Source organism: Aplidium turbinatum, chromosome 14 (genome assembly GCF_918807975.1).
Source record: "Aplidium turbinatum chromosome 14, kaAplTurb1.1, whole genome shotgun sequence".
In the NCBI taxonomy this organism is placed as follows: Eukaryota; Metazoa; Chordata; class Ascidiacea; order Aplousobranchia; family Polyclinidae; genus Aplidium; species Aplidium turbinatum.
This window is the reverse complement of record NC_137485.1, coordinates 9,836,614-9,894,422: the sequence shown is the minus strand read 5'-3', so window position 1 is coordinate 9,894,422 and position 57,809 is coordinate 9,836,614. Positions and strand designations below refer to the sequence as shown.

General features: G+C 37.6%; 4 protein-coding genes across 4 annotated transcripts; 2 read left to right on the top strand and 2 right to left on the bottom strand.

The window, feature by feature from the left end:
- Window positions 1-6,892: 6,892 nt before the first annotated feature.
- Window positions 6,893-16,146, top strand: LOC145783708 (uncharacterized). The gene is made up of 4 exons (XM_082595597.1): window positions 6,893-7,767; window positions 10,646-10,737; window positions 11,136-11,295; window positions 15,756-16,146. The coding sequence occupies exons 1-4, from the start codon at window positions 7,665-7,667 to the stop codon at window positions 15,758-15,760; spliced, it is 360 nt and encodes a 119-aa protein (XP_082451723.1). The 5' UTR covers window positions 6,893-7,664; the 3' UTR covers window positions 15,761-16,146.
- A 1,673-nt stretch (window positions 16,147-17,819) lies between these two features.
- On the top strand, window positions 17,820-33,060 carry LOC145782883 (uncharacterized). Its single transcript, XM_082594647.1, has 12 exons — window positions 17,820-17,874; window positions 18,131-18,220; window positions 22,014-22,100; window positions 22,357-22,485; window positions 23,412-23,492; window positions 24,241-25,560; window positions 26,177-26,269; window positions 26,432-26,521; window positions 27,882-27,950; window positions 32,177-32,439; window positions 32,671-32,856; window positions 32,945-33,060. Exons 1-12 carry the CDS (start codon window positions 17,820-17,822, stop codon window positions 33,011-33,013), a joined length of 2,532 nt encoding a protein of 843 aa, XP_082450773.1. The 3' UTR covers window positions 33,014-33,060.
- LOC145783595 (uncharacterized) lies at window positions 18,712-21,142 on the bottom strand. Its single transcript, XM_082595489.1, has 3 exons — window positions 20,784-21,142; window positions 20,260-20,390; window positions 18,712-19,168 (listed from the first exon to the last, which is right to left on the bottom strand). The coding sequence occupies exons 1-3, from the start codon at window positions 20,927-20,929 to the stop codon at window positions 18,987-18,989; spliced, it is 459 nt and encodes a 152-aa protein (XP_082451615.1). The 5' UTR covers window positions 20,930-21,142; the 3' UTR covers window positions 18,712-18,986.
- A 15,040-nt stretch (window positions 33,061-48,100) lies between the features above and the next one.
- On the bottom strand, window positions 48,101-56,939 carry LOC145782882 (vesicular inhibitory amino acid transporter-like). The gene is made up of 6 exons (XM_082594646.1): window positions 56,880-56,939; window positions 52,031-52,180; window positions 51,251-51,423; window positions 50,496-50,655; window positions 49,375-49,896; window positions 48,101-48,553 (listed from the first exon to the last, which is right to left on the bottom strand). Exons 1-6 carry the CDS (start codon window positions 56,931-56,933, stop codon window positions 48,101-48,103), a joined length of 1,512 nt encoding a protein of 503 aa, XP_082450772.1. The 5' UTR covers window positions 56,934-56,939.
- Between the last annotated feature and the right edge of the window lie 870 nt (window positions 56,940-57,809).

Sequence of the window (57,809 nt, the reverse complement as noted above, 5' to 3'; positions counted from 1 at the left end):
GAACGACAATGCTACAAACATTGCTACAAGAGGACACAGCCTTAAGCTGGAAAAGCCAAGGTCCAAGACCAGAAAATTTAGTAACTTTTTTACTTGCCGTGTGATCAATGGGTGGAACAGTCTCCCTGAACATGTGGTTACTTCGCCAAGTATAAATTCGTTCAAAGCTTCATTAGATCAATTTTTCCAAAACCGGGATATTGTGTACACCCCACAATGTTTCTAATTTTTATGTTGTGTTTTGTGTAAGCTTACCACAGTAAGTTTTGTTTCCAAAATTTTTAATGTTACCTTCTATTTATACTGTTGTTGCCAATATCTAATACTGTAGTGTACTATTTATTGTTGCCTAACTGTTATTACTGTACCAACACTAGTGTTCAATTACACTGTTAGCATTAGGCATTCCAGTAGTCACTGCCTAATTGATGCATACCAATATTGCTTTAGTACAATAACAAAAATTTTGGTATTGTTTTTCTATGTCTTTTTACCTTGTATATAGCTGTTTACTTTTGCGTGTGTATCACTGTTAATACCTCTGTTAATCTTAATATTGTTATTATCCTTATTAGTTGTTTACTGTACGTGATTGAAAGATGAATAAGCACTCTGTTTTACAACATCTCATATATTATTATTATTATTATAATGATCAAGCAAGAGGTATAGTCAGCCTTGATTTTTTTTGGCTGTGGCTATATTTACACTATTATGTATAGTGTAATAATAGCCTGAATAGTGTTGCCAGATAAGGAATTCTGCCCTAATTTGAGAAAAGTTTAAAGCTGTTGAAAACAAAAACTTGTAATTTGGAAATTTTTTTTAGTCCTGGGAAGATCAAAACCCTAATCTTATTCCTAACTCTGACCCTTACCTTAATCCTTCCTAACTTTAATCCTAACTCTGGCAACACCTCATTGTGGAAAAATAGCCACTTTTTTTTACGTGTGCAGGCTTACGAGGGTGATTGAAGATTTAGATTAAGTGGACGGGAAGGCAAGGCAGCCAATCTTCGTGTCCACCTCCACTCCTCCAGGCATGCCTTTAAGTTTCCTTCCAAAGACACAGCTGCATGCTCTTGAGCGGTGTTGAACCGGCGCCATTTCGACTGTCGTTCCGAGCTCTCAACACTTGACAATGCAGCCGTGATCACTGATCATAGCGGTGTTATGACCAAGTTCATTTGTGAAAAACTTTAATTTTGATTCAAAGAATTTAATTTAAAACCTTCAATTTTTAAATTCTAATTGCCCAATGTGTTGAATGATGATGGCCCATTATATAGCTTATGGTAGTGGTTCCCAACCTTTTTGTTGTCACGGACCCCTTTAGACAAATTATTAATTCTGCGGACCCCTACCTACATTTCACCTGAAACTCAATTAACATGCTATTGACTATTGTAATAATTATGCTACTCAACTACTGTACTGTGTCACATTGCATTGCTGCTATGACTCCTGCGGCAAATATCAGGTTAAACAGTTGCTTAAATAAGAAAATGAATGAATTGTTCAAAAAATGTCAGCAGTATTTGAATATTAAGGTCACCCAAAGTGCCATGTCGAAGCTTTTTCAACGTAAGCAAATTTAATGAGAGGGCTGTTGTTGCCTTTCCTGAACTAAACGACTGAACTGTGCTTGAGTTTTTGACAATGCAACATGCATGCCATCTTCAACGTCCAGGCGATTTCGATGTTTAGTTTTTATTGTAACAAGAGCTGAGAATCCTGCCTCGCAAAGGTAAGTGGTTATGAATCGTAACAAGATAACAATAGCTTGCTTTGCCAAGGATGGGTAGGTTTGCAGTTGTGAGCACCAAAATTCTTCCACAGTTTTTGAATGAAATTCATTGCGTAATAACTCTTTTGATCTCAAATCAAGTAGGTCATCTTTACTGAGATCGTCATCGCTAATGTTGCTCAAGTCAAAAAGAATAGGAATTCGAATCCATGTTTCAACTTCGTGCGGCAGGTGTTCTAAATTAAAATAACGTTGAAATGAGATTTGCAGGGTTTCCAAGTGTGCGCCAAATTTTTCTCTCATAGAGATCAAAAGAGTAGCCTACATTTTCTTTGAGTTTCATCCATCAAGATAAGATCTTCTAACATTGGAAAGTTAGCGTAATTACCTGCTTCCAATCTGTTTTTGTTTGTTTTGTTTTATTACAATGTTTCGATCAAACCGGTAACCGGTTTCAATCAAACCGGTTACTTGGCTAAAAACGCTTTCAGTTTTTCAGCTGCATCAATTATTGTCACACCTGGTCCTTCAATGCCACGATTAACATTGTTAATATGACTGAAAATATCGGCTAAGTAGGCCATGCCGTATAGAAAACTTTTATTCTCAAACAATTTTGAAAGAGGACTTCCTTTTGCTTTCAAAAGAGTTGATACCTCATTTTTTTGCTGCTGCAGTCGTTTTAAAACTTCTCTAAATAATCAATGTACCTCAGAATGATACAAAAGTACTTCGTATTCTGACCCTACTTCTTGACAGAGCGCTTTAAAAGTACAGTGGTTTACAGCTCTGCTTTTGATGAAATTAACAACTTTCACGCAATTTGTCAGAATTTCTTTGAGACTTGCTGGTAAAGTTTTTGCTGCTAAGGTGTACCTGTGCAAGAAGCAATGGGTAACAACCACCTGAGGAGCTTCGTTTTTTACTAAAGCAACAAATCCGGATTTGTTCCCGAGCATAGCTGGTGCTCTATTCGTGCATATGGAACAATTTTTTTTTCCAAAATGCATCAAGGTAAACACGGACTAGGGTGTACCAAAAAAACCTTACTTTCACTGATCTTGCTGTTGGCTGGCAAAAAGTTGTGTTTGGGGTCAAAACTAATGCTAATATAAAAATTTTTAAATTTCATTGTTGTTTGACGCCTATTTTCTTTACGTTTCCATGGAAACAACCCAAATTTAAAAAAAATAGCGTAACTTGAAAACCACTATAGTTAGAAAGCTGTAATAAACACCAAAAGTTCCAGAATACCAATATTCCTATTAGTGTTTCATACATTTTATTGGTCTAGGTAATGTAGTTTTTTAGATATTTCCTAAAATAGCGTTTTTGTAAAAAAATCTTGATAATTTACTCTAAAAATTATTATTTTATACAAATTTTTGCTATAGCTGGCTAAAGTGGCAATGTAACAATCACACAATAGTCTGGCAATGTAAACAAAAAATTAAAGTACTTGACTAAACACTTAAATTACCGGTATACAGTAAGCAATACTATTTTACTTCCTTTGACAATGCTCAAGACAAAAGGTGTAGCCTACCAGTGGTCCGGTACCTGTGTAGCCGTAATGCGATATGCAATGTTTTACACATCATATCAATGAAAATCAATGTTGCTTGATTTGTAGTTTTTACAAATATATACAGTTTCATTCCTTTTTTAGTGACTCTTTTTGATGATGTGGCTTGTTTTTCTCTTAATCCTTTGATAATCTTTAAAATGTTTTGTTTTGCTGTAGCATTTCGGATGAGTTTGTTATAAAATTCAGTAAGAAGACCCAATGCTCGTTCAGATGCATCATTGACAACTGGGATTGCTTTGATTATATATATTTTTTACCTTTAAGGCAGTAGATTTTTGTGCCAAAACTTGGGATTAGCTGTTAAAAAACTTGTATCTAATTTGAGCAAATTGAACAAAGTCCATGAGTCTTTTCCTATAAGGTTGTGGAGTTGAGTTTGTTGTTGAAGAACTGGCATTTGCTGGATTTTGGAAGTTTACTTGATTTAAATGCTCCATCATACTTTAAAAGTTCTCTAGCCATTTCCTGTTTTTGAGTGAAGGAAGCATGATCGCTGAATAGTGCAAAAATAACTAGGTGCTCAGAAAGGTACCACAAATGTTTATCAAACTTTGTCAAATACGCTGAAAGTTATTTCAATAAAAAGTGGAGGTATAGTTGCAGAATATTTTTGCATCTCTTTCATATCATTCCTCGACTGGCAATGTAGTTTTAAATCATTGATTGGAGAATCAAGAGAATTGGATGCAGTAAACCAAGGCTCTATAATCTATATGACATAATACCAGACTGCCAGAGATGAGATTTGATTCAATGTTGCTTCAGATACCAGATTTAACTTCAGCAATTGTGATTTGAAAAAAATATTTTCAAAGAATATATTATTCTACTCATCCAACGAGCATGATGTGATGCTCCTGGAGTTTGAAAATGGAACACTTGTCTGGCATCCAAACTTCCTCCGAGATATATTATTGAGAGCATAAATAATTCTCTGTAATCTTTACGAAGATTCATAGACAGTTGTTCAGTGCAATTTATCCAACAGTAGCAAAACTGTATTCATATAATAACTGTATAAACTGTAGTGTAGTGTATACGGTAATATAATAATAACAAGGTTGCAACAGAATAATATATTCTTTGAAAAATCTTTATTCAAATCACAATTGCTGAAGTTAAATCTGGTATCTGAAGCAACATTGAATGAAATCTCATCTCTGGCAGTCTGGTATTATGTCATATAGATTATAGAGCCTTGGTTTACTGCATCCAATTCTCTTGATTCTCCAATCAATGATTTAAAACTACATTGCCAGTCGAGAAATGATATGAAAGAGATGCAAAAATATTCTGCAACTATACCTCCACTTTTTATTGAAATAACTTTCAGCGTATTTGACAAAGTTTGATAAACATTTGTGGTACCTTTCTGAGCGCCTAGTTATTTTTGCACTATTCAGCGATCATGCTTCCTTCACTCAAAAACAGGAAATGGCTAGAGAACTTTTAAAGTATGATGGAGCATTTAAATCAAGTAAACTTCCAAAATCCAGCAAATGCCAGTTCTTCAACAACAAACTCAACTCCACAACCTTATAGGAAAAGACTCATGGACTTTGTTCAATTTGCTCAAATTAGATACAAGTTTTTTAACAGCTAATCCCAAGTTTTGGCACAAAAATCTACTGCCTTAAAGGTAAAAAATATATATAATCAAAGCAATCCCAGTTGTCAATGATGCATCTGAACGAGCATTGGGTCTTCTTACTGAATTTTATAACAAACTCATCCGAAATGCTACAGCAAAACAAAACATTTTAAAGATTATCAAAGGATTAAGAGAAAAACAAGCCACATCATCAAAAAGAGTCACTAAAAAAGGAATGAAACTGTATATATTTGTAAAAACTACAAATCAAGCAACATTGATTTTCATTGATATGATGTGTAAAACATTGCATATCGCATTACGGCTACACAGGTACCGGACCACTGGTAGGCTACACCTTTTGTCTTGAGCATTGTCAAAGGAAGTAAAATAGTATTGCTTACTGTATACCGGTAATTTAAGTGTTTAGTCAAGTACTTTAATTTTTTGTTTACATTGCCAGACTATTGTGTGATTGTTACATTGCCACTTTAGCCAGCTATAGCAAAAATTTGTATAAAATAATAATTTTTAGAGTAAATTATCAAGATTTTTTTACAAAAACGCTATTTTAGGAAATATCTAAAAAACTACATTACCTAGACCAATAAAATGTATGAAACACTAATAGGAATATTGGTATTCTGGAACTTTTGGTGTTTATTACAGCTTTCTAACTATAGTGGTTTTCAAGTTACGCTATTTTTTTAAAATTTGGGTTGTTTCCATGGAAACGCAAAGAAAATAGGCGTCAAACAACAATGAAATTTAAAAATTTTTATATTAGCATTAGTTTTGACCCCAAACACAACTTTTTGCCAGCCAACAGCAAGATCAGTGAAAGTAAGGTTTTTTTGGTACACCCTAACACGGACCCCCAAATGCTTTCTCACGGACCCCCAAGGGGTCCACGAACCCCAGGTTGAGAACCACTGGCTTATGGGGTTTGGCATCCAGTTTTGCATTAGCGCCTGTGGCTTAGTAGAATTTTTAGCATCTATAGTGGTTTTTAACTTTTTTTTGGCACGTCTCCCTTTGACAATGAATACATGTTCTGAGCCTCTTCCCCCCTCGCTTTCAAATAACTGTAATACCAAAAGTAATTTTGTTTGGTCACAGTAGCCTACAGTACATATTAATGAGGTACTTGAAATTGACTCTAAACAATTAGATTGTTAATTAGGGATGCACAATACAGAATACCTGGCTACTCTAGAATATTCTAGAATACTTAATTTCGAATCTATTCTGAAATTACACTGCAATTTTTTCCAAATAATATCAAACAAAAATCAAAAGTATCTGTACTTTATTTTGAATTGTATTAGTATCACATGTCAAACAGAGTATAACATATGATAAATCAAGCATCATACGATGCATCATCAAGCATCATCATATGGTCACACGGAAACGCACTGCGTGTCTGCAGTTCTGATAACTGCGCAAACCCAATGAAGGAAGAAAAAAGTCGCTTAGAACAAACAGTTCATGAAGAAAAAAGTCGGCGCGCAAGACGGAAAATATCAACTTTACATTTGTTTAACGTCGCACACTGTTCATTTAACAGATTTATTTTCGAATCATGATATCTGAAAAGAAACTGTAAATGCGATTCGAATACATTGAGATTCGAATCTCTAAGATTTGATATTCTGTATTGTGCATCCCTATTGTTAATGCAAGGTTTAACTCCAAAAATTGCACAACGTTGCTTAATAAGTATTTAATTCTCAGCCTGTCCTTGGTCTTGACAGCAATTGCAACAGAAAAATGTACAAAGATATGTTGAGGCATGTCAGTAACAGTAACTGCAGACAGTGCACACCGTTTCGACCTCCCGGTCTCATCAGTGCAGTAGTTGTACACAAAGGCATGTCAGTAACAGTAAAGGGTTTATGAGGTCACAAATGACTGTTACCTCACAAACTTACCCAAAACCAATCATAACATCAGAGCCACATTAATTGGATGGACTTGAAGAGACAGGAGTCTGACATATTTTTGGTGTAATGGACCTTTTGAAATTTACCAAAGATACATTGCTTGGATCTCAAAAAATTAATTCCCAGTCAAATATGTTCATCATCATCAACCAGTCATGCCACTCCTGGCAGATTGCCTCTACATATTATGTTTCCACACCATTCTGTCTTTCGCTGTTCTCATCCAGGAGATGCCAATCTTTTCTTCAATGTCATCCCACCATCTTTTTGGTTTCTCTTTATTATTAGCCTACTTAAATATTGTTATCATGAAGATAATCTTTCAACGTTGCATTAATTCGTCTACGGTGAATCTTTTACTCATTTTTTAGCGAGAGAAAACATAAATCTAATATTTTCCTCAAACCTAAATGTGGCCCTTGATGCTCGCAGTCTTGGGCCATCCTGGGCTATTGCTTTGCAAGATTTCACTGCAACGCCAGGCAGGTTACTAAATAACAATAATACTACACTACACCATGTAATATTATAATAATAAATACGTGATACTGATCACTTTTGTACTAGATAGTATAATAAAAAAAATGGAACATGTTTGAATTTCCCCATGTTGAAATTCCCCATTTGTTTTGTTGAGCAATCTTACTTTACTAGCTATTTTACGTTTGTGACGTAACATGACAACCCTTCAAGTTGTACAATTTGGGACTTTAATAACTGGTTGACATTTTGTTCTTGAAAGGAATAAGTTACAAATACAACCATCTCATATTTAAAATAAAACTCCACAAAAATGGCTTCCCAAGAAATAAACGAACAGCCAAGCAGCTCGATTGCTAACAGAATTGAAGATGGAAATGAACGTCTGTCAGTTGTGTCAGTTCACGAATATCCTGGTGAGCTTTCCAATGTTTTATAATACATTTGACGTGTTAAGATTTCATTAAAGTCATCCATAATAAGAATCTTCAAGTATATATTAGGGGGTCTGCTACTATTCGGTGAGTCCGATTCGGTGAGTCCGATTCGGTGAGAGCCTTTTTCGGTGAGAGCCCTATTCGGTGATTTTTTTGAATTTTTTTTTGAAAATTATCGGGTACCGTAGCCTAATTAAAACCCTTAACCCCTAACCCAAAACCCCAAACCCCCAAAAAACCCCCAACCCCCAAAAAACCCCAAACCCCCAAAAAAAACCCAAACCCCCAAAAAACCCCAAACCCCCAAAAAACCCCAAACCCCCAAAAAACCCCAAACCCCCAAAAACCCCAAACCCAAAAACCCCAAAACCGCAAACCCCCAAAAAACCCCAAAACCTCAAAAACCCCAAAACCCCAAAAACCCCAAACCCAAAAACCCCAACCCCCAAAACCCCCTAACCCCAAAACCGCAAACCCCAACCCCCAAAAACCCCCAACCCCAAAAACCCCCAACCCCAAAAACCCCCAACCCCAAAAACCCTCAACCCCAAACCCCCAACCCCAAAAAACCACAACCCCAAAAACCCCCAAACCCCAAAAACTCCCATACCCCCTAACCCCAAAAACCCCCAACCCCAAAAACCCTCAAACCCCTATCCCCTATCCCCTAACCCCTATCCCCTAACCCCTATCCCCTAACCCCTAACCCCTATCCCCTAACCCCTATCCCCTAACCCCTATCCCCTAACCCTATAACGGCAATGATAATTAGGCTACGGCGCGCAATAATTTAAAAAAAAAAACTCACTGAATAGGGCTCTCACCGAAAAAGGCTCTCACCGAAAAAGGCTCTCACCGAATCGGACTCACCGAATCGGACTCACCGAATCGGGCCATTCCGTATATTAGGGTGGCTCTTATTTGGCAAAAAATGATTTTTTTTTACATTTTGCTTGGGACACCCTTTCAAATGGTGAGATTGTCAGAAAAAATAACTCCTGCAAAATATTTTTGAATTTGAAATTGATTTAGGGGTGGCCCTCTCCCCCAAAAGTTCTGCCCCCTTCCCAAAATACCAAATCTGCCTATCTCAAAAACTGCTTAAGCTAGAGATACGGTTTTTGTGTCAAAAGATGCAGAAAACATGGTTTCATATCTGCTTTCTGAACATTGAATGCATCTATCTTGAGTAGAAAAGCAGTTATTGAAAAAAACTGTTTTGGGTATTCTAGCACAAAACAGCGCTGAACAAGTATTGTGGCCCAAGCTATTCAATTAACAAAGTTCATAAACTAACGTGTAAAACTGATAAAGCAATAAACGAAATAAGTGTCCCTAAACTTTTTTGCATTCATACATAGCTAAAATTCCTTGGAGAAACTCCTGAGCGTGGAATCCGCTTTCAAGCTTCAGGTGCCATGCATCGAGCTCGTTGGATGGCGAAGGCGATTTATGCCATCAAAATTTGGATGTTTTGTCATCAGTTTATTATGTTAAAGAAAGAAACACAAGTCATTCGAGAATTAGCCACCTTTTCTGTTGGGATTCATGTGAAAGCATGGATAACATCATCTAATGTTATAGAAGAACCACTAAATGATTTCGGACTCATGGATCAACTTCTTAATTATCCGCATACAACTATTTCTGCTGCAACTAGCAAAAAGCTTGGTCTGCATTTATGGTATCTGTCCGAAAAAATGGTTGGACTAGCCTTGTTTGACTCTCGATTGTCTGTGGAAAGTAAAAAGCTAACAGTGGCAACTATGTTAGATGAAACAGCAGAACGTCCACCAAGCAGACCAAGCGTCAAAGCAGATGCGTTTCTTGGCAATATAAGGATCTAGAACAGTTTTGCACCTCTAATTCAAAACGGCTTCATTAGTTGTTGGGTGTAGATGAAGCAATACTTTCAAAGGATCCTGCTCATTGGACTGAAGATAGTGCATTTATTCAATACACATAGTGAAGGGACTTTTAGCAGTCAATGACAGAGCAGAGAGAGGAGTTGCTGTATTCCAGTATTTTAACAAACTTTTAACTAAAGATGAGGACCACCTTCAGTTTCTTTTGTAAGTTGTTACTGAACACAGGAAACTGTTTCCAAATTGCAACAAGAACAATATTGTCGATAATATCGCTTCTCGCAGTACTGACCAGACAGTATAGTCAAAAGTTTTCGCACTACTGACCTCGCAGTACTTACATTTTGAAATGAATATCGTCACCAGTGTTCCCACTAAGGTGCTCAAATTGAGAAAAAAATGAAATTCTGTAGACGGTTTCGTGGTCACAAAAAATTTTGTGAAATCATGATTTAGACTGAGTTCACGAGTCCTAATTTCTTAGAGGGAACACTGATCGCCCCATATTTTTTATAGAGCTATGCACCTTTTGCGTTAAAATGTGTTTTTTCTAAATAACTGCTTTTCTACTCAAGATAGAAGCATTCAATCTTCAGAAAGCAGATAGAAAACCATGTTTTCTGCATCTTTTGACACAAAAACCGTATCTCTAGTTCAAGTGGTTTTTGAGATACACAGATTTGGTATTTTGGAGAGGATGCTAAACTTTAGGGGGGGGGGAAGAGCCACCCTTAAATCAATTTCAAATTTAAATATATACGAAGTGTTTACAAAAACAACATTCTTTCCATTCTTTCAATATTTCCAACATTCTTCCCATTTCAACTAAACGTTTCTTGACTGCCACAATTCCATTGTCGTTTGTTTGTATTTCATGTCGTCACTATGTTATTGATAGCAATTGTATGTTTGGTTGGCACCTCGATATTGTAAATTATAATTCGGGATATCTTTATCATTTTTTACGTGTGAACTTCCCTTCTACTTTCCAGATACTTTGATGAGTCACAACCTGGAAGGTCAAACTCAGAGCAGAGAAGTGGGCAGAGTGGGGGCTGAAAGTAGCCCAAACACAAATGTTGAGGTGAGTCAACACAACCTGCAAATCGTTGTTCAATCAATAAAGTCACCAGTCAGTCACTACACAACAGTGTAACATCACCACACATGATGGGCTGCCCGCCTCGTCATAGGTCGAGCTTTCTTCGTTGCGGAAAGCTAAGCTTGTCTCCCTGGCGCGCTCCGTCATTTTACAATTTCGGAGACGAGCTGCACAAAGTTTTTAGATCCACACTCTCCTCCCACAGTTACCTCGACTTTCCAGCCTGATACCCATGATCTAAGCTAGTGGACCTCTCTCTGAGTGCAAATATTTGGTATTTTTGGTACAGCTCAGAACCCATCTAATGCAATTATATTTTATGGATTTTTTTATAACACATAATTTACCTGTGTCCCATCTTTCAACCTTTTATATTTCAGGAACTGTCAGTGGTAACTAGCAGTGATTTGTCTTCTGGAACATCAGTTCATATCAGACAAGCTGAAAACACTATACTTTCAGCTGGGACGGTTGTTCAGAATCCAACAGTCAATCAAACTGTGAACCAAATCCACCACCACTACCATAATCATCCGCCAGGTATGATGGTCTTCATGTTGAAACATGCTTTGCGATGACCACCTTCAATTTCTGTTCGTTTTACTGTGTACTGGTGATGGAACATCATCCGGTTTCGGCTTCAACCAAACTACGGTCATTTTTTTCTACTCTAACTTCGCCTCGAGATGATAGGGGCTTCGGCTCGGAGTTGTGCAAGCTGTGTGTTGGCTGTGATGAAATTTGTGACCTTGGATAAATGTAATTTTTCATATCATTGTGATGCGCTGTAGTAATGTGTATGTTTTCTGTACAATTGGTCTTCATCATCATCATAATCCATCGTCGGTTTGTTCCCCACTAGTGGGGGTGGCCGATTTTACATGTAATAAAAGATTGAAAAGTGGATCAAGGAAGTCAGTATAAAATGTTTAAAATCTTAAAAACTATAGTACATCGAGTGGATAGAGAACATTGCCAAATTTGAAATCTACCCAAACGTTTACTCCTACATGGACCCTTTTAAAGGACCCTAAATATTGCCATAAGTCACTTTCTAGAGCGCTTGGTGAGAGTGATATAAAACCGCTCTGTTGGAATGTCGATGATATGAAGCAGATACTCGTCTTACTAAAGGCCAGACGCTCCAGCCTCCTGCCAAAATGTTGCCTCCGGTGCATCACTGGTGTTAACACAGATAAGCACACCATAGGGCTTAAATGTAGTTTTCCAAGAAGTTGTTTAAGTTGAGGAGCAAAATGGTTGGAACGCCTGGTTGATTTATTCAAAAAATATGGAGCCCAAAATGTAGATACTAAACTCATGTTCAGCAAACGTTTTGAAAACTATACTGTCTTCATCTTCAGTGCTGTAAATGCTACAAATGTCACATTTATAGCACCGAAGATTGAAGACAGTATAGTTTTCAAAACGTTTGCTAAACATAAGTTTAGTATGTACAATTGTACATACATTTTGGGCACTTTATTTTTCGATTTGTTTAAGTTGGTTTTCCAATGGCTTTTCCGAAATGAACTATACATAGCCACGTTGAACATAACAATAGCTTTTCTCGGATTTTAACAAATTATTTCCAAAAACATAAATTCGAAAAATTATCAATACAAATAAATCTATTTTTACGAGAGTCAGTGTAATCTTTACAGCTAAACGAGCGATTTCGATCTTGTTAGATCAATTCTCTTCAACCTTTTTCTTGTATGCTCCCTTCCGAACGGATGTTGCTATTCCATAAACCTTTATGGTTGACTTAATAATGAACCGACTTTTTAGGAAGACTTACAAGCGTGAAATATGAAAACGTCAAATCAGAAAAACTCAAATGTGAAGCGACACTTTTTACAACAAACATGCAATAAACCTGTGCTACATATGTAACCATAGCCATCTTGCAATTTTTTTACTTGGAGATAGCCACCAATTTCACCTAGAATGAGATGTAATAAAAATCTGTGTTTTTCTAATAAAACATACAACTTTATATTGTTTCATACAGCGACGCAACTAGAAAAAATTAAAGGGGGTCGGCAACGAGAGAGAAAACTAACAATTATTTTTAGAAGTAAATATATCACAGTTAGATAGTTAGAATATTAGCCTAGTGTAATTTGACAGCGCAATGATCCAATTCTGTGACGTGCGAAGCGACCGTTTTCGCTCTGTCCGCGCTTGCTACTCTCTCAAAAAAGTTTCCCGCGCTTTCGAAAGTAGGCAGCAAATTGTTTGCTCTCCAGGCCCACATTTTAAAAAGTAGTCCACACAAGCTTAGGGCCTGGATACACGTCAAGATTGTAAAGAAAATTTGATTGCCGTCTTTTTGATACCAAAATTATAAAATTGGTTTAAGAATGTGTGAAGTTGCGACCATACGAAGATTACAAATCAGACTAGCCTAAAGCCAGCTGCAGTTTCGTTTTGTGGGTTTTATAATAAGGTTGCATCCTAAGTAGGGATGCCAAAGTAGAATTTCAAATCCTTAAGATTCGAATCCATCCAGAATCGAATCTAAAAATCGCTTTTTATCGGGTAATTGGATTCGGAAATAATTGTTAGACAAAATAATACGGAGAAAGGAAAAAAATTATAAAAAAAAAAATTGAAAAAATGCTCCGCCATCCGCAAAACGCCTGCAAGTCACGTGCGTCGTGCATGTCAATCCGTTTCTGCATGTGATTAATTAACAGAGGTCCCTTACGCGTGTGTGCGCGCGTGTGTTGTTTTGAGAGAACAAAGGCAAGTAGAAGAAAACGATTGAACTTGAGAATGAGAACTTGTTAAAATGATGGCTTTGCAAAGCTTCTTTTTCATGCCGTTGTAAGCGTAAAGCTGCGCCGGTTTTCCAAGCCATTTTGTTTTTATGACATCATATTGCGTGAATAAATGACGGTCTGTTAATATTTTGTATTGCGGTTTATGCGACTTGAGCGTGAAACAAGTTTGGTATGCATAGGACGTAGCTTGAACGGACACACGTTAAGTAGTACGTAAGTCTCAGTCTAGTTAGTCGTCCCTCTTCTTGAAGTTGCAAATCTTAAAGGGGGCTGTCATGCCGACTAGACAGCCCCCCCTAGTTGCGCCCCTGGTTTCATAAATTGTATATGCCAACAAGGGTGCGAGAAGTAGGGGTGCTCAAGGGGCTTCAGTCCCCACTAGAGCTAATTCAGCCCCCCCTGGAAATTTCGATAATTGCTTCTGCCCCCCTTAGAAAATTCTGACAATTTAAGGTAGCCTACATAACATATTTTCATAAAATTATTCGAGCAATCATTGCTCCTATTACGTGTGATCGTGCTCATCATTCGCAATACAGAGTCGTCAATCACAGGGAGCTATACCTCGTAGTCATAGGCGCCGGGTTTTGAAAATTGCCGGGGGGGCAAACTTTCTAGCCGACCGATTGTTTACATTCAAAAAGCTTTTGTTTGTCAGCATTGATGTTTGTTTGCGTCTATCTACCATTGCATATCGCTAAGCTTTATAATGTAGGCTCAGGCCTCGAAATTCACGGCGGACATCGCCGTCACAGCATGTGATGTCCGCGGGAAGTACCATCTAGATCGGTCATATTTGTCCGCCGAGAAATAACCCAGGAACTAGCGATGCAAATCGTCATTGCATAGCACGAACAATAATTGTTGCGATAATATATTTTCCAGCGCATTCTAGCACGCATTTAGAAAATGTGGATACTGTATCCCTTAGCTTCCATTCAAGGAGGAAAACTTTCGATTTTTACGTTGCTTCAACGATTGATGACATTGAATCAGCGTAACAAAGGTGAATTCTTCGCTAAGAATCGATAGGAGTGCAGGTACTTCTACACTAATCACGCGCAATTTAGTTCAAGTTTTACGTCACAATGTCTGGCTTTGATCTCCGAGTAATATTGATACGGCAAGGTTGGTTACTGAATTAGGTTATACGAGTACGCTATTACAGCAAGATGCAACAAAATTTGTTAAGTTTTGGTATTACAGTAAAAAAGAAAAGGTCCAGGAAAATTCACTTTCGCTCACATGACACGCAAAAATAAACTTAAAAGAAAAAAGCCTGTGAAACTTTGCACCGCAGAAAATAGTAGCGTTGGTGTACAAATTTTCCGACTCCTGCCCAGAGCATTGTGACGCAATAAGCCACACGACCTCGTTCGGTGGAAGTTAATAAGTTATGTGACGTATTGACCAGCTACGCGGCGCTTTGACTCTTCGAGCGCAAGTCGTTGGTCTGATGAAAGCCTTTCAAAGTGACTTTACTGATTTTTTAAAAAGCCTGTCTAAAACCGTAATTAAACTAATTATAGTTCTGAAATGGCGAAGAATTATTATCAATATTAAGTGATTAAGCATGACGATCGACGGCTAAAACTGGTGTGTCCGCCGTGAGACTTGATTTGTCCGCCGAGATGGCTGCTCAGACTGGACACGTTTATCCGCCGTCAACAAAAACGAATTTCGAGGCCTGTAGGCTACTTCGAATTATATGCTGGTCACTTTGAACTTTAGCTCTTAATACGCGTCGATACTAAACTGAGCAAACAGCAAACTGCACCTCGTTATTGACACTCCCAAGAAAAAGCAAAGCGAATGAAATCAAGAAAAACGTTTTTCAATCATTGTTACTATGCTTCAACGGCACCATGCTGGCGTTTATCAGCTACCGTACTTCTGTTTCTTTTGTTATCTTAGGAGCAGCGCTCTTGTTGCAACAAGTAGATCTTTTAATTGAGATTGATCCGCAATGAAGGTCAAACTAACGCAAATCTGAACTTATAAACATTTGATTTAGGATTTTTTTTAAATAATTTGCGGGGGGGCAGCCACCCCGAGCTAAATTCACGGGGGGGGGGGGGGGCGCCGCCCCTCCGCCCCCCCGGAGGCGGCGCCTATGCTCGCAGTAGCGGTTCCAGCCACCCTCCTTTACTGACACGGCGTTCCATTGTTTATTGGACATCATTCTGTATAATATTCAATTTACACTTACAGCATAGAACAGCAAGAGATCTGGTTGTTATAACGGAGTGCGGGTCAAACTTAAAGCATTATGCCCTGGATCGTTATACATTCACAGCAGTAATCATGCTCTCGATTTGATTTTGCAAGATGTTGTAAAGGAAGTGAGGCTTATCGCCGATGCCTTAAACTTCGTTCAAAGTTTTGCAGTTGTAATTTCTTCATTACTTTTGCTTCAATACTTTTGCAGTTGTAAGTTGTTCATTATTACTGCTCGTAGACTAATTTCGCAGACTAATTCGTTTCTTGGCAACCACATAACAATTTTGTCATTTTCCAAAGTGAACTGCTGTAAATTTTACTGTACTATGTATGCTGTTTATAAAGTTGTACTGAAGAGGGTTTAATACCCGAAATCGCGATCTGCAACAAGATAATTTCAAGCTGGATTGGACCAGAAAAACTTTGAAAACTATTAATGGTGTAGTTGATCTAACATGGAAGTTTAGCAAATAAATTCTTGTTTCTCTTTGAATTGACCTGTACTCTACAGTCTACAAGGTGGATGTTAATATGTTAAAGTATTCAACTTATTTTTTTCTTAAATTTATAGTTTGTTTTGAAAAGCGATATTGTCGATATTGCTGCTATAGTTTTTCTTTCAGAGTGAGTGTTTTTTCTTGTTTGTTCAGTTCAATTGTTCTCACTCTTGCAATTTGACAAGGATATGAAGTAGCAATAACGCGATGTAGCCTACTAATTTATTGTCTAGTCTTACAGAATAATGAGGTAATCTCTTGCCCTTTAATAGATCATTATTGTGCAAGTTAAAATTTTTAGTATGACGCCATCATAACTTTTTTTGACGTCACATTGACGTCATCGTCAAAAACAAGTCTGAGGTCTCTTTCTGTCAGACTAGACTCATTGAGAAATTTCAGAAGATGTGTATAGGTTTCCTGAAATAAGCAAAATGCCTTTTCACCACTAGTGGCGCTAAGTGCTGCTTTAATCTTCTTAATCCTCCCACACTTTTCAAAATGATGCCAAATATCAAAAAGTTGATTTTTCACTTGTTTGCTATCAGTAAGGCATTAGATGAAAGTGCTTTTAGTTGAAATAAAGAGTTCAACCGTCAAGATTATGGTTCAACAGGTCAAAAATGGGCGATTTTACTTATAATGAAAATGTTTAGGCCTCTTGGGGCAGAGTATCCCATCATTTTAGAGCAAAATGGTTTTTATTTTCGGATTTCTCTTGGTCAAAATCATGGGAAACAATGCAAGAGAATAAAAAATGTGAAAATTTTTGAATTTTGAACAGGTCCAACCTGTTCAAAATTCAAGAAGTGGCACCTGGTCTATGGAATAATTATAACTTACAGCAAGCAACACTAGAAGCTTCGTGTCCACTTTCAGGATTTTAAGTGTCCTGCCAAAGACACAACAGCATGCTCTTGAGCGGTGTCGAACCGGCACCCATTCAAGTGCCATGCCAGTGCTCTCACCACTCGGCTATGCAGCTGACCTCACCACTCGGCTATGCAGCCGACCTTACCACTTGGCTATGCAACCGACCTCACCACTCGGTTATGCAGCCAACCTCACCACTTGGCTATGCAGCCGACCTCACCACTCGGCTAGGCAGCCAACCTCACCATTCGGCTATGCAGCCGACCTCACCACTCGGTTATGCAGCCAACCTCACCATTCGGCTATCCAGCCGACCTCACCATTCGGCTATGCAGCCGACCTCACCACTCGTCTATGAAGCCGACCTCACCACTCGGATATGCAGCCGACCTCACCACTCGGCTAGGCAGCCGACCTCACCACTCGGCTAGGCAGCCGACCTCACCACTCGGCTAGGCAGCCGACCTCACCACTCGGCTAGGCAGCCGACCTCACCACTCGGCTAGGCAGCCGACCTCACCACTCGGCTATGCAACCAACCTCACCACTCGGCTATCCAGCCAACCTCACCATTCGGCTATGCAATTATTATAACTAAAAGATGTTTATGGTGCAGCATGTCGGCGGCCAGGTTTTAAAAGGAATTTAATATCATTCTGCGGCTATAAAATGTTGAATAAATTAAATGACCCAGAGTAGGGAGTTTGACACACGTGACCTGAAGCGTAGTTACAACAATAGTAGGTTACGTAATTGTCAAATAATGATGAATGGATGTTATGTTACAACTTGTCAATGTAAATACGTCAATGTAAATAGTTTGTTAAACATAAAGAGCTAAAAAAATAATAATAATAAAAGAAATATAATAATAGCAAATAACAACAAAATCCAGCACAATAAGATAAATAATAATATTAAAAAATGATGTTTGACAGCAGCAAATAAGGACAACCACAATTCCTTTAGTTAAGTTTCATTAAAAATTGTTGAAAGGTTCATCAGAAACATCGTCATATGAAACCAACTATCCACGATCATCCATCAGATCAAGTTCCTCATCATCTCACCACGTGCAACAGCAAAGTAAGTTTGAAATCAACTTGTTTTTAAAGGGGCAGTAAACCCCAAACCATACTTTTCGATTTTTTTCTTTGTAAGTGCTCTAGAGATGTATAATAAGTGGTTGTCGTTGAAATTTTTCCTTAATTTCATTGCGTTTCCTTTGTAGGGCCGTTTTAGTTAGCCCTTAGTTTCAGAGCGACGCGTGCTCACTGAACCGTGCCATAATCGGACGTGACGTCATAACGGTACAAGCTGCTCGTATGTTCACGCAAGATGCATTTGAAATGCAGAGTAAGAGATCGCTTATGGTGTCGTTTCCAGCAAATGCAATGAACTATTTATGTCGATTTTAAGCAGCTTAGTAGTTGATAAAATGAACACCGAAAGCAACTAGCTTCAGGCAAGCACCATATTAGTTTATAAAGAACTAGGAACATTTTTTCAAGAACTCTGATAGGTATACTTTAGTGTACAAGTACAAAAATCACTCTCTCTATGCACACGGCAAAGCTTTTCTTGAAGCAGACTTTGAATTGTGACTTCTTTTTATTTCAAATCAGGATAATTTAAATCCAACATATTTTCTATGTTCACTTGAAAATTTCGACCTAATAGCCGAAACAACGCATGACGGCAGAGGCACACGGATTGAATGACAAAGGTAACCCCAGATCCACCGAACAAATTGTCTGTAGACAATGTGCCTATAACGTATTTAAAAGCAACTTTTGGTTACATGAATATAATACAACATGATTGCCCACGTTTAGGTATTGCATTTGCTACATCATTTAAGACGGGTTTTGGTTAGAAAACCGTGAAAAATAAGATGCAATTGCATCAGAAACATCTGGATGCAAACGTCTAAGCATAAATGCATGGAAAGAGGTGTGCTTTCCCATTCTTCTCGGTGTTCTGCCAATGTTTCCCTTTCACACAATGCAATCTTCAAAAGGCTCTTGGCATGATCTTTAAAAAAGATAATGCATTTTAAATCAATAAAAATGTATGGTAGTCACAATGATTGCTGCACACATTTCACTTTACCGCACATGCTTATCCAGTCAACGAAATCAGTCCTTTTTACATTGATTCAACGTTTTGCAAACGTTGAATCAATGTAAAATTGACGAATTTTGCGTCAAATAAATGAATAATAAAATGACAAAATTTGCGTCAAATCCGTCGTTTTTACATTGTTTCAACGTCTGCAAAACGTTGAATCAATGTAAAAATGATTGATTTTGCTGACTGGGTAATCACATACTACAACTACACAGTACACATATTATAAAGTAGCAGTTTTGGAATATTGCTAATTTCATAAAATTATGGTGTATAGATAACTTATGGTAAGTGGGGTTTTCTTTGATCGTTTTTAGAGAATAGCCTCATTCCTTATGCTTTGCTTTCGGATAGCTAACCCGAAACCTAGCGGTAGACCTGCTGCTATTCTTGTTGGAATGAATAGCAGTTACAAGTTGTCTATGCATAGTATAAAAGAAATGCAGTTACAAGTTGTCTATGCATAGTATAAAAGAAATGCAGACCAAAATGATGTTTGCACTCACAAGCCAATAAAAACTTATCTTTTATTACATCTATTATAACAAATCCGTAACAAAAATGTTGACCAACAATAGGCCTTCCCATCCCGCCCCGTTAGCTCAGTGGTTACGCGCCCGGCTCAAGTTCGACTCTCGGAGTGTGCGCTTGAGCAACGCACTTTCAGGACTGCTTCCCATTCAGTGGCACCTAGTGAATTCTCCGGCAACAACACTTCAACAATCGAAAAACTTCAACTTTGCTAATCTCGGTAACCAGCCCTGTGTCAAGAGCCTCCACCAGTATGCGAAACTACCAGGAATAACCAATCAAGGCTTTGCCAGTCCGAGGATAAAGATTCAAAACCAACCAAGACACAAGCAGTTTTACAAATGAAACTCATTTTGGCAGCATGATTCTCAAAAGCAGCAAGCAATGTATGATGTATGAGGGGACGACATCATCGCCACCTGTTATTTCATATGTTAGTTTATTATAGAGTTAAAATTTCTTACCTTTTGCCACACTCCTTGGCTTCATGGCATCCTTTTGACAAACAAACACGAAAATCCGATATGTTGTATTGTGTTGCGGCATAACAAATAACGATTTTTGTTTGGCTTGACCCATCAGAATACCAGGACAACTATGAACACAAAAAGCACATTACAAAACAGCACAATACAACTCAAGATTACAAGACAGTAGGCTAATAAAGAAAACTCACATTTATGTACTGTTACATTACCGTTGTATATCGTGCTAGCCAGTAAATGAAATAAACACCAGTTTGTCAAGGACTTGTTTTTGTTAATATACTTGGTGAGTTATAGATGGGTCATTTTAAAATTACATGTAGCTAGGATAGGAATCGCTATGCCAGCAGGCAGCAACTAAAATGTAATAGGCTTAGCCGGAAGATATTCTAAATTATATGAAAAACAATTTCTCAAGGATGGTACAGTACTCCCCATTCCCCAATTTATGTACGGTACTTTATAACAAACATGTAGTAACATTATTGTTAACTCAACATTACTTCAAGAACTTGACGTTTCCTGACAGCCGGTCGTATGGGGATGGATTGGAATTTTGTTGTGGAGTTGTCTCCCCACTGGACCTTGACTCCAAAGGTTGCAGAGTTGTTGAAATGGATTTTTTTGAAAAAAATTGAAGGGCATGCATTGCGGTTTAATGCTGTGTGGCAAGTCCCATGTTAAATTGAAGATTTTGAAAATCTGTTTCCTTGAAATGGAGTCGGCATTATTATGCTGGTCTCTGTTGCTCCTGGCCATACTCTTGTGGTGTTTACAAACTTGTCCCATTTCAATTTTCTTGTATGAAGAACCACCAGATGAACACTTAACAGTCATACACAACACATCGACTTGTCATGATGAGTATAAAACTGTAACAGGTTTAGCTTAATCTATTCAAGTAAGGTATGGCACTGGGAAAGCATGTACCGTATATTGAGGTAGGCATATTAGTTTAGCCTGTCTGATAGGCCTACAAACATGTCTGATAGTACACAAACATGACTGAAGATGAAAAATAAATAAATTTAAGCCCCTACAACCCTTGACTGTCTAAACCTCTTGTTACTAAATCCCATCAAAACCATTCTGTAGCACTGAAGCAAAATAATCGCATTTGCTTGTTTCCTGCAAACAGTGCAAGGCCTAGTGTAAATGTGTAGTATGGTCTCTAAAATGATGTAATCTAGTATCAAAGCTACAATAAACTAAATCTGAGCTAAAATTTTTACTTGTGATAATCTTATCTACTGCTGCAACGCTTCAAACCTTATCTGCAGCTGCACTCAACACCTTAAACCAGCAAAATGTTTTTGCCAAAGTCTGGTTATGACGTCACGTAAGCAAATATTTTATTTTGACAACAGTTGAGGCGGCGTGTGTTCGAATTGCAAAACCAAAACTTTGTTTTAAGATTGCGCGAGAACAAATGGGTACTTTTTCATAAAAACAAGTGCAACGTGTTTTTGAATATCCCCTTTATGTATTTCAACTCTCAATTTGCATTTGAAAATGGGGTTGTCTGCCCCTTTAACATGTTGTGACTAACATAAATTGTAGGCCCACACAGAATTATAAGTTCAGTTCTCAGAGCAACCGACTCCAAAGCAAAACAACTTCAGATCAAGTTAAACTCTAAAGGAAAGGAAATGACAAAGTTTAAATGTTTTTAAATAACATTTTAGTTACAATTTTAGTTCGTTTGGTTAAGTTTTGTCACAAATTATTAAAAGGCTCATCAGAAGCATCTTCACATGAAACCAACTATCCACGATCATCCATCAGATCAAGTTCTTCATCTCGCTACGTGCAACAGCAAAGTAAGTTTGTTATCAATTTGTTTTTATCATTTCGTCTTAATTATTGCTTTGATATAAATACATAGTTTTGATAAAAAGCTTCAAACTGTTGTGCGTCAAGTATTGTGGCTAATTTTACATGAGGTCTCTGTATGCTTGGTTTGTGGCGTACTTTAATCAGAAGATAAATTGTGTAATTTGCTTTTTTTGTTTTTGTGACTTATGCTTTCATAAAGTGTCTAAAACAATTAGCAATATTATGAATGTTATATTGAAGCTACTCCAACGGAAGTTGATCTGGAAGTACTGCAAGACACAATTCCAAAAACACCAGAATCTGCATCTCTGTCGTCCACATCTCTATCGCATGTCTATTCTTCCATTCAATCATCATCTTCGAATCCTGGTAAGTTAAATACAAGATCAAGTGTGGCAATTATTTTAAGTTTATTTTACGATGCAATATAGACTTAAAATAATTATAGGTTATCATAGCTGAGACTGTTCAAGTTCAACTCTGTTTAACTTTATTTTACAATTTTAAATTTAAGTGCACCCACAACGTATGTGCACCCAAACAATATATTTAGGCTATCATTGCTGACGTCGTCTTCAAGACAAACATATGTGCACCCAAAGAGGAGCAGTAGAGCGCTACTTTTGCAGCGCCGCTACTAGCTGCTAGCGCGCTATTTTAGTAGCAACAGCGGTGCTAAATTTTTGTTAGAGTTGCAGCTGCAGTGGCGACGTTACTTCTGTTCTAAAGTAGCGGTAGCGAAGAGGCGCTACATTTACTTCAGTTTTACTTCTGCTTACGCTACTTTCCAATTCAAAGTGAAATAAATTGTTTAAAATAAAAACAATTTTGCTGGCAACACTGGAGCATAAGAATAAACTTTCACGTAGAACAGTTTTTCTATCACGACGTTGAAATTGTAGTGTAAACAAATGTGGTACAGAAAGGTGATATCATTCGTTTTTCAAGGTTATTTTAACTTCAATAGGCACTTGATTGGAGCTTTCCAGTGTCAGTTCAAAACAAAAGTAGCGCGTACAAGTAGATGTACTGCGCGCTACAGTTTGTTTGTAGCAGTAGTGCGTTACTTTTCATCAACTGGTAGTGCCGCTGTTATGGCACATTGTAACGGTAGCTATAGCGCGCTATTTTCAAAGTAACAGATGCCCACTTTTGTGTGTACCCAACTATCACACATCTCAGATTGGGAATTCTAACGAGTGTTATACATCAACAACATCATCAAGAATGAGCTAGTGAACCCAGTGAAGGATAACATGGCTTTGAAATTGAAGGAAATTTATTTTCTTTTTCAGAAGCAACACCTCAACTGATGTCACAAACACCAAGCTCATCTCAACGAACTACGTCATCTCTTCACTCTGAACAACAAGAGAGTAAGCTAAGATTTTAAAAATTATTTTACATATTTTGTTGTGAAATAATTGAAAATGTCTCCATATGGAAAGTCATAAGCATATTATTGTAGATTAGGCTGGACTAGCCTAGGCTACCACAAGATGTTGTAAACGACAACCAACTTTATTTCCGAAGTATCGTCAGTCAGCACGACTGACTATCAGGGTGGCTCATGCAGTTGCATACTACCAGTTTAGCAACAATATTGGACAACACAGAAACATATTGAACGAAATGAAAAACTTTGCAGGGTACAAAGTTAAAAAATAATTAACATAAATTGTTTTTCATTGATAACATTTACTAGATGTATCACGTACCCTGTGGTGAAAATTCTTCTGTGGTTATGTAGTTGCCTTTTCCTAATGTAATGTGTTTTCCGCTCTGTCTGTTTTCCACACTATTGCTTTTAATCGCTGCGTATTTCTTGATGAGGGCTTACGTTAAGGCGAAATTGTTCGACTGTTTTAAAACTATTTGTGAATATGTAAAATGCAGTTATAGCAAAATCGATTTCTAATTATAAAACTGAAGCAAGTAAACTGTTGCTGTGATATTAATAATGAGGTATGTAGATAGATATTAATGGGTATCTTATACAAAATTTCTAATAGACTTTTGTTAAAACATGAATCGCTCAAAGTTTAATCAAATAAAGTTAACAGCAACGCAAGTGGCCACTTTGAAAAATAGTGTTTGCGAAGATTTTTATTTTTTTATTTAAAGGTTCAACAAAAGAATTTGAAAAACTTCAAAAAAGAACTCGCAAACTTTACCATCCGAAGCATGACGTTGATGTTTCTAACGTTGATGTTTCTCCAGAGAACATTCCAGAAATTTATCCTGAAATGCTTCATGTTGATTTTTACCAAGGAAGGTTTATTCCTGATGATGACAATTACAATCCTAAAAGTCGAGGAATTAAGTTATCTGGATCTGACAGAACAGTAACAATCGATCAATTGGTTTCTGATATTCAAAAGTACAGTTATGTGTCGGTCATCGGATATCCTGGGTCCGGAAAAACAACCCTATCGAAACGCCTGGCAAGACGACTTTCTCAAAATGACGACTGTCTTGTCTTAAGGCTGCTTTTTATGAAGATGAACAAATGCAACGAACAATTGGAGTTAAAAGAGTTTCTACTGGGAGACTGCAATTACAACTTAAAAGACGAAGAAAAAAATTCTGTTTTTGAATGCATCACAGACAATCCGGAAAACTGCTTCATAATTTTGGATGGATTTGATCAAGTAAGTTGGAACTTGGAAGACAATGTGAAAAAATCTAACTACAACACTTCACTTCAATATTGGGAACTTGTTTCGAATCTTTGTTTGGGAATATTTCTTGAAAATTGTCACTTGATATTCACTTCTCGACCACACGCTATGCTTTATATTCCAAAAAGATGCCGACCCAATCGCACTTACTTCATTCGTGATCTGACGACTGACAACATGAAAACATTATTCCACGCCTTAGTCAACGACCAACAACAATCCGAGACTCTTTGGAACGAACTTACCATAAAAACTCCACATTTAACATCAATGTGCCACAACCCTCTGATGCTGCAACTCTACGTGAAAGCATCTCTTGGATCGTCACAAATTGATGATATATCTACGATGACCAGGATATTTCATACTGTGTTGTTAAATCTTAAAACCTCCACACACGCCGTTTCCACATCTGATGACATTGTCATCAGACTTTCCAAAATCGCCTATGAAGCAACAAAAAAAGGAACTGTATTGATCACAACAGACAATCTTATAAAAGAAAGTCTCACCAGTCAGAAAGTTCAAGATCTTGTCGTCACTCTAATGGGAGCAAACAGAGAATATCCACTGCTAGAAGGGCAGCAACGGTTATATTTTAGTCACCAGACCTTCCAAGAATACTTCAGTGCTTTATATATCTGTCGTGAAATGTCATTACCTGATTTCAAATTATTTGTTCAAAATAACTTAATGGAGGGTCACTGGTCTGTTGTTGTCCTATTTACGGCTGGACTTCTTTTGGATCCAATCATGAACAAAGGTAAGTTTGTGTTTTATTTACAGACTATTGATCATAAAGCTAACAACAAATTATATCATTGCGTTTCTTTTCATTACGATAAGTTAAGATATGATTTATCAACATTATGAGAAAAAATCATTGCAACAATTTATCCTCGTTAAACAAATTTTAATTCACAAATAAAACCTTGAGACTTGATGTCATTTTATATAATAATGCTGCACCACCAACAAAACTTTTTTTTAAAGCTATTATAGATCTATCGAGTTCTGCAGTTAACAAACATCTTTCATTGAAATCTACGCCAGCACTGACGCAATCATCAACTTATTTTTTACAAACTGCCACAAGTAGGAATATCAGCTAGATATTTTGCGATTGTCTTGTGACAAAGAGCAGTATGTGCTTGCTTTCTTGTCTGCTACAAGTAAAATTACTTTTAGCAACCACTGGGCTAGACGATCGTCCGCATGTGCCGACAATCTTTATTTCCCAACGGCTCAACCACGCAGCTGCTTCAGAGCAGTGTATTTTATAGTTGAACATGGTTTGTAACCTGTATGGTCACTAACATTACATCAAGAGCAAGAAACTTATTCATTCTGCTTTTCAACAACGTGTTTCATTTTTGCAGATTTATCGAGCTCTGCAATGAACCAACGTCCTTCAGTAGAATCTACGTCAGCACTGACGCAATTACCAACTTCGTCTTCACAAACTGCTTCAAGTAGGGTTACTGACTAGATAATGGTCACTGTGTGCATAAAATTTTAATCATTGCGAGCTCCGTTCCTGGTGAATTTTATAATGCTGCAACAATCGGCTTGAGCGCTCAATGGCAATAAATTTATTTAATCTTATGTTTCAACATCGTGTTTCATTTTTATAGATCTATCGAGCACTGCTATGAACCAAGGTCCTTCAGATGAATCTACCTCATCACAAACGCCATCATCTTCCCACCAACCAAGCTCTTCTGGTAATATTATCGTATAACAAATAAATATCCCAATAAATATATTGTTGACATTATGTCAGACTTAGTGGCCAACTAGCCATGTTTAAATGTACTTTGTTTTACATATATGCTTTAAGTCTACATCATATGCACGCCCTTAACTTTAGCAGTTTTTTCCACTTTTTCCTGCTGTTGGTTTTGTTCCCATATTATTATTCCAATATTAAAACTCAAGGTTGATAATATAAAAAATATTAAATATTTAAATATTAAATAATATTAAATTGTCATAAAATTTTCGTACAAGTTTAAGTTTGAAATTGAAGGCACATTTTAGCTCATATTTCTATAAACACTGAAATGGGTCATTTAAATGTTAAGTAGTTGAATGAGCAATGGGTTTACTTTGGAATATTACATTATTGTCTTAGTTTTTGAGGAAGCACATAAAACATTTTTACTCCTTAAATCCACTGCTGAAACATTTGCGTGCCAAATGCAGTCGATTAAGATAAAAATAAAAAAGCAAAACGATTGAAAAACATTTGCATAAAGGAAGAAAATTTATATGTTTTTTCTCGATTTTTTTATGGGGTAGTACGTGACTAAGTGCCCCCTAGATTTTTATTGCCCACAAGCTCATTGAACAGAACTTAAATAACTGAAATTGTTAACAGAATTAAATTGCCTTTGAACGTGATTTTGCTAGGTTACGATAATTGAAACATTATTAAAATCACCCCGCATTGAAGCAACTTTGTCATAAATTTTTAAAGATCATTGACTAGAAAGCGGTTTGCTACGGTGACAAAGAACAACAAACCAAACGTAATTATTTAAAGTCGAAGTAACAAACCAAACATTATTATTACACCCAGCGTCAAACATCGATGCAAAGGAAATATTTCGAATCATCTCGAAGGCCACATTATAGTATTTAAATAAGTGATTGTGGAATCTTTATCCGCGAACTGAGAAAACTTCTTTGAGAGCTTAATCCTGGCAGTTTTGCAGACTAGTAGAGGCTTTGAACCACTGACCCATGACCGGTCGCCAAGTTTGACAAAAACTGTTGTTTGTCAAGTATTCCATCCACTTAGTGACGCTGAATGAAGAGCTGTCCTTGAAATAGTTGCTCAAGCGCACACCACGAGAGTCGAACCAGCTTTGTTTGATCTTGCGGGTAGTTTGTAGACACAGTCAACGCTGAACCAGCTGAGCTATCGAGCTGACAATTTGCAGCTACTGTATATGTCATACAAACCTGTTCTGCATTGTTGAGGCCCATTAGAACAAATTATAAAATGCGGAATAGCCCTGCTACCTTTATCAAAGCGACGTTTACAAATCATAATTTTAATGACAAGTTTTTATATTTTAGATGAAAAAATACGAAAAAGGCAACTATTTGTTGAGGAATTGCTGAAAGAAACCCGGAAAGTTGCCAGCGGTAAGTAAAAGTAGGCTAAAGCTTCAATACAATGAACATCAAAAAGAATATAATTTTAAAAACATGTAAGTACAGTAGCGACTAGTTTCCAGAAACTTTTACTTTAAAAGTTTTACTCAAATAAAAACAAAACTGTGAAGTCATAGAACAAAGCTTCATCAAGGTGAAAAACCACAGGAAACCGTCTCAGTGCGGCCGCATGAATTCAGAAAAAAAAAAAAAAATGAGATAGAATTAAATATTTTTAAATACATTCGTACCATTTCTTTTTTGCATGAAGCTTGATAAATTAAATTTAGGTAAAAGTTTCAAAAATTTTACAAAAATCACTAAATAATCGCAGCTTGACGATTTAAATGCATTTATTATTTCACTGAAAGGTAGCCTAAGTGTTAAAAGGGTAAAACATGTATTCAAAAGCAAATCAAGAAGAAGCGTCATAATTGTAACACTTTGCAAGAAAGGTTAAAACTATAGACGTAAACCAATTTTGATGATACGAATTTCGCTACAAATGATCCTATGAGGTCTGGCAGCACTGCTTGTAAAACTTCAGGTAGGCTACCAGTTAAATTTTGATTTTAGTGACAATTTCATAATACCAAAAAAACATTTAGTACAAATTAAAGTTGAATTTTAAAACAATTAATTAAATTTCCGTTCAGAATAGGCTACCTTTTCATTTGATTTCGATTTCCACTTGTAGGTCTACACCTGCTTCTTGTATTCAATTTCTATTCCACACTCAAATTGTAGGTTACTTTCTTTGTCCCTAGCGAATTCTTAATCAATTTTGAAGATCTTTCCATCAGTGTGACCACAAACAAATACTTTTTTTACTAGATTTTTTTACAAGACAAATTTTTAGTTTTGAACCTAATGTTGAGAGCTTAAGCTGCTGATTTTAAAACATTGCAGTAATGCCATCTTTCATGGGTCCACTAAGCTGATGCAAGAGAGAGTAGCCTAACCCATTCGCAGTGGTGTTACTGACTGGAATAGATAAAATAATGGTAACCAATTGTAAAGAAGCGAATAATAGTCATTTCTCATAAAAAAATGTTATCCCCTCGGTTTCAGCTTTATACTTGCAGAATTTACACTAGGAAATATTTTTGAGAAGATTGTTGAGAGCTGAAACCTCATCAAACAGCCTATCTCTGATTGCCATCTATGGATTTTTGAACACTGCACTGCATCTATGGATATTTGAACACTGCAAAACTTTACGCCTGAACGAATCAATTGTATCTCAGCTAGCTTAGAAAATAGAGCATTTGTTTTGTGCAAAAGTAATAGTCCTATCTTGAATTGCTGAAAATATGATAAAAGTAAGGACGCAAGTCGAAAATAAGGTCATTTCTTAGAAATAAAGACAGTAATATTTTCTAAGATGTAGTTTTACGAATTATGGACAAATCTTAGAAAGAAGAACGATATGGAAGCCCTGACTATAGCCCTTGTTGTTTTTCATAAATAGGAATAGTATACTGTGCTGCTCTAGAGAACAATGCTTATAGCTGTTTTACAGTAAAAGCTATGGCCTACTGAACTGGGAGGACGTTAAATTTTTTCTTAAAAACATAAAACTCAATATTTATGACATGAAACTTAAAAAAAAGTTTAATTTAAGCAAACTTTAATCAAGCATCATCATCATAATCCATCGTCGGTTTGCTCCCCACTAGTGGGGGTGGCCGATTGTTTCCGCGCAGCAATTGTTTTAATCCCTTTTCTCCATTTCACCCTGTCCTTTGCATCTTCCTCCTTCAGTCCGACTTTTTTAAATTCATCCTTCACTTGTTGTTTCCACGTTCTTCTTGGACGACCGCGTTTCCTCTTCCCATCCACCTTTAGATCTAGTGCCTTTCTAAGAAAACTTCCTTCCTCCCTCCTTATCACATGTCCATACCATCTTACTCCATTTGCCCTTGCCAGTTGGTCTATGGTCTCTTTCATCTCTAGCATATCCAACAATTCTTCAGTCCTTTTTTCCCTTCTCGTTTTCACCCCACACATTGCTCTCACCATTGACCTTTCCGTTCTTCTCAGGATTGCCAGTTCACTCTCTCTCAATACCCATGTCTCGCTACCATATAGCATTGCAGGCCGCACACAGCTCCGATATACTTTTCCGTTCATCCTTAGTGAAAATTTTCTGCCATGCAACATTTCCCCACATTCCCTGAACTTTGCCCAGCCCAATCTTGCCCTTGTTGTCACCGCTGCTTCACATCCACCACTTCCATTTATCCGATCACCCAGATAACAGAAGTCTGTCACTGTTTCGATGCCATGGCAGAACTCATCATCATGGCCTTCCACTTCATTCCTTCCTTTACTGCATTTCCCACAAACAAAACACTTCGCCAATCTTGTTGCGGCTCTCTTGACATTAGCACATCTTGCATGTACCCACTTTCCACATTCTTTGCATTGCATTGAATTTCTCATCACTCTCTTGCCACATATTCCACAGGGATCTACTTTGTTCTCAACAACTGTTCCTTCTGCTCCACTCACCATCACTTTTGTTTTTTCAAGATTCACCTTCATACCCTTGGTTTCCAATGCTTCTTTCCATTTCTCAAACTTTCTCTCCAGTCCCTCCATACTATTACTTGTCAAGACCAGGTCGTCTGCATACAAAATTTCACTCAATAAGCCCTCCCTCACTCCTTCAGTTACAACGTCAACCACAATAGCAAATATCAGAGGTGACAAAACTGATCCTTGGTGTACACCAACCTTCACAAAAAACTCGTTTGAATAATTTGATCCAACTCTCACTTTTGTTCTTGCATCCTCATACATAGACATCACAGCTCTCACTACTACCTCCGGTATACCTCTTTTCCTCATTGCCCACTCCATCACTTTCCTTGGTACTCTGTCAAATGCCTTTTCTAAGTTTGCTGCATTTAAATAATATTTTGGAGCATAGATTTTCCAGCCGGATGCCCTTCCTGACGCTAACCACAGTTATTGGCGGTGGGCCTAGCCTTTACTTAAAAAGTATTTCCTGCAAGGCAGCAGGATTTCTAACAAGTTTTAGCCAACCAGTCGAGGTTGTTGCCCATAAGGTAGGACGTGAACCCACTTGTTAGTTTGGTGTGTGATCAAAACCAGTGTTCCCCGAGACCCATGGTGTAACAATCCATGGCGACTGCCCAGGGTTCAAAGATGCTACTTGTACCCCACACTTACCTCACAATAAATTTTCTGACACTAGTTGCTACTTAAATGTGTAGGTAAATATTGTTTGTTTTTTTGTGGGCAACACTACGCAAGAAATCCCGCGTAAACCTGCAGGCGACGATTTTTGTTGATTGCTAACAGAGTTGCCAACATTGCAGTCTATTCGTAAGCTTAGTCATACCTTTTATAAGTAGGCGCGTATTTTTGAAACTTGTAAGGTAATCATTAAATTTACTTTATTTTTAATAAAACCTACAATTATTGTGACTTTTTTCCAACTGGTTTAGCTTCACAAATTTATTCTGTTGTTTGTCGCTTTGATTTATTTTTTCAATTCAATTTTGGTTGGCAACACTGCACAAAAACTCCCGCCCAAATCTGCAGGCGACAGCCATTTTGTTTTTAGTCGTTGAAGAGAAAGGCTGAACTTTGATTCAGTTGCAGCAAGAAATAGTTGGTTCAGCTTTCAATTTTGTCATTATTCTGCTTGGATTCATCAGACAAATGTTTTAAAGTTCGTTTCTGTCCTTGTCTTCTGAGTTTGAAGAAAGCATCAGCTTGGATTGAGCTGCAGCAAGAAATGGCTGATGGGAAATTTTTACGATCAAGTTCTAAAGTTGCTTCAAAGATTTATCGAAAAAGAAATCAAAGTTTATTTTAATTTGCAAGCTCTGGTTAGTTTAATGTTTTAACAAAAGTTTAGTTTCCACCTGCAAAGCTAACCTAAGTATTTTATCCTAATTTGATAAAACTTTGAAACCGTTGAAGAGAAAACTTGTGATTTTGTGACGAGCTAACAAAAGTCTACTCAAGTTATTTTCAAATTAGAACTTTGACTCAAACCTGAAAGTTTTGTTCAAAACAATTTGTTTATATTTTATTTGCGATATAAATGAATTAATGTTTTGTTCTTTAGTAAACAACTTGTGTTCAATGTTTGATTATTTTATGGTTAGAACCAAACTGTTTTTAGACTACAACCTAGTTAGCCGAGCTATTATTGATTGATATTATTCCTGCATTGTTAGATCACAATGATCGCTCCATCATTCCCATCACAAAGATCCTGCGGGAAGGCAACGACTTGAAAGTGACAGTCACAGCAGGAAGTCATTTTGATGGAGGGAGGATACGGATGGAATACTCCAACACTCAGAATGACATCCATGCAGTGACGTCATTCATCAAGTCGATGCCGACGCGACTTGGAATCCTTGCTCTGGTCGATTGCTTTATGACTTCCAATGAGTTCCGTCCATGGAAGGAGGCAATCAAATCGATGCCTGGATCCGTAAGTCATGTTTAACTTTTATAACCAACACATTGATTCATGGTCAGTTGTTACGTTCATTCAACGTCGCATTACGTTGTTTTAACGTCTGAGTTTCACAAAGTAAGTTCCAATTTCCAATTTTAATCATTTTCTAACAATTCTTGTAAACAAAAAATAAATAAACAAAAAGTTACAACATAAATAAATTGTTTATGTTTAATTGTTGCATCATAATTAATTTGTGTTTAGATTGTTGGGATGAGTCTCGATGGCAACCGCCTATCTGTGGATGACGTCATCGAGGTGTTGCGCAAGTTTGAGGAGGAAGTTGTGATGCGGGAATCCCTCGATGATGGAGATGAGTGGAGGATGAGAAGTCCGAACATGGAGGAAAGATCCAAGCTACAAGAAGCACTGGATCGGCTGGACAATAAAGTGAGAATTGTTTACGATGTATCAACGCTATAACAATTAATTGTGTCAACATTAAATCAACGTCACTTATTCGCTTTGTCTTTTACAGAAGTTGAAGATCCAGGTTGGCGGGGATGGTGATAGCAATTATATTTACCTCAGGCACAAGGATTGTTGATGTTTTTATTTATTTGTTGATGTTTATAATAAAATTATGTCATCCAGTGATTTTGTTTGGTTGAGTTAAAAATACAACAAACTGCTTGTTTACATCAGGTGACGTAATATCAACAAAAATAGGTAATGGTATAGCATCGGCCGCCTTGGTCAGTGACGTCAGGAAAATGTGTGACGTCATGCAAAAAAACGCAACTACTTTTGGGAAGGGTGCAAAAACACGGAATAGAAGTGAAAGCGGAATAGATATCCAAATTTTCAACATAAATGTGCTGTAGCTTTCTCATTTCTGCTCGGATTTGAACAATTTTACTATCGTTGGAAAGCACGATGCCTCACATCTACCCGAATGAATTAATTGCCAGTCCAAAGTAGGCATTATATTTATGGAGCGCTAACTTAAACTTTACTATTTTGTACCATTCAATTTTTCAAAAAAAAATACCAAACCAACACAAAATAAAAGAGTAGGCTATGTCTTGTTTTATTCATCTGTTAACTTTCACGTGTATATGTTATCAACAAAACGAGCAATCGTTGCTCAAACGTAACCGCTCGACGAACCCTTTTTCCAAATAGCCTACAGTAGGTGATTCGATCATTGTTCATTATAAGCCGTCCCCCAGTTTGCTGTGATCGGTGAATAGTACCTCCACCAAATGTGCTGTAGCTTTCTCATTTCTTCTCGGATTTTAACAATTCTACTATGGTTGGAAAGCACGATGCTTCATCTACCCGAATGAATTAATTGCCAGTCCAACATATGCCTTGTATTTATGTAGCACTGACTTAAACTTTACTATTTTGTACCAATTCTCAGCAATTCAATTTTTACAATAAAAATACCAAATCAACACAAATAAAAAGAGTATGACTTGGTTTATTCATCTGTTAACTTTCACGTTTATATCTAATCCACAAAACAAGCAATCGTTGCTCAAACGTAACCGCTCGACGAAGTTTTTTCCAATGCATTCAGGCGATTCGATTCGCCCCCCGTTCGCTGTGATCGGTGAATAGTGCCTCCACCAAATGTGCTGTAGCTTTCTCATTTCTGCTCGGATTTTAACAATTCTACTATGGTTGGAAAGCACGATGCTTCATCTACCCGAATGAATTAATTAACAGTCCAACATATGCATTGTATTTATGTAGCACTGACTTAAACTTTACTATTTTGTACCAATTCTCAGCAATTCAATTTTTACAATAAAAATACCAAATCAACACAAATTAAAAGAGTAGGCTATGACTTGGTTTATTCACCTAAAAACTTTCACGTTTACATGTTATCAACAAAACAAAACGAGCAATCGTTGCTCAAACGTAACCGCTCGACGAAGCTTTTTTCCAAATAGCCTACAGTAGGTGATTCGATCATTGTTCATTATAAGCCGTCCCCCCCCCCCCCCCCCCCGTTTACTGTGATCGGTGAGTAGTACCTCAACCAAGTGTGCTGTAGCTTTCTCATTTCTGCTCGGATTTTAACAATTCTACTATGGTTGGAAAGCACGATGCTTCATCTATCCGAATGGATTAATTGCCAGTCCAACATATGCATTGTATTTATGTAGCCCTAACTTAAACTTTACTATTTTGCACCAATTCTCAGCAATTCAATTTTTACCATGAAAATACCAAACCAACACAAATAAAAAGAATATGTCATGTTTTATTCATCTGTTAACTTTCACGTTTATATCTAATCCACAAAACGAGCAATCGTTGCTCAAACGTAACCGCTCGATAAAGCTTTTTTGACAATTTTACTGACGTTGGAAAGCACGATACTGTATCTACCCGAATCAATTCGTTGCATGTCATTTTTAATAAATCATTCATAAAACAAAACATTATAGCCTAATTATACAGCACTTCATATTGCATTTTTTTGATCTTGGATATGTACACCAAACAGTTAATCACAGTTATCGATACGTGTCAGCCACAGGAGCTCATACCAATCGCGTAGGGAACATGTGGCTCAACAACAAAAGTAAGCTGAAAAGAATGGGGGGTACCAGCAGAGATATGATTCCTGACTATTTGGATGAATTTATGTGGAGGCACCAATTCGCACGGGAACAGTACTTTCCAGAAGCTGTTCGAGCCATTGCCGAATCATATCCGCTGCTGTAGTATCCCCAGCGCCCATTCAAAAGCTCTTTTTAGGGCTACTCAACAATACAAAGAGTAGTCCATGTTGTGCGAATTTTACACTTAAAAACGACAAAGCTTTCACAGCCATAACAGAGAAATTGTTTCGTTTGTTTGGGTAGGTATGCTATAGGCTACTCTCTAAACCAGGGTTTCCCAAACTTTTTTGGGCCACGGACCACTATTTGTGAACCTGTTTATTCGCGGACCCCCAATGCAAAGGTAAAAACGAATAAAACAGAATTTTGTGTAGGCTATTTAAAAAACTGACAACATCAATGGGATTGCTTCTTATTGCATAAGTCATCAATTCTCGGAGTTATTTGTGAGGTTTAGTAACATCAGAAAGACATTCAATAAAGCCAAGCTTAATATAGCCTACTCCTCATCGTATTTTCGTAAGCTTATCCTCTTCTTCTTTTTGGACAAAACATGCCGCTGGGATACTGAACTTAACAACTAATTCAATTGCAGTATAATTACACAATTAAATTATCCGATAACTTCACTTGGTTTCTCATCTCTATCTCACAACAAACTTTTCGCTCACCAATCTTTGTTTCACTAACTTTTGCGTAAGGGAACGTTCAAATATTATGTAACGCCTTTTTTCCGAATTTTTGACCCCCCTCCCCATGTAACGCCAACGTAACGTTTTTTCAAACCCCCCCCTCCCCCATGTAACGCTTTTTCACTACGAATTCAGCACAAAAAACTACCATTCCGCACTCGAAAGCGTTAGCCTACGTAACGTTTTGCTTGAACCTCCCGATGTAACGCTTTGCATACCCCCTCCCCTTCCCCTCGAAGGAGTTACGTAATGTTTGAACGTTCCCTAAGCAAACGGTTGAAATGATCTCAACAAAACCGCAAATCCCGAATGGCGATAAGAATAATATATTACTACGTCATAGACGAGGAATACGAGAATTTTTCGTAAACAACTTTCTAACTGCAACAAAGGTGCAACAAGTAAGATTTATGATACTGGATACTCAGTGGATAGCAAAAGCTTTCGAAATCATTTAAGTTGTAAAGAACTAAGGCAATTATCTTTGACAGGGTACGCACTGTACAACGTATATGTGTGACTTTAATTTCTTGTGATATCGCTACGGACCACCTGTGCAGTCGTCGCGGACCACCAGTGGTCCGCGGACCACAGTTTGGGAAACCCTGCTCTAAACAATTCTGAGGAGAGAGAGTTTAAACTTGAATTGTGTTGCGTGTACTTTGAAGTGAAGAAGTTACCAAAACGGCTAGCGTCTTGCTCTAGCTGTGAGAAACATCAGTTTGTCCCATTATGACATTTGTACTGTAACACTTTTGTCTTGAACGCGTTGCGACAACATAGCCCACTGTACGCCTACAGACAATGACAAATCACAGATGCAATACAACAAAAGCCGAGACATATAATCAGTAAGCTACATTGACAAGGAGGTATATTTTTTGGACTCGGACCCGAGATGATTTGAGGGTCCCGCAACCCTTCCGAGAGGTCCGGGAAAGTGAAGAAACCAAGTCGTATGTTTATACAAAGCGCGTTTTTGTTAGAAGTGCCTCGATTAGGGGCCTGCGAATCTCATGGGTACCGAGCAGGGGCTCCGAGAGGGGGAGGGAAGTCGGGCAACTTTCTTCCCTAGCAAAGCATTGTAAAAGAAAAACGAGTAGTTTTTCGTTTATTTAAGTTTGAGGGGGTCCCATTTTTGCCACAAAAACAATAGTGTACCAACTTAAAAAATTAACAAATTTTTGGATGAAATAGGCAGTTCCAAACATTTTTCGATCATGGATAGATGCTACTTCAGATGTTTCTCATCAAGAACAAATCATTCCGTAAAATGGGTTAACATTGGCCATCAGGGGTGACTTTGTAACAAACAAAAAAAAAGGTTAGGCTACTGGTTAACTTGAGCAACTTAAAATATTTCTGCAATATTTTGGTCATTTGCATAGGTTTGTAAATATCCTCTTTTGTGTGTTTTCAGAATTTTTTAAGAAAAATGTGAATTCAGTTGTTCACTCTGGAGGATCCAATATGGCCGCCAAATAACACCAAAGAATAACTTTGCGAACTTTTACCTGGCACGCCAGTGTCTGACCACACTGGGTATGCCAAGCATTGACAGAAAGTAGGTCTTAGCTCTAGGTTCAGTATTAATTATGTAATTTGGCTGCTGGGCATTTGCTTCTTTCACCTAGGTGGCTATAGTCACCCCTTGACATGTAGAAAATATGGTGTGACTTTGGCCACTTTTGTATGATGTTAATCCACTTTTTATCGTTTATTACAGGATATTAGTAGTGTTAGTGATCCATTTTCTTCAATTTTGGCTTGATGGAGTGCAGATTAATATTTCAAAAATTGACATGCCTAGGAAATACAAACGGAAACCAGGTGCCAGGCCATATATTAGTGGTACATTTTCGTTCGATTAACTTGATATTTGATACATAGCCTAATCATGAGTGCTGATTGTTGAAAGTATTTTAAAAACTCTAACAGGGGCCAGTGACACCTCTTTTTGGGGTTGGCAATGAGCATGTCTTGAAAAAAGATTACTGCTTATAGTTTTTTTAAAACACTGGAGTGAAAACCACTTATAGTTTTTTTTTTTTTTAAACTCTATGCATGGACCAAATGACTTCAAACTTGGTAATATGTAAGGGCTCTTGATAGCCCTCAATATGGGTCATAATTAAAGTTTTCTCCCAGAACCATTGTAAAATTTAAGTAAGCGGTGTCTCATAGCTGGACCAAAGTCACCCCATTTTACTTCTCGTATTAAGATAGGCGATGTTAAACTGCTTCAAGACGTAAAATTTGATGCTGTTAAGACTACTGATTTTTGCATCATTAAAGGGTTTCTACTGTTTAATCTTGAAAACTGGTGCTGCTGCGTTTGGCTAAATGTGTAGCCTACTATTTTTGCTTGACCAACTGAATGTTGACTTCTCAAAAACTGCGTAGGCTAGACCAAGCATATTGATCCAACATGTCTGGAATAATTAAAAATGTTCAAGCAAGATTCAATTAAAAGAAATTAGTAAACACTTTTTGCCTATTGTCTGCTTATGGATATTATTGCTTAAGTCTGTTTGGAGTTCATGGTGTTGTCCAAATGTCATATCACTTTTGGAGTAATTGATATCATAATAGTAAAGTTTAAGTTAGCGTTAGATAAATGTACTGTATACCTTGGACATGCAACCAATTGATTCGGGTAGATGCAGTATCGTGCTTTCCAACGTCAGTAAAACTGTCAAAAAAGCTTCATCGAGCGGTTACGTTTGAATAACGATTGCTCGTTTTGTGGATTAGATATAAACGTGAAAGTTAACAGATGAATAAACCAAGTCATAACCTACTCTTTTTATTTGTGTTGATTTGGTATTTTTATTGTAAAAATTGAATTGCTGAGAATTGGTACAAAATTGTAAAGTTTAAGTTAGTGCTACATAAATACAATGCATATGTTGGACTGTCAATTAATTTATTCGGATAGATGAGGCATTGTGCTTTCCAATCATAGTAGAATTGTTAAAATCCGAGAAGAAATGAGAAAGCCACAGCACATTTGGTGGAGGCACTATTCACCGATCACAGCGAACGGGGGGCGAATCGAATCGCCTGAATGCATTGGAAAAAACTTCGTCGAGCGGTTACGTTTGAGCAACGATTGCTTGTTTTGTGGATTAGATATAAACGTGAAAGTTAACAGATGAATAAAACAAGACATACTCTTTTTATTTGTGTTGATTTGGTATTTTTATTGTAAAAATTGAATTGCTGAGAATTGGTACAAAATAGTAAAGTTTAAGTCAGTGCTACATAAACACAATGCATATGTTGGACTGGCAATTAATTCATTCGGGTAGATGAAGCATCGTGCTTTCCAACCATAGTAGAATTGTTAAAATCCGAGCAGAAATGAGAAAGCTACAGCACATTTGGTGGAAGTACTATTCACCGATCACAGCAAACTGGGGGACGGCTTATAGTACTGAACAATGATCGAATCACCTACTGTAGGCTATTTGGAAAAAAGCTTCATCGAGCGGTTACGTTTGAGCAACGATTGCTCGTTTTGTTGATAACATATAAATGTGAAAGTTTTTAGGTGAATAAACCATGACATACTCTTTCAATTTGTGTTGATTTGGTATTTTTATTGTAAAAATTGAATTGCTGAGAATTGGTACAAAATAGTAAAGTTTAAGTCAGTGCTACATAAATACAATGCATATGTTGGACTGGCAATTAATTCATTCGGGTAGATGAGGCATCGTGCTTTCCAACCATAGTAGAATTGTTTAAATCCGAGAAGAAATGAGAAAGCGACAGCACATTTGGTGGAGGCACTAATCACCGATCACAGCGAACGAGGGGCGAATCGAATCGCCTGAATGCATTGGAAAAAACTTCGTCGAGCGGTTACGTTTGAGCAACAATTGCTCGTTTTGTGGATTAGATATAAACGTGAAAGTTAACAGATGAATAAAACATGACATACTCTTTTTATCTGTGTTAATTTAGTATTTTTATTGTAAAAATTGAATTGCTGAGAATTGGTACAAAATAGTCAAGTTTAAGTTTGTGCTACATAAACACAATGCATATGTTGGACTGGCAATTAATTCATTCGGGTAGATGAAGCATCGTGCTTTCCAACCATAGTAGAATTGTTAAAATCCGAGCAGAAATGAAAAAGCTAATGAAGTGATGATGATGAAGTTGTTTCTTGCTATTTCTATTCGTCTCAATATTTCCGTATCGCATCTGCCATTTTCAGTTATTGTGTGTCCCAGATATTACAGTATGTGTGTCCCAGTTCTTCTGAGAACGACTCTCAGCAAAATTTTTAGTACAGTATATGACTCATCAGACTAAGGGTTCTAAATTCTGTACACTGTGTGGCTTTTGGCTTCTTCGGCAGTTTGACAAGAATGGATTCATTCTTTTCTAGTGGTATGTGGCCATTCATGTAGATGTTATTACATAAGTTATAAATATGTTTTAGTCCTTCACAATCCAGAGCTCTTATCATTTCGTTGTTATTTGATCTTTACCAGGAGCTTTATGGCTTTTCAATTCATTTATGGCTTCATCAAATTCAGATTCCAGTATTGGTTCACCTTCTTCAGTATTAACCCATTTACGGCCGGTGTCCTTTTAAAAGGACATCGTTTTGAATGCATCAGTATTGCATCATCTTATTTTGATTGAATCATTTTGGACTTGCTAGTAGTTGTTTAGGGTCTGTTTTAGAAGGTGTTGATAAATATTTGCGAACAACGTACTTTTTCTGAATTTTGTGAAAGTTTGAAAATTGTTGAAAAATGAGAAAAGCCAGAAGAAGTGAAGTTAGGAGGAACATGCAATGCATGTTTTATTGCCTATTAGTAATAGATATGAATTATGTCTCTTCATAGTTTGACACTCTATAATATTGTGCTTTCTACTACACTCTAATTTGTGTAAGGTTTTGCTTATTTTATTTGTTTATTTTGCTTTATATTTATTGTTGCCTTTTAAAAGGACACCGGCCACATGGCTACATTCTTTTGGCTGTTTGTAACACTGTCAAAGAATATTGAACATCGTGTAAAAGCAGCGCATTGCGCGTATGGAAGACTTAACCATCGTGTTTTCAACAACCATGCTATATCTATCCGCACAAAAATTATGGTCCTCCGGGCAGTCGTTCTATCCATCCTTCTCTATGCTTGTGAAACAAGGACATTATATACCGCTGTGACATCAAACGTCTTGAAAATTTTCAGCAGAGGAAACTGGGTCAAATGCTAGGCACTCGTTGGGAAGATTGTCTCACCAAAGATGCAATCCTTAATCACGCTAGGTTGCCCAGTTCAGAAGCCACCATATTGCAACACTGCCTTCGCTGGACAGGACATGTCATGAGAAGGGACAACGAAGAGGGACAACTAGAGACAGGAAAAAGCCCCCCCCCCAAAAGACCAAAAATGAGATACAAAAAACAGCTGAAACAAAGTCTCCCTCAACCATGCAAACATTGATCTGGATTCATGGGAAAAACTAAATGCCGCTAAAAACTTGGTGCCGCAGCGTACACACTTCCAAAAGTGACACTGCCCTCAACATCACCTTGAGAATAATCACCGGTTGCCTGCTTCCAACTCCCACTGACTTTCTGCCGGTACTATCAGGCATCGCCCCAGGTAGACTTCGTAGGGAAAACTACGTACGTAGTCTGGTCCTACAAGCTATGTCAAGGGATGACCACCTCCTCAACCAGATTGTTCTAAACTCACACTCCCAAAAGCCCCAGCGCTTGAAATCTCGACGCCCGTTCTCCCGACATGCTGCAGCTATGTGCAAATCGAACTTCCACATTTCCGAAGTTTGAAACCGTGAATGGAGAGAAGTTGCGAGACCAACCCAATTCACAGTCCTTCCCAATACCAACACCCCACCTGGAGCAGAACTACCCCGCAAGGAATGGGTGAAGCTCAATCGCCTGCGGACTGGAGTGGACCGTTTTAGCAGCAACATGTTCCAGTGGCGCCTCGCCGATTCACCATCTTGTGCGTGTGGCTCAGATTTTCAAACTGCACACCACATTATCTATCAATGTCCTGTATACCGACCACAAGATAGACATGTGGACCTAACAACGCTCGATGAATACACAATCCATTGGCTGCTGCGCCTGGATGTAACAACTTGATCTGTGGCGGCCTCAAACGCAAGAAGAAGAATGGGAAAAACTTGCTAGTGACAGATTACTCTGGAGAAAAAGATCTAAGGAAGGCACGTAAAGTTTCGAAAAAAAAGGATACAAAAAGCCCAAGAAAAACGAACACTAGATAAGCTAAAACTACCACGTCCCTCCCTCCATACAATCCATACCCTCCATACAATGTGACTTTTGCCCACGTCTTTTCCATCATAAACTGGCCTCCAAAGCCATATATGACATGACCATCCAAAGCCAAATTCGATTTGATGACGAAACCAATGCTCGGTCACGAGCTGGAGCCGACGACTGTCAGTGGCGTATAGCTATGGTTTGTGCCGCCCGCGGCGGACCATGATTTTCACCCCTGAACGCGTAAAGTAGGAACAAGCAAATAGAATTCGAGCCAAATCCATTTCAAAAAAGATTTTTACGATGGTTTTTCGTTTACGTTTAAAAATATTCTGCGGCCACAAGCTTCCGACCAAGGGGGAGACTGCCTACTGGGGGACACCCTCCCACTAGCTGTACCGATGGTTACCGTGAATATAATATGTGTTATAGTCGTCATTTTATTTACGTTGAATATATGTAACTCGTGACCAGCGTCACTACATGATCACAGTTCAGCGTTTTCTGGTATAGACGTTGAAATTGATTACCACCGCACTGCGCGTGTAATCAATTGAGCGTTCTGTACCACGTTCCTTAGTTGATTGTTTTGCGTTTCTTTCTTGATATATATTGAGTTGTTTTTGTGCACATAAGTGAGTAAGTAACAAGAGGTAAATGGTTTTCTCACTTGGTTGGCTACTACAATTATTATCGTTCATTTTATATTAAACGTCTGGAAATACAACAATATGTTTATACAATAACTTTGAAACGCCCTTCAAGAAAGATCTGACAAATTTCTACCGAAACAAACACCTGCTTATGTTATAAGGTATCGCAAGATTTATATTTGACCATGTGGCCGGTGTCCTTTTAAAAGGCAAACAAAAAAATGTATCAAAAAAGCAAAAACCATCAAATTTTTTTAACTGAATACTGAAAAGTTTGGGTGTTTATCAGGACAATTATCGTTTCTAACACTAGTTGCTACGTTCATCTGATGAAATTGAAAGTAAAATTAACAACAGTTGTTAATTTTACTTTCAATTTCATCAGATGAACGTAGCAACTATAGTGCTAGAAACGAAATTTTTTTAAATTAATTGAAAAGTTATGACAATACAACTTTGTGGCTGAAATATTTCCTAAAAAGAGCAATGGGAACTTGTAGCGGCTTTTAATGGGTTAATAGCAGGAATTGTTTGTTTATCTTTATCCTGCATTGCGGGAAAGCGGACTTGAGCGCTATGCATCGGTGTACGCCTTCCGACGTACACCTGACCCACGCTGCAGCCGACTGCAATGTCTGTTTCCGGTTGTCTACTCTACTTATGACGTAAATTTGGTACTACCCATTACTCGAAATCGATCACTAGGTAGAGGCAATTATCGTAAAGTTTCTTGCCCAGAGAAACAACAGCAAGTGTGGGTGGCTGGAGTCGAACATGCAGGCTCTCGACTGCGAGCCCAACGCGCTAACCACTCGGCCACGGCATTCCTCTCCATACAGGTCGCTAATATAGCCTACTCTTCCCATCTTCGCGTCGCCAGATCTCGGTCGAAAATCGTTTTTCCATCTTTATCCTTGATGCAATTGTTTTGTCTTGCTTTTGACTTTCTATTACCAGTCATTTCTTTAACTTTTTGATGCATATCTCGTGACTTGTGCGTAGCTTCTAATTGTTCGATAGTTTCACACTGTTCATCCCGCCACTTTTGTTTTGCTGTTTGGCACTTTTGATTTATTTCTTTATGTAGCTTAAAATACTGGATGTTATTGTCTCTGTTTCTTTTTCTTTCTATCATCAAGTCTAGAATCTCTTGATTCATCCATGGTTGCTTAGAGGCTTTTTTCTTTTGTTTTAAAACTTTTTTGCTTGCATCATTCCAATTCTTCTGTATTTCATGCCATTGGTTTTCAATCATGTTCTCAGTGTCACCTTCTTGTGGTTCAGATTCCTTGCTCAGTAAGGCAAATTTGTTGTTCACCAAAAGATTGTACTGTCGTTTCGTTTCTTCAATTGTAAGTTGATTCATATCTAACTGTTCCAAAATGGGGTTTCGTTTCATTTTTTTCAGTTTTATTTGCACCTTTACAACAACTGGATTATGATCAGAGTTTATATCAGCTCCAGGATACGTTTTGGCTTGTTTTATTGAGTTCTTGAATCTTTGATTTATCATAATAAAGTCAATTTGGTTACGATATTGATCTCCAGGGCTATGCCATGTGTATAGTCGTCTAGGTGGTTGTTGAAATAAAGTGTTTGCTATTATCAGCTGATTGAGTTTGCAAAATTCCAATAGTCGTCTTCCGTTGGTTCATTTCTCCCAAACCATAATGTCCTATTACTGGAAATTCATATTGGTTTCCAACTTTCGCATTCCAGTCTCCCATTATGAACGTAATTTCATTCCTTTTGGTGTATGATAAAACATTGTTTATGTTGTCATAGAATTTTTCTATTTCTTCATCTGTATGATCTTGTGTTGGTGCATATACCTGTATAACATTTATGTTGAAAGGGGTTCCTTGCAGTTTCATCATTATAATTCTGTTGGACATTGGCCAGTATCCCATCATTGCAGATGCCACGCTTTTCTTCATTAGAATTCCCACTCCATGCATGTGTTTACATCCGCCTGAATAGATCATTACGAAACCATCATCTGCCATTTTACCATTATCTTTCCACTGTGTTTCACTAACTCCCATAATGTCAATTCCCATTTCTTTCATCTCCTGTTTTAAATTGTCATAATGCCCTATAGCATGCAATGTTCGTACATTCCATGTTGCTAGTTTAAGCATCTTTCCTCTAGTTTTCAGACAACCTCCGTCAGGCTCATGCCGTCCATAAGGTTTTGGGCATGCGCCGTCATCATAGTTGTCCATACTGGCAGATGGAGATGCTCCTTCCCTGTAGCAATGGAAGGATGTCTCTGCAGGGGTCACGGATCGATCCTTATATCTCACTTCATTGTTACTGACGTTCATTGTCGACTACGGATAAAAATACTCGATGGGGCTCCAATCTCTTTCGAGGTGACTGGCCGTTACTCACTTTGTCAAAAGTACGCCCTAGCGAGCCACATCGCTTTGCTGTTACGCCTTTAGAGTCATTGACCCGATTAATGAGTTCATTTGCCTCTCCAGCCGATCCAGTCTTCATGCACTTCATGGGATTGACTTCCCAATAAACATGCCAAACGCAAACCATTTAGACATGCACCTCACTTAGTTTAGTCCGGCAGTCGAGCCGTTACCAGGGTGTGGCCGTTGGTGTGCATTACCAATTACGTGGAGCCATAAGTGAGACTTAGGATTTCAGTGGAAGACCAAAATTCTCTACCCACATCAGGGATGTGCGACTGGTAGGAACAGAGGTGCTACCTCTCATGAAAACCCCTACACCCCAAACCGACCCCCACAAAAAAAACCTAGATTTACCTAAATTTGAAATAAAAAAACTTAAAACCCAGATGTGGTCAAAAAAACCCAGATCTAGGTGGAAAAACCAAGCTCTGGCATCCTTGACCAGAAAATCACAGATTACAAAATAAGAGGTGTTGCCAGGTTGTTTTTTGAAAAAAATCATCCTGCCAATAGCCTACAATAGACCAGGGGCATTCCAGAGGTGTCTACATTCTTGTTTCACTTTGAATTTGTGTTTTTGCATCAGAGTATTTTTAATATTAGCTTAAAGGTAAAAGTAAAGAGGGTCCCATGCTTGATTCAAGTGTCAGATATGAGGAGATAAGGTTCTGATTGCACTGAGCCTTCGGCACTAAAGAGAGTAATATGGCCAGTTTCTTTCTCTCGGTCGCCTCTACTTCAGCAACTACGCCCACCCAATTTATTACACCCTGGATAGAGGTGAGTGATGTTTTCAACAACCAGCTGAAGCCGGGAGTCAAACCAGGTTTGCATAATTGGAAAGCCAACGGCTTATCCGTTGCGCCATCTCATCGTTAAAGGTAGTTGGAAATAATATCCTACTGTTAGCTGATTGGCTATAGAGCAGGGTTGGAATGGTTTTGAACCGTGGCCCTTGGCGATTAAATGTCTTCCATGCTTTCCTGCTGAAATGGGTAAAGTCAACTAATTGATTGAACTGTGTCCTGCCAATGCCAATCACTTGTTATCAAGACAGTCCACCAGGTCTGGGCCATCACTGCAGCATCTTATTTTAAGTAAAGCGTTTAAAGAACACTATATTGGGAGTTTGAACAAAGCAAGGTTTTCACTTTGAAGAACCAACCGTTGTCAGGCTTGGTGGCTGTACAATTTTAAGACAGACTGTTTTATCTATTTATATTTTAAACCGAGCAAATTTCTTGCATGCGACTGGCGGTAAGGTGCATTTGCGGGAAGGATCGCTAGTCCTCACCCGTTGGTCGACGTTGCCTTACATGCGAAAGTGGGAACTCCCGATGTTGGGGTGCTCAGCGAAGGCAAGTCGACCCTTGTGTTCTATCATAAACAATTTAGGTTTGTGGTACGTAACGAAGTAAAGCAAAATCCCGAAAACGGACTTAGCTGCTTCGTGCCGCACATTGGTATCAGCTGAGGCGGGATGAGGGATATTTTTACTTCTATATCAATCTGTTGCGTGAACTTTTTCCAGTTTGCTTTTTGGAAGTTGATTGATTGTAAAAATGTTTATCTTCGTAGGTAGACTATACTGAGAAAGCTTTTGTGAGCTAAATCGTAGCACTTTTCGTTTTTGCAAATGCGAATTGTAGGCGACACTAAAAAGGCTTTGAACCAGTGACGCAGGCCTTATCACCGAGTGACAGAGTGAAGTTTCCGATTGTTGAAATGTTGTTGTCCGTAAATTTCCATCCACTAGTTGCCACTGAATGGAGAACAGCACTTGAAACGAGTCTTCTTCTCTTTTCTGTTGGATTTGTCAGGATCAGTGGCATGAAGTTTGCTGGGCTTAATTTTATTTTGGTGATCTTGATCTAAGATCACTATTTGTGCGATCTTGATAATCAATAAGATCAATATCACTTTCAAATTTAAGCTGACTTAAAGAGACATTTTTTATAACTTGTAGGTAATTGTACAAAGCATGCTGCACCACTTGCAAAGCTTCCTAATGTAGGCCTATCAAAGAATATTTCCAATGCAGGATAATTATTAGCATCGTTGGATGGTTTCTAAACAACTCCAATTCTCTGTTTAGAGACATATGCAACTTTCCACAACAGAGTCGAAGGCTAGCCTATGTTGCAATGAACTAACTATATAAGCCTATCAAAAATAGGCCTACCCTATAAGTTAACTTTGTTTAAAACGATTTTTTTATTGAAATGCAACGAAACGAAAACAAGAGAAAAAAATTTGGCGTCTAAACGAAATATTTTTGTTTCAAACAATGCCCAAACTATCACAAACAGAGTTTCTTCCTAAATGTGTAGCCTAAATTTGTAGTGTCAGAAATTAAAGTCTGGTTTTGCGCATTTCCAACATTCCAGACAAGTAAAAACTGCCGATTAAAATATCTTTATTTTCAACCTCCTCAAATTTTTGCTTTGTCAGAATGCTTCAAATCAACCATCGATCTTCGCTACTTTTCATTGTGTCGTCATATGTAATTGTTAAAAATAATTTGGATGGACTGTGTATCGTTGGAATTCCAGTTTTGACCAAATGTTTTCTCAAGTTGTCAACCTCCTAGTGGTGAGCCCTGGTAATTGATTCTTGCAATCAAGCGAATGACAACAAATCGAGACAGCAATTGTAGCTCACAGAGCTCCATGCAACTCCATCCTGTACAGAGTGATGTTGACCCAGAGCATGCGCCCTTCATGTCTAATAGCTGTTCAGGGCGGGCAACTTCGGTTGTCGTATGGGAAGGCATCACCTTGCTGCAGTTGAATGTGGAAGGCCTGACCAAGTCTAAAATCGACATCTTAGAACCAAATGTTTTTCTCTTAGCTTGTTTCACTTGGAATCAAGTTTTTTGATTTGCAAAAAAGCTAAACTATTCAAATGAAGACGAAGAAAAACAAAACCATTCACTATTATTATCAGAGTACAGTAGCCTATAGCATACGATGCACAAAACACAACATGACATGCTGATCTATGAAGGATCTGGAAACCACTCCCGCCCGTTAGCGTTATGAGTGATGAGAGTACTATTTCCTTTTGTTAGATTTTGAAAGGGGTCAAAATTTTGTTGAGGAAGATGGTAGACGTCATATAAACCTAAGATCGAGAAGTATATCCCAGTGATGAGGCAAAGAACTCCAGCCAGAAATAAACCCACGTCTAAGAAAATTTTTGCTTTGTCGAGTTCTCCCCATTTGATCTGTAAGTGAAAGGAACAGGGAAGAAGGAATGCTAACGATGTTCCGGTTAAACTTCCAGTGAGGCCCATCAAGAGTGCGAAGTGTGGAATCGAAACGGCCATAATCAGGGTACCCAAAACCAACAATCCCCTGAGTACCATGGCCCACAAGTGTAAATCGCCCGAAGGTGAGAAGCAAGTTGGGCATCCAGTGTAATTGTTGTTTTTCTTGGTTTCATCCAGTGTCTGAAATCGTTCAAAATAAAGTGTTTGAATCAATATTTTAGACGGTAGTCAAGCTTTCTTGATTTTCCATCAAGCATCAAACTTTGTAGCTTTCAGTAATGTTAACAGGAGATTCATGGCTTAGACTGCTTTTGGGCTCTGGCCAGGAATCTTTCCTCAAGCGCGGGACCGAAGAAACGGCTCATTTTCTACGGAATCCTTCAAATGTTTTGAAACTGTTATAATAACATAAGCCTGCCGTATAGAACATTTATGGGTACGTAAGCTAAAATATAGAGAAATCTAGAAATATTGTTGTCTTAAAATATGCCTTTTTGTACAAATAGATTTTGCAGATAGATTTTGATTAACTTAGCACAAATTGTCATCACAAATTGCACTTGTGTTGTCTTCAGTACCATAGCCTATAACTTAGAGCTTTGCGCAGACCTCAGTTTTATCACAAAATAAGCATTTATAGCAAAATATTTTGTGATGCTTGCATTGTTTTTACTTTTTGATGTGTAAATGTATATCATGGAGGTCTTTATGGTTTATATCCACATGAATACGTTAATTTTTGAAATGTCATTGGACTTGGAAGCAAAACGGTTGGAACGTCTGGTCAATCTAATCAAAAAATAATTTGCCCAAAAGAAGTTCGATATGACCAAGCTTGTTTGTCTTAATGATTGTATCGTTTTTTCAGTTTCAACTCCCTTACCAATCACTAGCATAAAGCAATAAAATGAACTGGGTTTTAATTAGGTCTTTTGTAGTAATTGAAAAAAGCAATCACATCTGAAAGCTTAATTTATCAATATATTTATCAAATGACTCACCACTACAAGACTTGTAGCGCTTGATTTTCGACTGGTCTGTTCCAGATCGCTTGATGTTGATGATTCCTTGCTCTCTGCAAAACTCGTGTCTTGCATGATTGGTGCGTTTTCATCGGATAAGTTGTTGTAAGCTGGCTTTTGAGAATACAGCAGCGTTCTCCAACCACCGGAAACATTGGTAAAAAGACTCTCCTCAATAAATTCTAGTGACAAATAGTACGGGAGTGGATAAGAAAGCAAAGCTTTCACGACAAGAATTACGTTCATGGCTGTTCTAAGTCCTTGCGGTAAATTGTCAGTGACCACGTCTTTGGTAAACTGAGCCCACGTCAGAAAACAGACAAGTGAAAAAAGTACTTTCGTGAGGCAGGAAGCTACGTATGACCACAGCAGCATACTTTTGAATTGAGAACGGTTTTCCATACTGCCTTCCAGAGACGGGAGGAAAATCTGCGAGGTGTAGCTAAATACAATCACCCCAATTGAAACCGGAAATTCTTTTCTGTCCACTTCAAACGTCAACTGAAAGTTAAAACAATATAAATAGGTTGTATTAATTACTACTAAACATGTCATTCTTCACAAACTTTTAGTAGCAGCACTTTAGTCTACTCAGGGAACATAACCTCCATCACCCTTCCCACACCGCTCATGAGCATGCGACTGTGTCTTTGGCAAGATACTCAAAGGCATGCCTGAAGGTGGACACGAAGATTGGCTTCCTTGCCTTCCCGTCCACTTAATTTTAATCTTCAATCACCGGGCGTACGCCTGGATACGACAAACCTCCATCACATTGTGAAACTCGATTTTAAACACAAATAAACGGTAACCTAGTGTTGACAAGAGGCCCAGGGAGTACTTTTGGACTTGGGCTGGCATGATTATAGGGGCCATAATGTTTTTATGAGGCACGGCAGTTTAACAAAACTACCGCGTATTCTTTGGATATAATGCGTTGTTTTTAGAAGTGTCTTTATTTGGGTCCTATAAGGAATAAGGATCTCATTGGAAGGCTACAAGGCCCAAATTGTCCTCTCAGCGGTACTGCATAAATAGGCCTATTATAAGTCATCCCAGGTTTAACATTTACAAACGTTTACTTCAAAAACTAACTTTACCTGTTTCCAATGCCACGAATCAACTTTCGTCATGCAATACAACATTGTTATGACCAACGCTATGACTTGTGCTATCGAACAGCCCATGCTGAGCCATGAAACAGCTCTCAAGTCCCGAAGAAACACGCAAGGTATAAGAAATATGGTTGCAATTATCGCCCTGTATTGACAGATGAACCGCACTTCAAACAGATTACTAGTTACAAAATAAGCTTTTAACAAAACGTAATTATTATCATGATCAACTAGAATAGAAGCAAACATTTTGCAGCCCTTTTAATTTTTTCTCGACTGCCTGGCCAAGTGCTGAAACTATTGGCAAGGTACTTCAGTGATACGATAAAAAGTGCTTTTGGGCATTGTTTGATTTCAACTTTCTTTCAAAGTGTGAACTCAAAACTACATCATAATTTCATGGGAATGAACTTCGAGAAGCCTACGTTCCACTAAGCAAGTGTTGCCACTTAATTCATTTCAACGCAAAGGTCCATTGTTTTTATGTTTCCTTGGCCTTGCTTTTTGTATTAGCTTTTATTGAAAACATTCGTGCAATTTTTCGCCCAAATAAAATTAATTTCTAATATCGTGCAACGTGCAGAAAACATGCTTAGCCTACCTTATGTCACTTTATCAAGATTTATAGTACAATACCTAACGTTTTCAACAAGCCTGACAGCAGAGCACGTCTTATATACGAATGACGTCTGCAGTGCAGACGTTGAATCAGTTGAAGTATTTTTGTCTGGGGTTCTCACCATTCTGCTTCTCCAATTGCGGCTTGAGGAAAGCTGCTTGCCATCAAATTGCCTGAAATGACAATGTAGAGGACGCACGTCATCAGTAGCTCAATCAGCTGAGCCACGTTGACCACGTGACCTCCCACTTTTCCCCAACACTGCACCGCAACGTCAACGTAGCTATCACGCACCTGCATGAAACATCAAGAGCAAAATAAACTTGGCTTGCAAAAGCTTGGTTTTTTACATGCTTCTTTAACCAGTATTTTTTCTTGAGATGTTTTGAGTGTCCGAAACAAACCTACACACTTCTATTTTAAGGGTTTAGTTTCAACAGAAAAGCAATTTAAAACGTGCCATATTGTGACATAGCCGTAGCCCTTAGGAGAATAAAACATTTTGGGAATGCGAACAAAATTCGCCCAAATTTTTTTGTTTGAAAGTATATTTTTAAAAAGGCTATAATTTGCAATTTGCCCAAATAACTGGATAAAACATAGAGTAAGTTCATTGGATCATCGACTGGGTACCATAGCCCAGCCTGTAGGTTACAATACATTTAGCTTTAATTTTTATTGCCCAGCCTGGTCAATGAAATGTGACAACTAGCGCGAATGTTGAGATTATTCTGGACGATTTTAGCAAATAAGGATATAGTATATATTTGTTTTTCTAAAAAAATTACTAGTCCACCAAATAAAACATGGCGTAAGTAGCCTATAGCCTGCACGGAATGAGCGACTAGATACCATTGTTAATACAATAGCCTATATTTAGTTTTAAAATTGTATTGCCTACCCTGGTTTTCTTGCCGTTAATATCTTCATAGAGGCAGTCTATCAATATATTACCGGTATAATAACACGCAATGGCCGCCAGTATAATTAAGGCTACACCAATATAGCCTCCATGTAATACTGCGTATGGAAGACCCAGTACAAACATTCCCTGCAAAACATTTAGACACGATTAGCATAAAAAGGAAAACAACAAAAAAACATATCAAACTTATTTCAACTAAACTTCTAGCAAGCTATTTGGCAGCTATTATGTGAATGCCCACAGGTTTGGTGATTGGTGTAAGTTCCGTTAGGTGGTTCCAAACTCAGTTCAACATCTACACAAGACAAGGGAGTCTGCTGCTCTCTTGAACAAACAGTAAACTACTCGACTGACAATTATATCTCTGTTCAGTGGATTCGAACAAACAGTTAGTTTTCACAAAGCAATTAGTAGCCTACTAGGCTATGTATGGATGCTGCAGCGAAATAAGTCACAAAAGCAATACAAAGAGTCAAAGATTAATACTTCAACATAGGCCTACTATAAATCCTTGCAAATATAAATGTTACACATGACGCCAATAAATTTTTAAGACGATGACATTTTCGCTTTTACAGTTGCACAGTCGTGAATAATGTTGTCAAATATTCAACTTTTTTTCATAAATAAGTTTGTTATTAATGGTGACCCGAAACTTTGTGGGCCTAAAAGTTTAACTTGTCCAGCTGTACGAATAATCCGGCACTGCTTTTATGTTATGGTGAAAAAAACAATCTCTATCATTTCTAAAGCGTAGTGTTATGAACTGACCTGAAATCGCGTCAAACCAAAGGAAAAAATTTCATCAATTGGATTTAAACTCTACATCAATTTTAAGCCAAAAAGTGTTTAACCCAGGGGTGGGCAACCTTTTTAACACACGAGTAAGTTAGGAAAATGCAATGCTTACAGGAGGGACGCACATCAAATAAACACTAATTCATATTTTCAGCAATGGAGTTTATCTTATTGAAATTTTGTACAAGAATGTCATCCTCCTGCAGTGAATTCAATTCAAGCTGGATTTCTATAGGCGCAAAACTTATTTCACAGGTGCAGGGGAGTGAAAAGACGGTCATATCACTTCTTAAGCTTCAAAATTTTGTAAATCGAGATGAAAATAGCCTTAATTTAAATAGCCTTATTTGGGGAAAAATAGCTGGAAGAAGATGAAGGGCGCACAAAAAATGGAAAAGGACCGCATGCGGCCCGCACGGTGCCTACATGTTACCCACCCCTGGTTTAACTCAACAGCTACAGAAATTTTTGCTTGATTTGATAATTATGCTCAAAAGTCAAATGCAAAGTAAAGGCTAGGAAACTTTGTTAGAACAAACAAGGACCGCAAAAAGAGGCCTAAGCACTTGGTGAAATTTTTAAAGGGAATGCCCCGCTCGACTCTCCTACCTAGATTGAAAGTAAGTTACTACAGACTATAGTGCTCGCAAAATTATTTTTTGTCTTCCTGCTTCAGTTTTTTCGTAGATTGTGGCGTACGTATAAGCTTCAATGTTATCCACATTTGAATAGGTAAATCCTTCGAAAAGCCGCTGCTGTCACAAGTTAATTAACCTTTGTAGTTTCGATGATGATATCTCGTTGCAAAAAGCAGAATTAAACAATCACAAAGTAAACCAACCGATTCTCATGGGATTCTTAGTTGAATCGATAATAGCTTGATGCTTAAATCATCAGTGCCCAGGCGCGGATCTAGAAGCTTTTTTCGGGAGGGGAGGGGGGCAGCAAATTTGAAAACCCGTTAAAAAGAAAGAAAAAGATAAAACAGACATGAACAATGATACTTTTGAGCAGACACAAAAAGATCTTTGCGTACGCGAAATACTGAATGACATAACATAAGTTATCATTAATAAGTTCGAATTAAACGTTTAAGCAATATTACCATAGTCATGGTTTGTTTAAAGTTAAATCACCAGAGGTATATTTTTGTTTTGTGACCATAGCGCAATCTTTTAAAGCAATTCCTTGTTTTCTCATTGTGAACGTTGGTCAAAAATGAAAAATCGATTGAAGTTTAAAAATAAGTGATTAATAAAAGTGGTATATGATGTAACTTATTGTTTTGTCGCTTCAAGCGCCACAAGGTCAGTCATTGAGTGGGTGATTTGTAAAAAGCTACTTCGAATGAAAAATAAATCCACGATCTGACAACACAAGAAGCAGATGTGTAAGCTTGAATGTGGTAACAGCCTTTTAATGCTTTGAGGTCAATTTAGATTTTAGAAGAACAATAATCATAATGTTACAGTATACCGTACTTTGTTATTATTCCTCTACAACTGCTAAGATCTTTTAGCAATAAAGCTCATTTTTAATTTTGTATTATATTAGGATATCGCCACATTTTTATCGGTCCGCCAAGCCGTTGAAAGAATGTGATGTACCGTCAGTGATGGGCATTATCGGCGATAATTTATCGGCGATAATTATCGGCGATAAATTTTTATCGCTTATCGTTATCGCTCAATTATTTTTTCAGTTATCGTTTATCGTTATCGCCAAAGGCAATATTTGATTATCGCCGATAATTAATCGCCGATAAATTTTATTTCGGATCAACACACGTGGAAAGACCATGAAAAGTAATATTTTGACTAGCCACCAAGTTAATGAAACTAAAATTAAAACCGTTCTTCTTCAGTGCTTGAAGTGTGTGTGCACAGGTCATTGTCAGGGGAGAGGTCACCCCTCCTGCAGCGACGGCCCTGACAACACAATAATTTTTAGAGTTGCAAATTGCAATGCAATGAAATGCATGCAACAAGTCTCTTGTTGTTTTGCTGCAAGCGGCAATCGCGAGTGAATTTTACAATTAAAATGTAAGCGCACAGGCGGTACAGATTCCTTTGAAGCGAAGCGAAAGAAATTGGCAAGTGGTTTGTGAAAGTGTCGCAATACGAGGCCGCTTTTACATCGGAAACATGGTCTTTCGCGCCACCTCACGATCAACTATTTTATTCTTGTGTTTTCTTGTTTCGTTGGAAGTATTAGTTTTTAGTAATTGTCGTAAAAAAATAAAATCTCTCGTCAAAACATGAAATTTATTGTTTTAAGCGCTTTAAATCTTTAGATGAGTAGATTAACTAAAATTGCAAGAACTTGCCTTGAGACGTGCGGTTACGTCACAAACTCTGTTTAAAAGACAAAATTCACACACAATAACAACACAAGATCGGTTATTTATAGACTGTAAGATCGATTTTTCTAGCTTGGCGATTTAACTTTAATCCAAAAATAATAACCAAATGCGTAAGTGCGCTGCCATTTAACTTAAAAAGTTAACCCATTTGTGCCGAAAGTGAAAGTACTTAAAAAAAATTTCGGAAAATTTAAATATTGCATAGCCGAATTATGACCTAAAAAACATATCACAATTATTTTTTTCCTAATTGTGTTTGTACTTTTTGAGAAAAAAGCCGTCCTATATATATAAGACGCAAGGCAAATCCGTTATCACATTTCACAAGTTTCTTGTGCGTAATGCTTAAGCGTTATCTACGTTTTACTTATCGCTCAAAGTGATAAATGGGAAATGTCTTGTTCATGTCTTGTCATGTCATTATTGTCATCAAGCATTTTATTGAAATGAAAGTTCATAAAATATGAAGATGAAAATTAGCAAAGTAACACAACAGGCGCATCGAATTGCGTGGTAAAATTATGCTAAATACAGTATAACCTTTCTCATTTACCATGCGACATAGCCTACCTCAATGAAATATTTTTATTCCCAATAATACAGTGCCTATGCTATATTGTAATTCTTATCTTAACAACTCAGCGTTCTGCTATTGCTTTAATGATGGTGTTCACAAAAACAAAAAAAATTATCTGAAATTATCAGTAAATTACGATAATTATGTTATTGTTCTTAAACAAACACGACTAATTTGACAAGCTTGATGGATTTCACAGTATGCACATTTTTACTCCCAATAACGCTTAAGATTACTGATAAATTTTCAAGCATTTTGCGTTTTTTGGAATTTTTTCAATTATTGCTGACTTTGCTGTAAACAGCCCTTTAAGCAGAAACCAAAATACAAAGTTTGGAATTTTTTATGGTATTTTCATTTGATTTAATTATTTTGCCTACTGCACGTAAGCGGCAGTGTAACTCAATTGATAAAAGCATCCAACTGATATCTGAAGGTATAATTGTAAGCACGGCGGTTACCTCAGTGGTTTGATTCTGAATCAAGAGGTTGAAGATTCGATACCTACTGCCGCTGTTACGATTCTATTCATGCATAACTTACAAAAAGTTTTGTCCCTTTACAGTAGCCTATATTATGTTCGATTTTTCGTCATGTTGATGAAAACAGTTCGTGCTGCATGGGATGGGGCAGCGCTAATCAAGAAAAAAAAAAAATTATCGTTATCGGACATTATCGGCGATAATTTATCGTTTATCGTTATCGCTTAACTTTTTTTTGATTTATCGTTTATCGTTATCGCTTTAGGCATTTTTCGTTTATCGATTATCGTTATCGCTTAACTGAAAAATGAGTTATCGCGCCCAACACTGTGTACCGTTGAATAAATATCTCACCAAAAGTTAACGCTGTGTAAATTTGTTTCCCCTTTTGCATTCTATTAAAACCTTTTGAAAAGAACAAATTTTGAAAACTCTAGTAAACTTCGTGTGAGTTTGAGAGTTTATGATACAATGATAAATCAACCTTTTCCTCCACAATTCTTTTCTCACAGTCTCTGGCTTTTTCTCAAAAAGTCTGATGACCTCTGAGCTAAATCGATTATGATGAAATTAGTTTTAGAAATATATGACACGGCATTGAATAACCTGTATAGCATTGGACACGTTATAGCCAGCATCCCATGCTGTGATAGTTGGCATTTCGATTCCAGTCACTGTGTTTCGTCGTGTCATCTTTTTTTCATTCAGAGTTGTTCCCGATGAATTTGCGCAAAGATTACCGTGGTTTACTGAAAATCCGTTTTCTTCCATTTGAATTTTCAAATTTGTTTCATTCGTCTTGGCAAACTGAACTTTTTCGTCATTGTCATCAACACCATGGGAATTGTCCACTCGGTAACGCAAGCGATCCAAAAAATCCGACACGTGCTTCATCTTCAAGATCACTTAATAAAGTCAATAAAACTGCTGCGTGAAACCTATTTGACAAAAAACTGAAATTACTATAGAGCTGTAGCGTATTAAACGTATGAAAACATGAATGATGGAATTTAAAGCTTTTAAAACTTGACTATTTGTCTCACTGGCAACACCAACCCATCGATAAGCCTAATTTAAATGAGCCTAAGTGATTTTTCAACATTTTTGCTAGGTGACATTTTGAATCGAAAGCTTTGGGCCCGTCGACAGAATTTCATAGGTCCATGATAGTAGCCTACATAAGTTTCGCATCTTTGCTTTAAAATGTCAAATTTTTACATAGTGAATTTTCAAAGTTAATTTCTTTTGCTTTAGTGCATGTAGATTATCTGCGAGTGTTAATCTATCACTAGCAAAGCAACTCAGCAGCAGGACTATGCTTTTATCCGTTCAAACAACTTGCAATAATTGCTTTCCTGTACACCAAAATTGACTTGAAACTTTCTTTATACAGCAAGCCTATTTACTTTTTTTGTAATAATATTTGCAGTTTATTTCTTTCGGCCTGACAAACGTAATGAGCTCGAATTTCCCAAGAGACATTCACGTCAAAAATCTAAAAGTCTTCTTCTGTTTCTGCTGTTTTTAATAACGTCA

Excerpts from the sequence above, each read along its gene's own strand:
- LOC145782883 (XM_082594647.1), top strand. The coding sequence starts at position 17,820 with ATGACCCAGAGTAGGGAGTTTGACACACGTGACCTGAAGCGTAGTTAC. Across the intron at positions 22,486-23,411 it reads ATCATCATCTTCGAATCCTG|AAGCAACACCTCAACTGATG; the intron begins GTAAGTTAAATA and ends TTTCTTTTTCAG. Across the intron at positions 32,440-32,670 it reads TCAAATCGATGCCTGGATCC|ATTGTTGGGATGAGTCTCGA; the intron begins GTAAGTCATGTT and ends ATTTGTGTTTAG.
- LOC145783708 (XM_082595597.1), top strand. The coding sequence starts at position 7,665 with ATGGCTTCCCAAGAAATAAACGAACAGCCAAGCAGCTCGATTGCTAAC. Across the intron at positions 7,768-10,645 it reads GTCAGTTCACGAATATCCTG|ATACTTTGATGAGTCACAAC; the intron begins GTGAGCTTTCCA and ends TCTACTTTCCAG. Across the intron at positions 10,738-11,135 it reads GCCCAAACACAAATGTTGAG|GAACTGTCAGTGGTAACTAG; the intron begins GTGAGTCAACAC and ends TTTATATTTCAG.
- LOC145783595 (XM_082595489.1), bottom strand. The coding sequence starts at position 20,929 with ATGCATGCCCTTCAATTTTTTTCAAAAAAATCCATTTCAACAACTCTG. Across the intron at positions 20,391-20,783 it reads GGAAACGTCAAGTTCTTGAA|TTGTCCTGGTATTCTGATGG; the intron begins GTAATGTTGAGT and ends TTGTGTTCATAG. Across the intron at positions 19,169-20,259 it reads GCCAAGGAGTGTGGCAAAAG|ATCATGCCAAGAGCCTTTTG; the intron begins GTAAGAAATTTT and ends TCTTTTTTAAAG.
- LOC145782882 (XM_082594646.1), bottom strand. The coding sequence starts at position 56,933 with ATGCCAACTATCACAGCATGGGATGCTGGCTATAACGTGTCCAATGCT. Across the intron at positions 52,181-56,879 it reads ACGTGTCCAATGCTATACAG|GGAATGTTTGTACTGGGTCT; the intron begins GTTATTCAATGC and ends AATGTTTTGCAG. Across the intron at positions 50,656-51,250 it reads GCAATTGGAGAAGCAGAATG|GGCGATAATTGCAACCATAT; the intron begins GTGAGAACCCCA and ends CTGTCAATACAG.